General features: G+C 45.1%; 1 protein-coding gene, 2 non-coding genes and 1 pseudogene across 4 annotated transcripts; 2 read left to right on the forward strand and 2 right to left on the reverse strand.

Annotated features, from left to right (window-relative positions):
• Positions 1-4,091: 4,091 nt before the first annotated feature.
• On the forward strand, positions 4,092-4,218 carry LOC120099073 (small nucleolar RNA SNORA29). Its single transcript, XR_005497894.1, has one exon. It is a non-coding gene; the product is annotated as a small nucleolar RNA SNORA29 (small nucleolar RNA).
• A 5,328-nt stretch (positions 4,219-9,546) lies between these two features.
• On the reverse strand, positions 9,547-9,672 carry LOC120099017 (small nucleolar RNA SNORA17). Its single transcript, XR_005497849.1, has one exon. It is a non-coding gene; the product is annotated as a small nucleolar RNA SNORA17 (small nucleolar RNA).
• Positions 9,673-27,900: 18,228 nt separating this feature from the next.
• Positions 27,901-56,176, forward strand: Popdc3 (popeye domain containing 3). Of its 2 annotated transcripts, NM_001037369.2 has the most exons (5): positions 27,901-28,116; positions 52,381-52,728; positions 52,888-53,099; positions 54,237-54,345; positions 55,396-56,176. In NM_001037369.2, the coding sequence occupies exons 2-5, from the start codon at positions 52,615-52,617 to the stop codon at positions 55,675-55,677; spliced, it is 717 nt and encodes a 238-aa protein (NP_001032446.1). In that variant the 5' UTR covers positions 27,901-28,116; positions 52,381-52,614; the 3' UTR covers positions 55,678-56,176. The 2 variants fall into 2 exon arrangements, with proteins under 2 accessions (NP_001032446.1, NP_001402600.1); NM_001415671.1 differs by having other exon boundaries at positions 52,381-53,099.
• LOC134483834 (large ribosomal subunit protein eL8-like) lies at positions 35,481-36,452 on the reverse strand (annotated as a pseudogene).
• Positions 56,177-64,005: the final 7,829 nt, after the last annotated feature.

Below are 64,005 nucleotides of genomic sequence, written 5' to 3' on the forward strand. Positions count from 1 at the left end.
TGCCCTTCTGTTGGATTTTATTCAAGCATAGCTTAATGAAAGTCCTGCTTTCCAATCTCTGTCTCAGGGTCGGCTTCGAAGGGATCCAACCATCAATGCACATTAACTCAAAGAAATGATTAAGTGCCAAGAGAGGGGAATCTTCCATTGAGGAGGAAGTCTGTGTTTGGTGTCCTTGCTGGGAAAACCCTTGCTTGGCATTTGAAATGTTTAGAATTCATCGGAGATGACAGTGAAACCATGAACTGTTTAAAGCAGACTCTAGTGAGATTGAGCATAAAACTTTTTAGGAAGGTTTTCTGGAAGCAGAACACAGAATAAACCAAAGTGCCAAGAGGTTGTTCACATGGTCCATCTGGGACTCAGTACTCTGGGGAGATGTGGCTAATAAAGACACAGGGTTGTGGGAGGGATGGTTAGATAGACAAGGCTGCAGGAGAAGAAAGAGCCTAGCACTGAGATTACTACTAGTTTGGGAGGCTTGTTTTATTAGTGCATGACAGAGAACTAGAAGGAAGATAGGTTTTGATTATGATAATGTTAAAACACACCCACATAGAACTTCAATTGAGATAAGTGGCAGGGACGCATTTATGTGAATGTGCTACATCGTGTTACTTATACCACGAATGACTCTAAAGCAAAGATCATAAACACACACATTACAAGAGGACAACAAAGATGAACCCTTTTGTTGAAGGGGATTGCGAGAGGCACGTTTAATGTACCAAAGGGAAACTAAACAACAGCTACAGAGTGGGCGCCAAATCAGCAGAGGGAAATTGTTGTGATTTTTTTTTTAACGTTTATTTATTTTATGAGTACAGGCTAGCTATCTTCATGCACACCAGAAGGGGGCATCGCATCCCATTACAGATGATTGTGAGCCACCATGTGGTTGCTGGGAATTGAACTCAGGACTTCTGGAAGAGCAGTCAGTGCTCTTAACCACTGAGCCATCTCTCCAGCCCCTATTGCTATGATTTTTATCATGGTGGTTTCTTTCTACTCTGCTCTCAGGCTAGTTGGCCCAGGGACTACAATTATTAAGGAAAGCCCTTGGGTACTGTGGATTGGCTCATTTGAAGGAAACTCATGCAAAGGGAGAACATAATTTATTTGGGTCTTAGGTTGGCCATTAGGGTTTTATGGTTGGTAGCTTGGGAGTGAGTTAGGCACAGGCCTGGGATGAGGATCAAATGCACTGAAGGGGAGTTTTAAACAGTTTGCCAGCTGGTGGTGCTCACCAGTGATCCCAGCACTGTGGAAGCTGAAACATGGGGATCTCAAATTCTGCGTCATCCTGGGCTATATAGCAAGTTTCAAGTTAACCTGGATCCCATAGCAAGACCCTGCCTGGAACAAGAGCATCAAAACACAAAAAGTTAAGCAAACGACTTGATGGCAGGCCAAATGCATGTCAAGGCAGTAGTGCAGAAGTCTGAGGGAAACACCATCAAGCACAAAGTTCACTGAGACTGGACTCAACAGGAATCAGTCTCTTGGAGAATCACATGCTGTCTAAAGTGAGCTCGGGGGAAAATGTCTTCCAGGGTGAATCGGAAGCTTTAATGGAGAAAAACGAAGGCTTAGAAGGGAGGTCCATGGAGAAAAACACATGGCAGAACCGAGTGTCAGGGCACGGCGAGAAGTGGAACCAGAGAGAACAAGGCAGTGACAGGTGGGTGGGGAAGGAGCATGGTGTTGATGAGTAGGGCTGGTCCTCCTGTCACTGGGAGGCTTAGGCCACCACCTGCCCATCCTGCCCCACCAGACACTGTTTAAAGTACCTACAAATGACTCTTACAATGCTCTTGTCTGCGGAAAGGACAGCAGAAACCATAGTCTTGAGGAAAAACCAAACTAAACCAACCAAAAACTGTCCAACGGCCTCCAAAAGGGTGACTTGGGATAAAAAAAACAAAACAAAACAAAACTCAGCAATCTCTCTCTCTCTCTCTCTCTCTCTCTCTCTCTCTCTCTCTCTCTCTCTCTCTCTCTCTCTGGGACAGGATTGCTTACCACGTCCACCCAAAATGCAAAGGACTATGAGAGCATAGCAACGCTGCTATTATGTAACTACATGTACAGTTACATATAATAATCAATAATACTATTATGTAACTAAGGCAGTATAACTAGAAATACACTGTCAGGTTGCCTATACAAGACATTAATAGTTCCTACCTTTAATGGAAAAGACATTTTATGGTTACTTCATAAGTGATCATGTCTTCGGGAACTATATTAATATAGATGCATGATTTTTGTCTTTGTTTTTTGAGAGTGTCTTACCTAGTCATGACTGGCCTCAAACTTGTTCTGTAGCTGAGGATAACCTTGAACTCCTGACCCTCCTTGTTCCATGTCCTGAGTTCTGAGGTTAAACGCATGCATTACCACACAGCGATCTCAGAAAAGAATCACAATTTTAAAAACGAGTTTCTCTGGTCATCCTGTCATGAGAGCATAAAAGTTTTGTTCATTGATTTTCATTTGCTTTGCAAATAAATCTCCCTCTCTATCGTACCACAGCAAATCCCGCTGGATTTACCTGTGGATTAGCTGACAAATGAAATCAGGTTGTCTGTGCCCTGAAGACACTCGAGTCATGTGATCTCATGAGAAGTCAGGCTTGAAGGAATGAGTTTAGGAGGTCATGGTGGGCACTGCTCTCCTTCAGGGTAAAGGAAAGATATGAAATACTCTGAGACACCCAAGACAAACAGAAATGACAGTGTCTCCCAAATCCACATAGTATGTCATGTGATAAGTCTGAGAAATGCCACAAGGAAAGTAAAACAGAACTTTTACTTTTGATTTGGAATGGGAATGGAAAATAGAAGTGGGCTATGCGACCCATGAGAGAGGAAGGAGCAGATGTGAACCAGCAACCTCATGGGCAGCCCATCGAGGAGAACTAGATGATTAATACACTACAAAGGGGCTGGGACAGCATGATTTATCTCCATCTCAGAATGGAAACCCATGAAGCAGAAAATGAGGTTAAAATGAAAAATGTACAAATCCTGACAAACAGCAGAATAATGGATAATCTACGTTCAAAGTAAGGACATAAATTAAGAGAAAGAACCAAAGTTCTTCTTATAAAGAACTCGAGAATGTTAAAAAAAAAATAAATAAATAAAACCACTTCACAAACACACAGTGGTGTTTGAACACCTCCTCAGAAAATGAAGTCTTTCTTAACACCATAGGCCTACAAGGAAATAATCAATCCCCCCACTGCTCAGTAAGATGATGCTTTATTAGAGGCAGAGGCAAGACAAGAAATGGAAGTCACTAAGACTCTCTTTATGGGAGACAAGGGAATTTTCAGCTTTCTAAGAAAATAACCTCACTTAGCCAATGAATCAGGGCAGAAATTAAATAAAAATAAACTAGGATCAAATTTGCAATTTATCCATATTCTGATATCAGTATGAAAGATCAAAATAAAAGATTGCTTACCCAGAGCCAACATGGTATGTATGCATCTGCTAAGATCAGTGACTATTTGATGTCACAAGAAGCAAGAGCAGTTAGCAAAGGATACTTTGCAAGAATAAAGTGAAGAAAACTTTGATCTTTCCCAAGACCAGGAAGATGTGTCACAATTCTCAGGATTCTGGACCGTGGCAACTTCTAATCATCCTGGTGAACACGGACCATCTGTAGCTCTAAGTGATCATGTCCTACAGATCAGGTTCCAACTAATGACTGGTCGGGGGACCTACCCCTGTTGTAAGTCAATAAATATCTCTATTCCTTTTCCATGGGAAGAAAGGGCTCAGAGCGGTCAGCTATGAAAACTACTGTCAGGAAAAAGATTAGTATGTGACCAGACTTCTGATGGCCTTACTGAAAGATGACAATGTTTCACGTGCTACAGTGTAGCAGGAAGTACTGTTTCCTATAGTGGGGTGAAAGAGGACAATGTTTCATTGCTACAGTCTATCAGGAAGTACTGTTTCCTATAGTGGGGTAAGAGCCTACATCTCCCACATCCTAGTTCAATTTCTCAAGTCGAAGTCCTGCACTTCTGGAAAAAGCTAAATTTCACTCTGTTAACTGTATTTGCTAACTCAAACCTTTCTGTTAAAACCAAGAGCAGTAGTTTAGTGGCTATGCTTATGGGATAGATGAAAAGTGCCGTGATCTGAAGAGGGGGAGTTGTTCCGTGTCTTTCCTCTATATGAAATGGCTGAACAGAAAAAAAACAAAAACAAAACAAAAAAAAAAAAAAACCAAGAGCAGTGTTGCATGCATGTTTTATTTCCTTATGAGAAACAAGTATCTTTCAGATATAATTTTGTGATGTAAAACTTCACTGACAGTATACAGTTAAAAAGGATATACAACAGAATGAATTTTCACAGGTGAATGCACTTCTAGGCTCAAGTTTTTGGTTGGGAGCAGAGATGAAAGGATTTTGGGGGTCTCTGCATGACCAGCAGAGTTTTAAGACAACAAGGAAATCCAGTTCAACATGACTCAGTCGCCAGTGTTAGTTCAAACTTTTAGTCTGACACTGGGCAGTTTATTATAGTCATGTTTCAACATGGCACAATTTTGGGGAAAAAATGTTTCCTGATGACAATTTAGTCAATCCCGTGTAAACAACAGAGATGTAGACATTCTTATGTTGAAATTCTGTTTTACAGAGTACATATGGTTCTTATTGACTCAGAAACAACACTCAAGGTAAGGGTCTAGGGAGAATGATTGAGATGGACATAAAAGTCTGAGGTGACAGGAATGGTGTGGCCCTACAGATAGCACAGAGATTACCCAGGCTGTTATAAAGTACACGTGGCATTGCCTACAAGAATGGGCTCTACCAACTGAGAAACAATGCTCAAGATCAAGTTCTAGAAGGAGGGAAAAGTCTGGGATAGGCTTAATACTCTGGTAGATTCGGTGTGGCTGACCTTACAGAGAGCACAGATCACCAGGATATTAACTACATCCACACCCAGCTTCCCAGGGAGAAAATTACCAAACTTCTGCTGTTTAACATCTGCGCATGTTTAATATCCCCAGCTTCCCTGGGACTTATCTGTGAGCGCAAGGACCTTGTGCCCTCTCCAAAGTGTGAAGAGGAACCTAAGGACAAAGGAAGATACACAGGACCATACTCAAGAGCATGCAGTCATGGTGCCAAGGACATTTTATAGATTGTCACGCAAAGTGGTTTCTTGTCAGAACAAGTTACACACTGAGTTCTACAATGGCCATGTTATTGCTAATTCTCAGTTCTGTGAACGTCAGTTAGCAGCCCTCTTAGCTAGCTCATTCCACACATGTACATCCACCCCACAAACTTTGTCTGCAGCCTTTATTCCCTTAGAATGCCACTAAAGCTGCCTTGTGACAAGTGTCTGTTAGTTTGCAATACCGGGAGATTGAAGCCAGGGTTCTGGGCATGGTAGGCACATAGTATACCTCTGAGCTACAACCCCAGCCATTAACAAGCTCTTAGATTTAAAAAAAGTAACACGATTAGGTCCCTGTATTACTCAGGGTTCTCTAGAGTCACAGAACTTATGGAATGTCTCTCTATATTAAGGGAAATTATTGGAAGGACTTACAGTCTGCAGTTCAACTAACCCAACAATGGGCAGCTGTGATGGGAAGTCCAAGAATCTAGTAGTCGCTTGGTCCCACGAGGTTAGGTGTTTCAGCTGGTTTTCTGTATAAGCTGGAATCCTGAAGAAGTAGGCTCCAATAGAAGTGCTGGCAAGTAAGTACAAGAAGCAAAGAAGAAACCTTCCTTCTTCCATTGTCCTTCCATAGACTTCCAGCAGAAGGCATGGCTCAGATTAAAAGTGTGTATCACCAGGCCTGGATCTAAGCTCTTCTTTACTTGGAACTTGCTCTGTCCCAGGCTGGCTTTGAACTCAGAGATCTGCTTGCCTCTGTCTCCTGGGATTCAAGGTGTGTACCATGCCTGGGTCTAAGCTTTTCATGGCCACTATGCCTCCAGATCCAGATCAAAAGCCTGTGTCTTCCAGTCTCAAGATCTGGATCACAGGTGTGCCCTCCATTTCTGAATCGTGGCTCATCCTGGAAATAGTAAAGTTGATAACTTGGAATCGCTACCACAGTCCCCAAAGACCTCTGTGCCCATTACTAATACAATAAATTAGTTAGGTCTGTTTTTGAACATCCTACAAATGGAATCACACAAATGTATACATTGTGCATTGAATGTCTCTTGTTCAACAACAAGTGTGAGCCCTTCAAACAGCCCCACATGGTTGTAATTTGTTAATTTTCACTAGTGCATAGTGTTCCACTGGTGATAGATATCTGATGTTTTCAGTTAAAAAAAAAACATCTTTTTTAGTTCTTTGTAAACTTCACATCATGCACTCCAATCCCACCCATCTTCTCCCACCACCTCGTACATTTCCTCCACCCATACAACCTGTCTCCCAACAGAGGGAAAAAAAATCTCATTGTGGAAAATATAGTGTGCCACAGTGTGTCCCATAGTACACACTTTTGACCACACTCCTTTGCTTGTAAACGCTCATTGCAATGAGTTCTTTGTTCTGGTAAGAGGTAATAAGACCCATTTACAGTCAAAGATGACCCAGACCAGTGGGAGGAAACTCAGCCCCAAGACTCCCTCAGTCTCCCACTGATTGGGCCCCAGAGATACCACAAGAACTGGACAATGACAAACCTGATCCCCTCTAAAATATGATGGTCCAGTCCTTTCAGGTCACCAATACATCCAGGCCTGAATTAGCTGAGTCATAAAGACATAGCCTTATTACTAGATGTTTTCATAAGATTAGATATAGCTGACACTGGCACTGAGATAACCTCCCTGATGTCACAAAGTAAACATTATGATAGACTAAGATGATAATAAAAAGTCACTACCAGTCCCTCCATAACAAAGCCTATAAGCTTCAGGAAGTCCCATGATTGGGCATTCTAGTGACCAGAGAAAGGGGAGAAGGAGAGACTAAACCTACTCCACCTTGGGATTCCCATCTTAAAAGCCAGAGATGTTGACCTGCAGCTAAACCCATGTACCAGGAAGGACCCCATGGCTCATTCTTGGCCAGAGTCACTCCCTAGCTGCTTCCTAGCAACAGTTGATTAAAGGATAGTCAGATTGTTTCAGATGCACTTTCGGACCATTCGTGATTATATATCGTCTTGCTTCAGAGCACCCACCTGCCGGCTTACAACAGACATTTCCTTAGACATGTGCTGGGCCGGGCCTCCCCCACCACCACCCTTACTTCCATTTTCTATAAAACCTTGTCCCAATGAGAGTTTGGGGCGGCTTCACCAAACTGTCCTGCGGGCCTGCGGTGAGAAGCCCTTACTCACTTACTTATTTAGGGTAATAAAGAGACCCTAAAGTGATTACATTGGAGTTGGCGCCTTTGTGGTCTTTTAGGGTTCACGAACACTTCCTGGCACAACAGCTTCTGGCTTCTGCTACACTAAAAGACTGGAATGTGGGGCTCCTCTCAGATATCCTGTTGTTGCCTTGTGTCATGGAGATCCTGTAGTTTTAGATCTGTAGGACCAGCCCCTTCACACACTCCAGCAGTTCATTGATGGGGTACATGTTGGGTGGGCCAATCCAAAGCCCTGGATCTGGGCCAGAGAGGTATCTGAGCTGGTCAGCCTGTTGCTCTCTCTCACCTACACCGCTGAGGCAAGCTCTCCTCTCTTGCTCTGGCTGGCCTATTCAGTGCTGCCATTAGCAAGGGGCAGAGTAAGCCGCCTTCCTACTTTCATGTCCTCAGGGTTGGATCATCTACACCCATGCCATCAGAGCCAGCTCTACTGTACTTACTAGGTGAGGTACAGGCTCTGCTCTACTGAATGCTAACACTGGTGAGAGGCGGGGCCAGTTCTCTCATGACCTCAGAGCCAACTCTACCATCTGCCCTAGGTAAAGAGGGACAAGAAAGGGGAAGGGGGCTTCTTTCCCTCATCAGTGCCACTGCTCAGCAGACAAGAGTCAGGGTCTACTTTCCCAGGCTCATGCCCTCAGGGCTAGTGCACCTGCAATCCCCACATCTGGGCTCAGCTCTTCTGTGACGCCCAGGTGAGGTGCAGCAGGTGAGGGATAGGGTCCGCTCTCCTGTCAGCTTCAGGTGTGGAGGGCAAAAGGGAGCGGAGGGGAATCTCTCACTCGTCAACACCACCACACAGCAGACAAGAGGCAAGGCCAACTCTCCTAGGCTCATGCCCTTGGAGCTGGCTTACCCACATCCCTACACCCAGGGCCAGGTCTACTATGCTGCCCAGGCCCACTCTCATGAGTGCTGGAGTAGGTGAGGGGTAAGGATGGCAAGGGGTGAAGGAGACAACTCTCCCTCACCCATGTCACCACACAGCAGACAAATAGCAGAGCCAGCTCTCCCATGCTCACATCCTCAAGGCTGGCTCACCTATGCCCCTGCCACCAGGGTCAGCTCTACTGTGCTGCTCAGGCAAGGTGCAGGGCCTGCTCTCCTGAGTCTCAGGCAAGGTGCAGGGCCTGCTCTACTGAGTTTTACACCAAGTAAGGGGCAAGGCCAGCTCTCCTGATCTCATAATCCCAGGGCCAAGTCTCCTGCCTGGTGCAGGTGGCAAGAAGAGAGGAGGTGTTTCTCCCTTAGCCCGTGCACAGGAGACAAGTTGTTCTCCCACTCGAGGCTGGCTTACCCAAAACTCCCAGACCCAGGGCCAGCTCTGCTGTGCTTCCCCGGGTGGTGTGCGGGCCCCTCTCCTGAGTACTACTGCTGACTAGTGGTGAAGTCAGCTCTCCTGCTTTCACGACACAGGGCCAGCTCTTCTCTGATGCCCAGATGAGGGGTAGGACCAGTTCAGCACAACATTCAGAGATCAACATGTCCCTGGTGAGCAGTCCAGATCAGGGACATCCACCTAGCCTTTAGAGCTAATAGAGCTCTGCTGCTGCTGGGCCATGGACTCCAGTAATGGACCCCAGTGGTAGCAGGGGGAGGACCCCGCCATGGTCCCACCTGCTATTCACATCAGGCTGTTCCTCCCTACCCTCACATCTCCAGTTCTGCCCTCTTTGTTGTGCCCACATCCTCCTCTTTCTCTTCCATTTTTCCACTACTTATTTACTTCTCTTAGTGGCACCCAGGGACTCTGAGTGTCTGGGGTCATCTCAGGAGTGCCATGCACAGGGCAGTGAGCATCTCAGGCACGGTCTGCCCCACCCTCTTATCCCCCCAGGCCTGTGCAGGGTTGGACTGGTGGTCATTGTAGGCTAACTCACTATCTGGGTTCCACAGTATCGGGCTGGTGGTCATCTTGGGCTCTCTCCTCTCCCAAGCCTGGTGACATGGTTCTATGTGGGGGTCATGTGTATCAAACTCACTTCTACGGGGCCCTTGGTCCCAGGAGGGTTTCTTGTGGTCTCTGGCTTGCTCCCGCTGGGCCTCGAGGGCCCCAGGCAGAGTTCCATTCTTCTCCAGCTTGTCCCCAGCCCTGGGAACCCAACCAGGCCCATGTGGAGGCAGACTGGCGGTTGTCTCAGGCTTGCTTTTTTCAGGAAATGTTAGGCTACTAATGATGTTTACAGAGCAGAACGCTGGGTGTAGACATAGCCTCTCTCCTCTCTGCCACTTACTGACACGCGTGTGATACAGCAGCCACACCTGCAATGCCTCTAGGGGCAGGGTTGTTTTCAATTTTTGACAGGAAAAAAAAATGTTGTTTGTTTACTCTTTTGGTGATCATGTGGGGATTACTTTGCACTTACTCAGGTTTATTAGAAGTGTTTCTGAGAACTCTGGCACTTAAAAGAATCCTTTATTTTTTTTTTTTTTTGGAGTGTACATCCCTCATGTGGTCTATACTTTAATGATATATATTCTTTATATGTTTTAAGTACACATTAGTATTGTATCCGATGTAAAAATCTAGGAATAGAACTATCAATACATATTGATCAACAGTTCAATGTTTTAATCAGTCATTCAATTTCTTTGAGACTTATTGAGTACTTCGGTTCTTTCTGAATCAATTTAATTATCATATACCCATTGTCAAGGGATCATAATTTACGGTTAAAAAACTGACCACAATTGATGGAGCTGGGGTGACAGATAGAGGGATTTGGTTTATGATTTGTTTCCTTGCTACGAATGTTTGCAATTCTCCCTAACGTAATTTTTAAGCTGCTAGAGTGGAAACCATGACTCGCATATATTAATATATTTTTAATCTACCCACTTTTTCTTAAGAAAATTAAAGTAGATACATTGCCACTAACGTGAATGAATACAAGTTAAACCATATTTGTATTCGAAGGGAAATGAATGTGCTCTCGTTTTATCTTTGAAAACACTGCAAATGCTTTTCAGAACAAAGCGACTGTGAAGAAAAATACTAATTGCTCAAACACATAACATTTCAAAAGTCTAAAAAGCACCAGACTCACCTTCTTTAAAAGATCAAATCTTTAAATTCCTTTTTAAAACCTTAGCCTGCTCCCAGAGTACATAGTAACACTAACAGTCATCTCATGGCCTCAGTCCCCACGTAACACACCACGAGAGTTCAGGGCTCTGTGTCAGAGGTGGACTCTCAGGTTTACCTTGTGCTCAGGATGCTAGCCAAATGCTGGCACACGTGCTGTGCTCGGGAAATAAAATGGCTGCAGGATGCACTGCAGAGGCGACTGGTTCCCTCACTAACTTACGGGAAGGGTTAAGAGACAAAAGTCAAAGCCGTTTAAATTGGATATCTATTTGGCTGATCCTCGGCTCCAGGCATTAAGTCTATCCTGAATGCAAGGAAGATGTTAGCCTCAGAAAGTCACAAGAAAAGCCATGTCTGGCTGCTGCTCATGGTGTGGCTTTCTCTGCAGGGACAAGTTTTTCGGGATATGCTGGCTTACATTTGAGCACTTTGATGAACTCAAGGAAAGGATGGTGGGACTTCATGGTGGGGTGCGCTTGTACAAGAAGACAAAAGAATGGGGATTTTTTCTGAATTACTCTCTGTGTCCTGTCTTAATCTAAGGCATCTCCTTAAGGAACTCTCACCCTAACTTCCCAATCCCAACCTCCTGACTCGCTCTGCTTTTGACAATATGAGAGGACTCTTGAGAGCTCACTTAAAACTATTTGTGTGATTTCCCCCTCCTGCCCTAGTGTTGTGACTTGCAAGCCAAACGTCTTCCGGAGGCTCCTGTGTTTGAATGCGTAGTCCCCAGTTGTTGGCGCTGTGTGGGAGGGTTCTGATGCAACCTTTAGGACCGGCAGACCTCAAGGCTCTATAGGCTGACCTGACTCCTTGTTCTTTGATTCCTGACCATTGATACAATGGGATAAACTGGCTCGTGCTCAGGCTGCCCCTCCTTTCCGGCCACAGTGAATCATATCTGTTTGGAAAGAGGAAACCCCTTCTTCTCTAAGTTTCTTGGATCAGGTATCTTGCAGCAGCAGCACGCAACAAAGACAGATATGTCAGATAAAACATGAGTGTGTGGACTAAGTAATAATGCTAAATAATAAACGGCCCCCCTCCCTGTTACTGCCAAAACAAATATATAATATATATTAATTATATAATAATGTGAATAAGTAATATAATTTGTAGAAGTATGAAAATGTTTAAGTTAAACTTGGGATTGGTATTTAGTGTCAACTCATCATTTAAGTTGTGTTTTCTGTGCAAGTCAAGAGAGTTTTCAGAATGAACCTCAATGGGACTCAATACATGATGGCTTTCTGAATGCCACTTAGGATAGGTGGCGTAGATACATTGGTCTAAGGTAGGCTCAGTGAATTTTTATGATCTGGTAGGTTCTTGCCCTCCTATATGGTAGAAAATGAATGAATTTTGCCTTCATATACCCAGAGCCAACTGAGAACGATTTTATGCTTGACTCTATTTAAGGCCCCATATCCACTTCTCATCTTCTACTGTGTGACTCTGACCACGTTTCCCCATCCTGCCAGAACACAAGGGTAGAAATCAGTCGGCCCTCCTCATGCAGCAGAGTCAACAATCAATTCACGCCTACAGCTCAGACTCCCTGTTACTGCCAAAATCAATTTACTGTTTGAGTCAAGTATCCCAAGTCCTCAGCAGAGTCCTGCACCAGACCCACATCATTCTACTTTCCTCGTCATCGAGATGTTTTACAGGGAAGGTGCATGTTGTATTGCTGTGTACATGTCTTTAGGTAATTTAGACGAGCACGCTGTCCTGGAAAGATGGGCCGGTAGGTACCCGGCAGAGATCTCATAATTCTGTTTCCTGTTGTGTTGAACATCTACTCCAATCATGGGCTTGTTAGCGGCCAACTGGATTCAGAAAACCAAGCATGCAGAGGAGAGGCTAGGGGAGCCCTTCCCAGGGACAGCTTGGGTGGCTGTTTCATCAAAGGAGGCCTGGCACCTGCCGGAGACTGGTTTGCTCCTTCTCCTGATGAATGAGTTGTATTAGCATGCCTGAAACAGAGCATGGAGTATGGGAATGATGTCTATAAAACCTGATATGTCACTCAAATGTGATAAACGTAGCCAAGGATTTCTGCCCTTGCTGCTGGGAAATAACTTGGAGCCACAGGCTGAGTTAATCGGAGCTAATCTTTTGTTCCCTTCTGCTGTGCGCTGTCAGCCGATTTTCCTTCCTTTCTGGAGATCGGTGTTCGCGAGAGTCATAAATAACTAAGCCTCTTGTTTTTCCAATAGGAAGGTTTTTTGTTTTTTTTTTTTAAGTGATATTTGGAATATGGAATCTTCCAGGACAGAAGTTCATCTGGGGATGCGGAATGCTCAAAACTATTCACACTTTGTAATGAAATACACATTAGATAGATTCCGTCCTTACAGGTGCCAAGGGACAAGCCAGGAATGACAAACACAAGCTTGTCCTCAAACCTTGTGAATGATGGAGACCTTTATTCAGCCATGCACGGGGACATCAGAATGACCTGGTTCAACCCTGTCCCTGTTGCTTTAGGTTATGCTGGGGGCTAGAACTAGTCTCTACTGTTTATGCCTCAATGCCCCCTGGAGTGCCCGGGTAACACAAAGTGACTGCTGGACAAGTGACAGTGTTCCTACCGGATACTTACTCTCCAATGGGGAGGATGACGAAGACCAGGCTCCCAACTGGAAGAAGTGCTGAGAATTTATCTCATTTCAGTTAGTGTTCACTTCAAGTGTTAGTCCACTGGTCGGGTCTCTTCATAATTCACACTGCCTTATCCGTCCGCACTTAGCTGAGATTTTTAAAATACCACGTATGAAGCAGGGCAGGGGGTAAAGGCGCTTGCCACCAAGCCTGACAATGGAGTTTGACCCCATGCTCCATATAGTGGGAGAGAAGAACTCTTGCAACCCATCCTCTGATCTAGACATATATGCTATGGTACACACACACACACACACACACACCCAGAGGCAGTAAGTGTTTTTATAAAATACTTTAAAAAGTAAAGCCACATAATTGCATTTGGGACAGCTGGTCTGCTGTTACTCTGAGATTCTGAATGTACGAGGATACGGTGAGTCAGAAGGAGACAAACAACCCAGAGTTTGGATACAGAATATGTTTCTATTTTAGACTTCCTAGGCCTTTAGACCCCGCTTTCTTTACTGGCCATGATTTGAGACGTAAGGAGCAGAGAGAGGAACTGAACTCCCCTTGCAGAGTCTCTGTTATTACCCAGAATTAATGACTTCCGTGGAGCCAGGAGAGGGAGGAGAGAGTCATGGTGTGTGTGCGTATGATTCGAGCCCATTGCGCGTATATGGAAATGTTATGCTGAGAATCACTATTTTGTATAACTAAAATATGTTAACAGAATGATGAATCATTTAGATATCAAGGTGTGTGCTTTCAACCAACCACATTATACAGTTTCCAGGCTTAGAGGTAAAGATGGGCCTGCTCTAGAAGCTTCCAACCAGCGATTCCCAAAAGAAGAGACCAGCACAGCAGCTACAGATGTGTCCTGGGTGGAAATCCTGCTGACGCAAGGATAAAACCTTGGGAAGCCCCACACCTGGGCGTCTCTCTGTGGGGAATACACAGGGAAGCAATCGCTGCTTACAACTTCATAGGAAGACAAAATGCCTTCATAACAGGACCCTGCTGACAGCGCTGCCTGGGCCGTTAGCAGCCGTGGCCACTGTTCTTGCTTTGATGGTTGGGAAACAGCCTAAGGTCTTGTTTGTTCGCGTGTTTCATCATGAGGTCTCCTGCTTATGATGCCTTTATTCTGTAAATAAATCCGAGTGTGCACCAGTTATCTTTTGTTTTTTAAACTTTCTATTTCATAGGGATTTCCAGAGATTGAAAAAGATATTTCTAAATCAAGGGTATTAAAGTTTAAATCATTTATCTTTGGGGGGGGTAATGTTTCTAAAATCACTAAGCTTTTTCTCCCCATTAATTTATTTATTAACTTTACACCCCAATTGGAGCTCCCATCACCTTCTAGTCCCCCCTTCACATGAATCCTCTCTCATCCCTCCCTCCCCTTCATCTCTGAGAAGGGTGAAGTACCCACTGGGTACCAACCCACCTTGGCACCTCACATCACTTCACATCACCACAAGACTAGGTACATCCTCTCCTAGTGAGACCAGACAGCCCAGTTATGGACAGGATCCACAGGCAGGCAACAGAGTCAGGGTAAGCCCCAGCTCCAGTTATTGGGAGACCAACACGTAGACAGAACTGCAGGTCTGCTGTGTATGTGTGGGCAGGGGGTGAGAGGTAGGTCCAGCCTTTGTATGTTCTTTAGTTGGTGGTTTAGTCTCTAGGAGCCCCCATGGGTACAGGTTAGTTAACTCTGTTGGTCTTGTGGAGTCCCTATCCCCTTCAGAGTTCCTCGATTCATCCTCCAACTCTTCCACAAGACTTCCAGAGGTCTGTCTAATGTTTGGCTGTGGGTCTCTATGTTTTGGTCAACTGCTAGGTGGAGTCTCTCAGAGGACAGTTAAGCCGTGCTCCTGTCTGCAAGCATAACAGAGCATTATTGATAGTGTCAGGGGTTGGTTCTTACCCATGGGGTGGATCTCAAGTTGGGTCAGCTGTTGGTTGGCCATTCCCTCAGTCTCTATGACATCTTTGTCCCCACACTTCTGGTAGGCAGGACAAATTTTGGGTGGAAGGTTTTATGAGTGTCCTTATCCCTTCACTGGTAGTCCTTCCTGCCTGGCTACGGGGGGGGGGGGGTGGCCACTTCAGGATCCACGTCCCCCACTGCTAGGACCCTAAGCTTTTTTTTTTAAAGAGTTCTAGAAAAGGTTTGATAAACTGCTGAGATTTTGAAATTTAAGCTACACTTCCTGGCAAAATTGGTTCTGATCATGAAGCTAACTCGGCATCTAAAAGAAAGATTAAAGATAGTTAAATCACCTCAGAAATTTTTCTACACTCCAGAAGAGGTGTTTTATTGAAATCTGCTAAAACCATTTCCCCTCAAGCTTAGACATCCTATCTCTTTTGGTAAACACCCAATAAAGTCACTGGTTTGCACTGGAGAACCTTTGTATAAAATAAATAAATAAATAAATAAACAAACAAACACAAAATAGAAAAACAAAAGACAAAAACCCAGTCTTTCACTTACTCCCCATGGCTGCCTTGTAACAGCTGTGGGTCTTCACTCCTTCCTCACCCATGAATGCTGGGAGCAGAGCAAAGACCGCAATTTACTAGGGGTTACTGACAGGTGAACTCTGCGACAGAGCATGGACCTCGGTTTCCTTAAAAGCCAAAGCCTTCACTTTCCTCCACATGCTTCTTCCACCTCCACCTAGATTCAGTATGACATAGCATTGAGGAAGCCAGACCGCCTTCTGCTCAAGACTCCTCAGTGTCTGTGAGAGGAAAGTGAATTTAGAGTGCCTCACCTTCAAATAAACATGAAGGCATTGGAGTCTATCCAGAGAAGACCAAAAAAACAGCTGAAGAAGCCCCAGGGGATTTGGTTTAAGAACCGGAAGATTTAGAGAGGGACAAGAAAGACATTCTAGCTTCTGCTGGGTGTTAAAGCCATGAATTTAGTGATGTCGAGAAGCCTGCAAGAATCGGTCATCCCTAAGATGGGGCTGGGCGGGGCCCCGAGATCCTTTCCATCCTACAATTCTCGGAATCCACCCTGCCATCACTAATGTAGCAAAGAGAGACCCGAATTCTCAGTACAGAGAACGCCTCAGTAATGGGAATCAGACACGACTGCCTGGCTCTACCATGAGGAAAGGAAACCCAGAGAGCCGATCCACAGGAAGTGACATCACCGAGACGGAAGACTGCCTACTGGGTGTAAAGCGCCCATCTATCCCTGGGCCAGGGGAGATGCACTGTGGGTACTTACTGACTCCTGATTGGTGGGTTGGTGTGATCAGAGGGAGAGGCTGTCCAGTGTGCTGGGACCACCCACCTGTGGCAGTCTGAGTCCAACTCTTCTCTACAGAAAAGCTACTGGGAGTACCCGGTACTCCCACACTAAAGGCAAGGTTCTCCTAGAACTTCTGCTATTGTTAAAGAGTTCTTCAGTTTTTAGTTGCTTCTTTAAAAAAATCAGATGTACAATGTATAAAATGGAAAACGTGAAGATAAACGATATTATGCCTACTAACAAAATCCATATATGTATATATATTCTTTTTAAAAATATATTTTGTGTGAGGGCTGGAGAGACAGCTCAGCAGTTAAGAGCACTGACTGCTCTTCCAGAGGTCCTGAGTTCAATTCCCAGCAACTACATGGTAGCTCACAGCCATCTGTAATGGGATTCAATGCCCTCTTCTGGTGTGTCTGAAGACAGTGTATTCACATACATAAAATAATAAATAAATCTTTAAAAAAAATCTGTGTGATTTTGGGGAGCATCAGGGGGAGTGGGTACCACATGTGTGTGGGGTGGAAGGTACCACATGTGTGTGTGTCCTGCAGAGGCCAGAAGAGGCTGTCAGATCCCTTGGAGTTGGGGTTACAGGCAGCTGTGAGCTCCTTCATGTGGGTGTTTATATGATTCATATAAACATATATTCATATATACATATGTATATATGAATCATAGTCACAATGACGATGGCATAGCTTGTGTCGCAGACACTGCTAAGGACTTTTGTATGACACTTCCTCCTGCTCCAATGCTGTAAAGTACCTTTAAGGAGTCAGATATTTCCTTCCCCTTCCTTTAAAAATCCTAAAACATGTGTCTTAGTCAGGGTTTCTATTCCTGCACAAACATCATGACCAAGAAGCAAGTTGGGGAGGAAAGGGTTTATTCAGCTTACACTTCCACATGGCTGTCCATCACCAAAGGGAGTCAGGGCTGGAACTCAAGCAGGTCAGGAAGCAGGAGCTGATGCAGAGGCCATGGAGGGATGTTACTTACTGGCTTGCTTCTCCTGGCTTGCTCAGCTTGCTTTCTTATAGAACCCAAGACCACCAGCCCAGGGATGGCACCTCCCGTAATGGGCTGGGTCCTCCCTTTGATCACTAGTTGAGAAAATGCCTTACAGCTGGTCTCATGGAGGCATTTCCACAGCTGAGGGTCCTTTTTCTGTGATAACTCCAGCTTGTGTCAAGTTGATACACAAAACAAGGCAGTACAATATACTGCTTGAAATTCTACCCAGAGCAATTAGACAACAAAAGGAGGTCAAAGGGATACAAATTGGAAAAGAAGAGTAAAAATATTGCTATTTGCAGATATGATAATATACTTAAGTGACTCAAAAAATTCTACCAGAGAACTCATACAGCTGATAAACTTCAGCAAAGTAGCTAGATATAAATTAACTCAAACAAATCAGTAGTCTTCTTCTTTTCAAAGGATAAATGGGGTGAGAAAGAAATTAGGAAATGGCATCCATCACAAGTGTCACAAATAATATAAAATATCTTGGTGTGACTCTAACCAACCAAGTGAAAGATCTGCACGGCAAGAACTTCAAGTCTCTGAAGAAAGAAACTGATGAAGACCTCAGAAGATGGAAAGGTCTTCCATGCTCATGGATCAGCAGGATTAACATAGAAAAAAATGGTCATCTTACTAAAAGCAATCTACAGATTCAATGCAATCCCCATCAAAATTCCAACTCTATTCTTCACAGAGATAGAAAGAGCCATTCTCAAATTCATTTGGAACAACAAAAAACCCAGGATAGCAAAAACTGTTCTTAACAATAAGACAACTTCTTGGAGAATCACCATTCCTGACCTCAAGCTCTACTACAGAGCAATAGTGATAAAACAAAAACATGGTATTGGTACAGAGACAGGCAGGTAGATCAATAAAATTGAATTGAAGACCCAGAATTAAAACCACACATCTATGGTCACCTGTTCTTTGATAAAGTAGCCAAAATCATGCAGTGGGAAAAAGACAGCATCTTCATCAAATGATGCTGGCTTAAATGGTGGTTGGGATGTAGAAGAATGCAAATTGGTCCTTTCTTATCTCCTTGTACAAAGCTCAAGTCTAAGTGGATCAAGGACCTCCACATAAAACCAGATACACGGAATCTAATGGAAAAGAAAGTGGGAAAGACCCTCTAACACATTGGTACTGGGTAAAATTTTCTGAAGAGAACACCAAAACTCTAAGATCAACTGTAGACAAATTGTGTCTCAATAAATTGCAAGGCTTCTGTAAGGCAAAGGACACTGTCATCAGGACAAAATGACAACCAACACACTGGGAAAAGATCTTCACCAATCCTACATCTGATATAGGGCTAATATCTGATATACACAAAGAACTTAAGAAGTTAGACTCCAGATAATCAAAGAACCCATTTTTAAAAATTGGAAATGGGTCCTCCCCCCTTGATCACTAGTTGATAAAATGCCTTACAGCTGGGTGTCATTTCCTCAACTGAGGCTCCTTTTTTCTGTGATAACTCCAGCTTGTGTCACGTTGGCACACAAAACCAGCCAGTACACGTGGAATGATACTTAACACCTAAATTACACTGAGTACAGCCTCAGAGGTAGGATAGCACTGTCCTCTAAGGACAAATAACGAAGACTGACTCTAGTGATCTGCCTGTAGTTGTGCTGATCTGAAGCTCTGATAATGGAGGCCAAAGAAGGCTCAAGGCAGGATGAACAATGGCATCATGGGACAAGAAAGAGTATGTCTCAGCCACTCTGTATCTACTGACCTGCAGGGAGAACTTCCTGGGGCAGCTTAAGACCAACATGTCTGAAAATAAAAGTTTCTCATAGCTGCACATTTTTAACAATTTTGTTTAAAATATACTGTAATGTTGAACAATAATCAACAAAAAAATTAGAAGTCATATGCATGTTTCCATCTTCATGATTTCTCTTAACTGGTGTATTTTTCAATTTTCCAGAAGCTATATTCTGCTACTACCAATTATCTTTGCATTCATTCCTGACCCTGAAACACAGAAAGATAATTTACGATTTAAAAGTCTTTCAAGGCCATTGAGTTTTAAAATACTTTCGATAAGAAACTGTAGCAACAGGTTTTATTTAAAGGGTTTACTGTTACAAGATATATTTCATATTTTTTTGCTTTTCACTGTATCTCTGTCTTAGGATTTACTGCTGTGAAAAGACACCATAACCAAGGCAACTCTTATAAAGGACAACCTTTAACTGGAGCTGGCTTATAGTTTCAGAGGTTCAGTCCATTATCATCAAGGCAGGAGGATGGCAGCATGCAGGCAGATGTGGGGCTGGAGAACCTGAGAATCCCGCCTTTTGTTCCAAAGGCAGAAGACTGGCTTTGAGGCAGCTAGGATGAGGGTATTAAAGCCCATGCACACAGTGACACACCTACTCCAACAAGGCCACATCTCCTAATAGTGCTGCTCCCTTGGCCAAGCATCTACAACCCATCACCATCCCTTTTCCAACTTATTTGTAAGACAAAAACCAAGACACTTCCTAGTCACCGTTCCCTCCATAAAAATAGCTACACTGTTTCTCAGGAATGGGATTTAAGCAGATGGGATGTCCTAAACGCTAATGTGCTCTCTTACCTGAGTCTGTTTTCCATGCACTGTGTTTTATGATTAGCTTGCAAACACTTGTAGCTAATCACATGCTGCATGAACAACAGCAGAATAACACTGAGGTCCTGGGAGATGACACCCATGTGCTAGAACAGCTAGAATGGCCAAGGTGGTACTGTGAATGAGTGGATCCATGCGAGATCCAATGACTTGAGGAGCACTGAGGGAAAAGGCGTGGACTGTTTCTATTGTGAGCCAAGCAAAGAGATCCCCAAGTCTTCCTAGATCCCATGAACGGTGGTGTGACCCAAAAGGACATGCATGGTATGTACTCACTAATAAGTGGATACTAGCCAAATAAAAGTGCAGAATACCCAGGATACAATCCACAGAACTCAAGGTTAGCAAGCTGAAGGACCCAAGTGAGGATGCTTCAATCCTACTTGGGAGGGAGAAGAAAGCCATCGTGGGGGGCAGAGGGAGGGAGGAACTGGGTGAGAGAGAGGAGGGGAAAAGAAGCACATGACCAGGTATGGGGGGGCCAGGAAAGAAGCCCCGAGGGCCAGCAGAATGAATAGAAATATGCAACTTTCGGGGGTGGGAAGTCGGGGGGGGGGGCATCTAGAATGTACTAGATGAGAGATTCTCAGGACTCAAAGGGAAGGACCTTAGATGAAATGCCCTACAGTGGGGAGAGGGAACTTGTAGAGTCCACCTCCAGTAGAAAGACAGGACATTAAGTGGAGGGATGGGCTTGCCATCCCACAGTCAAAAACTCTGTCCCAGAATTGTTTCTGTCTAAAAGAACTGCAGGGACAAAAATGGAGAAGAGACTGAAGGAGGTCCAGTGATGGCTCAACAGCTCAAGGGGAGGCTCCAAGGCCTGACACTACTGATGTTATGGTGTGCTTACAGACAGGAGCCTAGCATGGCTGTCCCCTGTGACAGACCCAACAAACAGCTGACTGAGAGTCACAGATACTTACACCCAATCAATAAACTGAAGTCGGAGATCCCCTGTGGTTGAATTAGGAAAAGGGTAGAAGAAGCTGAGGAGAGTGACCCTATAAGAAGACCAGCAGTCGCAACTAAACTGGACCCCTGAGATTTCCCAGGCAGCACACACCAGCCGATATGAGGCCCCCGACAAATATACAGCAGAGGACTGCCTGGTCTGGTCTGAGTACAAAAGATGCACCTAACCCTGGAGAGATTTGAGGCCCCAAGAACAAGAGTCATAGATAGAAAACGACAGAATAACGCTGAAGGAAATTACAATACTCAAAGAAGTATGAAGATACACCTGTGTTCAGGTATTGGGAGACTACCATGACGGTGCCATCCCTAGGTGGGTAGGTCTGAGCTAGGCTCCTTTATCTCTACTTCAGCTCCTGCGGTGCCTTCCTCTGACGTCAGACTGTAACCTGTATTTAAAGGAACCACCGCCCAAAAGATGACAATACAACTGAATCGTAATCCGCACCGAAACCCCAACGGCCATTTCGCAGAGATGAAAAGCAAGACACATAAGGGTCAGAGTCGCAGTCATTGATTGAGAATGTTACAAGGAAAAGAAAAACCCAAAGTGCCAGTTACCAAACCAGTGTGGTGCGGATAAAGATCTGCATATGCGTCAATGTATGTAATAGGACTGAAAGCCCTAATTGGTCGACAAATTTCAATAAAAGTGACTGACCGACCTCTCAATGGAAAATACGGACTTTTCCAGCACAACACTAGGACAACTGGATATCTACCTTAAAGAACGGAAGTAGCTCGTTCCTTATTGCATGAAATAATAAAAGAATCCCATGCTACTATCATACCTTTCTCTTTGGAACCCATTGAGTCGCCACATGAAGGAAAACACCACACCCTCTGGTAGTGAATCCCAATGGATCTGCCACCTGAACCGGGGGCCTAACCCACCTACATTTTGACCCATTATCTTTCCAGTCCAAAAGCAAGTTTCTTTCTCCTGCCTCCCCACTTCCTCTCTCCGACCCGGAAGTTCTACCTACTCCTCACCCAGTGATTGGTTCCTAGATATCTTTATTCATTAGGGGAGGGGTTACATGAAGTCATCTGAGTGGGTGATTCGTTCTTCTTTCTGGGGGAAGGGGAATTAGCATCAAAATACAAACACCACCAGGGCTATCCACAACACTTCCCCCTTTTTGTCCAATTAAAAAGATTTCTTCCTCAGATATAAATTGAGCGCAACAATTACCATTTTGTAATTTATAAAGTACAAAACACCAGTCCACCATTTTTGTCAATTAAATAGAACACTGTTATCTATCCGGATTTAGGAAAGGCTTATAAACCCATATGATATGTACTGATTAGCTTGTATACTATCTGAAAACTACTATTCTCTTAGTGCTAAATAGCCTGGGTTGGCTGGCTATGAAACTAACTACTCTTTCAACCCCATCAGGAATTATTAAGGACTAACCTATTCTATCTCAGCAGAACTAAGCCGTCCTAATCTGTAATTTGTGTTCTCTCAAGAACAGTACAGGTCTGTATAAGAAATAGGCAATTTCTGCCCAGTGGCCACCGAGCCACCATGTACAACCTCACTTGGAGACAGAGATGTTCAGCTGCTTCTTTGAATCCACAAACGGGGAGTGTAAAGAGCAGATATATCTCAATTGCTAATGAATAAATAATGAATAAATAGCACAAAATGTCACATTCTGGGGATTTCTGACATTTTTGGAAACTATGTGAAGCAATCTGGACTATTGTTCGTTAACTACTCTCAGCCATTTATAAATAAAATATCTTGCAAGCACCCTAGCAATTAACTCAGAACCAAGAACTTGCTATCTGCCCCCTAACTGAAAGGCTCAATCATCTCAGATCAGTTTATAATGACAGTTATAGAAGGACTGGGTCCAGGCCCTGTATTCTTAAAGGCGTTGTAAAGGCACAGTGCCTATATGAGAGTAAGAATGTTAATCCCAATTTTATATCCATAAGAAATTTATACCAATGAAAATCTTAAATTTGTATCAAAATAAATTCTGTACCAAAGTAAGAAATTATGACTTTAACTCAGTAATTACTATAAAGATTTCTACCCAGTGAGATTATGGCTGCACAATCAATTCTAGCTATTTCCACCCTGTTCAAATCATGACCATTTCTAAATTCCCCAGAAAGGCGACTTAGAATAACCACCTCCAGAACCCCAAGTCCAGGGAACCCCAGGCGACAACTCTTCATAACTACTTCCAACTGAATATGGGTGTTGAGATATCTTTGAAGGGAGGAGAGTCGGCAAAGTGGGGGAGTTGGTTGGCCTTAAGAAGGCCACCCAATGATTGCTGTAGTCTCTGATATCTGTCCTGACTAGATCTGGCTGAAAGTCCCTGAGGTCAGGAGTTCAAGCAGGACAGTCCAGCATGTCGGACGATGAGACTCACCAAAGCTGTGCATTCTGTAATATGCAAATCTCAGAACAAAATTTTAGTATCATCAAGATGTCTGTATGGATCGTATTAGCCTGTGTAGGGTGCTCAGACTAGTTAGGAAGAAATTCTGCCCCAATCATAAGCCTTCATCCGTGCCACGTTGAGGTACGGCGCAAAGAGTATTTTTTGTTTGATTCACCTGAATTTATATTCAGGCTGTCTGCCGCTATCAAATCTGATCCATATAGCTCTGGAAGGTGTCCAGAGTCTAATCACCTTTTCTAAAAATGCAAAGACGAAACCTTTTTCCCAAATCGGCCTATCCTTCTAGTCAACAACTGGGAAAGCTTGTTTCTTGCCTTCTCTTCATTTTGATAATAAAAACAATTCAAAACAAATGAAGTAAATGAAACAATACTGTATGCACCTATTTTTAGGCCTCTTCTAATTTGTCATGCCGGGATATTAACCCAAAATCCCCGTGCAGCCCACGTTCATAGAATATGAGTTATCCTACAGGACTTCAAAGCTTCCCTAAAACAATTGTTTCCATACAATTTCCCTTCCATCCTAAAAAACCACTTGCTTATTGTATAAACCTATTCTCAGGCCTTTTCCCTCATTTGTCATGTCAGGATAATTAATCCAAAATTCCTGTGGAGCCCACGTTCAAGGAGTAGGAGTTATCCTGCAGACTTTAACATGCCATCTTTAAAGTAAACGTCCACTAATACCTGCCTATAGGAAGTAGGCAGCTTTTATCTATGATGCTCTCTGCTTGGGGCCATTGCATTTTTCCCTATACTAGTTCTGAACTGCTGGTGGACTTGGTGACTGGGGCAAAATCTGTATTCCCTTCTTCTAACTATAAAACAATTTAATCACACTTCTATTAATACCTGCTAATAAGAAGCAGGCAGATTGTCAAACCAGGATTTTAACCCAAAATTCTCGCGGAGCCCATGTTAGAAAGACTATGAGCTTCCTGTAAGACTTATGTCTTTATACAATCTTTAAAGCAAATAATCCAAACTTTTAAATTCTGTCCTATGATTACCTGCTTGTAGGAAACAAACAGCTTTTAATCGCTGGCTCTCTGCCTCAGAGCAGCCATCTTGTCTCTTCTCACAGCAGGGGACCTCAGAGCCTGTGAGCTGAGTTTGCCCCCCCCCCTCCCCGTTGTTCCTTTGTTTAAGGTTCCCACTCTTGAACCACCACGTGATTCCTCTTCCTGAGAAACCACCTCTCCCCTCCCCTTGCTAAGAAGTAAACCTCTCACTCTGGGGCTCAGAATCTCAAATTTCTAGTGGATTCTTGCCTGCCATGTTGGACGTCATCTGTTGCGTGAAATAATAAAAGAATCCCATGCTACTGCCATACCTTTCTCTCAAACCCAGTTGAGTCGCCGGTGAAGGAAAACACCACACAAACTTAGTTTAGAATCTTTAGAATCAACAGGTAACACAATCGCTAGGCACAGCAACTGGCATCCTCATTTGTAAGCATTCTAAAATATAAATCCTCTGGTAGCGGATCCCAGTGGATCTGCCGCCTGAACTGGGGGCCTAACCTACCTCCATTTTGACTCATCCTCTTTTCAGTCCAAAAGCAAGTTTCTTTCTCCTGCCTCCCCTCTTCCTCTCTCCAACCAGGAAGTCCCGCCTTCTCCTTGCCCAGTGATTGATTCCTAAATATCTTTATTCACTAGGGGAAGGTTCACATGAAGTCACTTGAGTGTGTGATTCAATCCTTGTCCCAGGCAGCCCCTCTTGGGGAAGCTGAATTAGCTTCAAAATACAAACAGCACCAGGGCTATCCACAACAGTTCCTCACAAAATCTAAGGGAAGAAGGAAGGTGTTGCTCACCGGTGAGGCACTTCCTGGTATGTGCGTGGCTCTGAGTTCAGTCCTTAGCACCCCTGCCACCCCCTGCGAACTAAATTATTATAGATCAAAACAACAACAACCAAAAACAAAAAACAAAAAACCCAAAACCCCTCAAAACAACAATAAAAAATATAGATCAAAACCTAAACATAAGTGTTGAAACCACCAACTCATAAAATTCTTAAAAGAAAACATATGGATAAAATCATTATTACATTAGACTTGACAACAAATTCTTAGACACAACTCAAAGGAACAAAAGAAAAAAGCAAGTCAAGAAAAATGAGATAAATTAGATTTCAGTAAAGTTTAAAACTTTTATGTATCTAACGTCCCTATCGAGAAAACAAAACACGACACAGAATGAAGAAAATGTCTAAAGATAAAGGTAGTCTGGTGTGCAAACTGTGGGAAGGTATTTCACAAACCAACAATGACAAGCGACCCAACTAAAAAATCCGGCAAACAATTTGGACATTTCTGCAGAAGAAATATATAAAAAGTCCAATTAGCATATGAAAAGATACAACAGAATGATTAATTACAAAGATGCAAATCATACTATCACCTGTTCATATCCCCTAGAATGGCTTTCATGCTTTTAAAACAGACTATAATAATAACAGGCTAAATAAACAGTCAGGGATGTAGACAAAACCCTGAGGTCCTGCTAGCCGAGTGAGGGATAGTAGCCGCATAGAAAAGAGGCTGTGTGTCCAAAACAGTCAGACGTAGATCTCCACTGGAAGCAGTAATCCCTTCCCTAAGTATCGGCCCAGTAGAATCGAAGGCTGGAATTCAAACAGAAGTTGGTGTGTTCAAATGTTCTCTAAGTAAGCGGATTAACAGATTTTGAGCCATCAATAAATTAGAATGTTACTCAGCTATCATGAATGAGTGACGTTCTAGGGGAACATTATGCTCAGTGTAAGAAACCAGATCCACAGCGTCACACACAGTATGAGCCACTTATAGGAGATGCTCAGAGTGGGAAATTATAGACATAAAAAGATTAGTGGTTGCCAGGATCTGAGAGATAGAGAAACAGGGGAATGAAGTAAGCTTTAGGGTACAAATTTCCTTCTGTGGAGACTGAAAGTCTTAGGACTACACAGTGATATTGCTTGCACTGGTGATTGTACTAAGTATCAGTCAGTTGTACACTATATGGTGGCTATTTTGTTATGAGCACTTGCCTCAATTATATGTATTCATCTTAAGTTAAAAAGTGAGAATTATAAACAGGAGAGGGTGAAAAGGCAAAGGAAGCAGGAGAAAAAGTGGAGGGAGAGGAAGAGGAAGAAAATGCTAAAAGGAGCACAGAGCTGCAGCACAGGACTTTAATTGGGAATATCAAGTGTTAGTGGGCTTTATGAAGAAAGGGTATGAAAGCTGTGCTGTCCCGTGCAGCCGGCCCCAGGATAAGCTACTTTGGAGGACAGTCTGTCAACAACTGAAAAAAAAAATCACGTAGACATCACTCAAAGCTGCAGTCTGGATGTATGTCACTGGGATCACCATGTATGTGCCCACTGAGTCGTGCATACAGCTCTGGGCTGTTACGCTAAAAGGATGGGGAGAAATGAGTGAAGAAGAGGTAATGCTATGGTGCCTTACTGGCTTTTCCTTACTGTGATAAAATATGGCGACGAAAGCAAAAGGGGGCGTTGCCCACAACTCAAGGGGGCAGCTCATCATGAAAGGGGCAATCACGCGTTCCTTCTCCCAGCTGCTTCTTCTTATAGAACCCTGACATCTTGGCCATTCGTTCTCTTGGCGTTTTGCTCTTGGTCTTTTCTCTCTTGGTCCTCTCTGTCTTCTCCTCTTCTTTTCCTCACCCCCACCCCATGCGCCACCTTCTCGTGGCCTCGATCAGTCTGCTGCTCATATCCCGTGTACTGCTTTCTCTCCCTGCTCTAGACTCTTCCAGATGCCTCTGGCTGTACTCCCTTTAGTACCTACAGTAAAAAACCTCCTCAAACATGCCTTGGAAATGTCACGTCCTTATTTATTCACAGTCACCACGTAGTTTGGTCTCCTGAACAAAATGAAAACTTCATAGAGGCTTTTAGTGCATGTGACACTTGCTTTAAATTCCTGTTTCTGCCTGTTGTTTGAGCTTATGCGGTATTTGTGATTTGTCTTTTTTTTTTTTTAAAGATTTTATTTATTATTATGTATAAGTACACTGTAGCTGTCTTCAGACACACCAGAGGAGGGCATCAGACCTCATTACAAATGGTTGTGAACCACCATGTGGTTGCTGGGATTTGAACTCAGGACCTCTGGAAGAGCAGTCGGTGCTCTTAACCACTGAGCCATCTCTCTACGTCCTCTATCCTTTTTTCCCCTTTAACCTATTTACCCACGAATAAACATTGCCCCCCTTTCTGTCCAGTACACCGGTATATCCCACACTCTTCTGGGGATTTATCTGATCTGTGGCCCGGTGAGAAGGCAGACAGTTGCTTCCCTTGCTGGTGCTCAGCTCCATCACTTTCCACCAAGGGCACCACCCAAGGTCTGGGACGAAGGCTGGTTACTGGGAACCTTTACCAACTTAGAGCCTCGCGAGCTCCGCACCCTGCTGGCGCCCGCTGGCTGCCCGCCTGCCTCGCAGCGCGCGCCCGAGCCCGTCCCCGCCGCAGGGAGCGGCTCCGATCCGCTGTGCCCGTCTCGGGCGGGCGCGAGAGGACGCATCCCGAATCCCCGCGCGTGCAGGCGGGTAGCGGGGCGAGCGTGTTTCGGTCCGTGGGTTTCGGGCTACTAGAGCCGCCCGCCCCCCGCGCACTCGGCCGGAAAGTTCTTTGTGCTCCATCGGGATAGGCGTGAGGGCCGGGAAGGTAAGCGGAGACCTGCGCGCGGGAGTGGCAGCCCTGCAACTTCGCGGGGCTGCGGGCACCGGAGACCCGGGAGAGAATCAGACCCCCTGTGCGCGTCCCCTCTGCGCGCACCCTGAAACCCGTGCGCGCCGCGTGGCTCGCAGCTCCCGCTTGGGATCCCCGGAGTGCGAGCGATCCTCCCCCTTCCTTACGAAGCTGCCAGACCAGTGCTCCAGAACCTTCGCGGCGCCCTAGATACCTGGTGACCCAAGGAAAATATTTCGAGAGGAAAAGCCGATGCTGGGGCCCTGGCGGGTGTGGGTCTCACCTCGGGCGATTCGTGCCCCACAGCACTTTCCTTTCCTGGGACTAAGAAAGGACCCCGAGTAGGGTCCGTGCAGTCAGGGCGTGGGGTAGCTGCTGGGGTCAGAGGGCAGCTTGGCTCTGACCTGCTCTCTATACTTGGGGAGTCCCTTGCCAGAGAAAGAACAAAATTTATAAACCCCAACTGTCATCATCAAGGTCGGTTACAGCAGCTTAGCTTTTTTTTTTTTTTTTTTTTTGGTTCTTTTTTTCGGAGCTGGGGACCTAACCCAGGGCCTTGCGCTTCCTAGGCAAGCGCTCTACCACTGAGCTAAATCCCCAACCCCAGCAGCTTAGTTTTGAGAGTCTGTATTGTAGGAAAAAAATCAAAGACACTGTATCAAAATGCAGTACAAGAATGGCGGGGGAGGGGGGTAGTTAGCCAGGTAACATCTGGAAAAAGTTAAAAAAAAAAGTTAGTAAGTACTAAAAGGATAAGATTTAATAAATTAATGGAAAGTAGATCTAGAAGCCCACATTTAAAAGAAAATTGAATCAAGAAATACAAAATTACCCACCTTACTAATGTTTACTCTGTGTACTGAGTTACTTTGAATTTGCACGCTTGCAAAGTGCAATTAAACTTAGTGACAGCCTTGGAAAGGTATTATTGGTGCCTGTTGCTGTTGCGTTTGGTGATTATTTTGTTACCCTGTTCATGTTTTCATTCTAAAATCTAGATTTAATTTATTTATTTATTTCGTGCTAGTACAGTAACTAGGTGTTGTCCTTCATGGAAGAAAACAACATTAAACAGAGCTACACAAACAACAAACAAAAAACGTATCTCAGTTTCCCCGTTTGCAAAATGGGATTAGTTGGTTCCAGTTCCCAAATAACCTGAGGTTCTTCTGTCCTGAAAAATCTGTGTGATCTTCAAGAGTTTGGGGTACTAAGCCAAACTGAAATCTACATTAAAGTATTTTCTCTTGTCAAAACTTTATAGCTAAATGGGAAGCATTCGATAGTTAAACTTATTAATCCAATTAGTCTTTCATAGTAGCTGAATCATTGTGTAGCCTGTGCTTGAGAATTGTTTCACTCTGTGCTGTTGAATACAAAGACGTCACAGGAAAGCCAGGATCCTAGAGTACAATCTTCAAGGCTCACACGTGGGCACCTCAGCACCTCTGCCTGCTCCTTCTGACCCGGAGAATCCGGAAGCATTAGCTACGGTGCACACCAAAGCAGGAGACTTCAAAACTGTTTTGGGAAATATCTATGATGGATATGCAAGCCTGCAAACTGCAAATTGAGATTTTTTTTTTTTGTAATTATACCATTCAGCTAGGGTTATGAGTGATAGAGTTTTTTTTTTTTTTTTAATTTAGCTGTGGAATGTAGGAACATATTGAATTACTAATAACATTTTTTAAAGGGAAGGGGGGATACTCCCTTTCTCTAAGTATAGAAATTGTGTTAAATGTGTTAATGTAAAAGTTATTATTGGTGTTAACTAAAATAAATAGCTAGAAGTTGATGGGTTAAATCGCCTACAGTATTACCATGGGGAGTCGGCCAGCCCAGAGAATCCAGGGTGAATTCACAGTGGTCTACAGTGACTTGATACTTTGTGTTCTTTAACAGAAATACCCCCAGGGGCTGTCACACTGAGACTGGCCAGGATAGGACTATAAAGGAAGGGGTGTGGAATACTGTCAGGAGAATGAGTGCCTTCCTGAACTTATGGGGGGGGGGGGGTGCAAGGGGGAGTCTCTGGGATCTGAGAGCAGACACTCCACAATACAAGCAGTTCTTAGAAGGGTTAATTTTTTCAGGTTGGCTGAATAAGAAAGTGCAGGAAAAAGCCAACCTCTGAATGTGCCTGTGACGTCACTCTCCCAAGACAGCTGGGTCTGAGAGCTCTGACTGAAGGAATAGATGCGTTCATTCCTGGATGGGTTTACTGGTGCCGTTATTGGGCGGTGGTAAATGGAAGGAAATTGGCCTACCGGGATTATGTCACCTCGCCTGTGGTGTGTCATTGTGGCTGCATCTTGTTGGTCTCTTCTTGAATTCCCCCTGTATCCTTGACTCCAGGACACAATTTGTCATACCACGCCCATTGTAACGGTCCAGCACCCCTGAGAACTCTTTCCAGCTGTTCTCTTAGCTAATTTTGTGGTCACAGAGACATAGAAGGGACTCAGATAGTCCTGAAAGTTGAAATACTTGTAGTCTTGAGCATTCTAGACAAGGGAGCCAGATCTGTAAGAATCTTAGGTGGAGGGACTGTTGCTCTTTGAGGAGGTTGGTGTTTGTGAAGTCTGATACACTCAGAGCAGGGGCATGGCTCCTCTGGAGGGCTGTCTGCCTCAGGTGTTTGTCTGCAGATGAATGTGGACAAAATAGTAAGTTTGGTTTTTGTGATGGTTTGTGTGTGCTTGGCCCAGGGAGTGGCACTATTTGGAGGTGTGGCCCTGTTGGAGTGGGTGTGTCACTGTGGGTGTGGGCTTTAAGACCCTCACCCTAGCTGTCTGGAAGCCAGTCTTCCACTAGCAGCCTTCAGATGAAGATGTAGATCTCACCCTCCTGCACCATACCTGCCTGGATGCTGCCATGCTCCTGCCTTGATGATAATGGACTGAACCTCTGAACCTGTAAGCCAGCCCCAATTAAATGTTGTCCTTTATAAGACTTGCCTTGGTCATGGTGTCTGTTCACAGCAGTAAAACCTAAGACAGTTTTGCTTTTAACTTCAAAACTTCGCTGTGAAAAACCTTGATATTGATTGAATCTGGATAATGGCTATGTGGGGTACTGGGTTTGTTATATCCTCTTTTGTTTTCTTTTCTCTCCCCCTGCCAGTGCTGGGAACCAAACCCAGGGTCTTCCACATCTTAGGCCAGCACTCTGCCACCTCAGCTCCTATTTTGTCTGTTTGCCAGGTGCTGGAGAGTTAACTGGCTCAGTCAGTTAAGGTCCTGACATGTGAGTATGAAGACCTTAGGTCAGGTCCCCAGCCTGTGACGGGCACATATGTAACCCCAATGCTGGGCACTAGTGGGGACAGGCAGGTCCCCGAGCTTGCCGGCCAACCACTGTGGCCATTAGTGAGCTCCAGATTCAGCGTCTGGTCATGTTTTAAAAACTACAAGAGAACAATGGAGCAAGGCAACTGACACAGGACTCTAATCTCTACACGCACACACGTGTGTCTGTGTGTGTGTACAAACATAGACATACATACTTTAACCACACACACACAAAATTTAAAAATTATTCACCAGAAAAAAAAAGTGAATTTGGAAAAATGAGGCACTTGCTAATGCGGCATTTCATTTCAAATTTACAGGGATTTAAAAGCCATTTCGAGCATTTGCACATAGGTTAACATTCCTTATATATGGGGAATCTAGAAGCCGGGAAGACGTCAGAATAAAAGCCTGTGTGGACTTAATGCTGGAAAGATCCAACAAAAACACAATAGTGTTGACTCTTTAAGTTCTGATTGTTGTGTAAATGCATTACTGTCTTTGCGACTAAAATATTTCATATTTATATTTTACCTGTGTATGGATGTGTTGAGGTTTGATCTGTTGCCGTGTACTGTAAAGCTAAATTTTATACCCGAAGGTCTAGACCTATGAGTGACTTCTCCTGTTTACAAGCTTTTGTTGTGCAAACCTTGTTCCTTGATTTAAAGCTATTGGTTAAATACAATTAGGTACAGCCAGTTACCGGAGGGATTAGAGGTAGGTGGCTTTGGAGTGACCTGGTTGGAGGAAAGAGAGGAGATAAGGAAGAGGAAGGAGGAGAGAGAGGAGGAGGCCTCCATAAGGGGAGATGGACCATGAGCACGTGGCCAGGAGAAACTTTGAACTTCAGACTTTTAAACATTGTTGAGGCCGGGATGGACTATGGGGACTGTTGAAGTTGGACTAAGTGCATTTTGCATTACGTTATGGCTAAAAGCCTATTGGAAAGTGGTGGTATGAATAGGCTTGTCCTCCATAGATTCATATGTTTGGCTGCTTGCTCCACGGGGAGTGACACTATTAGGAGGTGTGGCCTTGTGGGAGGAGGTGTGTCACTGTGGGGGTAGGTCTCTCGGACTTTATGCTCAAGCTCCATCGGGTGTGGCATTTCAGTCTCCCGGATGCCTTTGGATGAAGATATTGGCTCCCCCAAAATAGAGTCTGCCTGCAGGATGCCATAGTACCGTGATGATAATGGTCTGGACCTCTGAAAGTGTAAGCCAGTCCTGATTAAATGTTTTCCTTTATAAAAGAAAGGAGAAAAAGAACGCAAAGTGAAGCCCCCGTGTCGTAGAAAGGAAAAGCAAAGGTGTCCCATCATACAGGTGTCTGCGTCTTTACCACGAAGCAAAAGTTATCTGGCGATCTTTGCATATTTATACAAATTGCGTGTATAGAAGGCAGAAACTTGGGGTTGGGGATTTAGCTCAGTGGTAGGGCGCTTGCCTAGGAAGCGCAAGGCCCTGGGTTCGGTCCCCAGCTCCGAAGAAAAAAGAACCAAAAAAAAAAAAAAAAAAAAAAAAGAAGGCAGAAACTTTTTTCTAATAAAAAAAGTTGTATTTCCTTAGAAGCACTCACAATGTCAATATAGAGTGGCATTCCGTTAACAGAGACAATTAATCAAACACAGAACTACCATCCACATACATAACTCAACTGTATTGTGCTCTAACAAGAACATGATTGAAATTTTCATACCAATTTACAACCCCCAGGCTGTACCAGGCGCAGTTAGTGGGTACTGCAAATACCACCAGGACAGGGCTAGTTAAAGACACACTCATTGGTGTGTTAACCATTCAAGAAAAGACACTGTATAGTTTTTAAAACAAATCTTTCAAAGCCTTACATTTCAATTTTTTTTTCTTCAAAATGAGGTGTGTATGGGGGTGGGGGTGGTAAAGGCTTTATAGACAAGGAAAAAAACTGACCTAGACCCAACTTATCCTCCTCTTCCTCCTCCTCTTCCTCTTCCTCCTCCTCATCTTCCTCCTCCTCCTCCTCTACCTCTTTCTTTTCAGCCTTGACCGTTTCCTGCTGCAGCTGGTTTTCCTTTAACTTTGAGGACAGCACTGTCCTTTTCATATTTTTCCTTCAGCTTGGCAGCCTTCTTGTCACAGGGCTGCTTGTTGCCACGCTGTTCCACATCTCCCCAAGTTTCTCTGCAGCATCCCCCGTGGACCAGCCGGGATGTTCTCCTTCGATTTGGGGGCAATGACGTAGGACAGAACAAGGAGGCCGAAGGAGGCCACCTGGGTGCACTGGGGTTCTAGAACTTCCTCTCAGTCCCCCATTCGGGGGTGTAGGTTGTCACGTCAGCCTCGATCCTGTCTTCAAAGCTCCCCACTTCCTTAGCAGACACAGTCCCCACCTCTCTGACGACTTCTTACAGAACTTGGAGGACCTGACAGAAGCGTCCATGCTCCTCCTTGTACTCCTCCTGTGCACAGTGCACATGTGCACATGAAGACGTTTGCCTCTTCCGCTCTCCTTTGCTCATGTTTAGATGATTTTCCTCTTTGGGGCACAGAATTGCCCAGTGCCCGTGTGGCTCTCACCCCAGCGCTGGCTGTGAGAGCAGGAACCAGACCCAGGGCTAAGCAAGCCTGAAGCCGCTGGTCTAAGTCTCACCACTGTACTTTCATTCCTTTATAACAAGCTAACTCTATACTCAGTCAAATGGAAACCTAATTTGTAAGTTTGCTTTCTGTAACAAATGGACAGGCTCCAACCAGGCACAGACAGCTGAAATCCAGCCATCCATAGGCAGCCAACTCGTAACTCCATGCAAATGCGGCAGATGCCTCGTTGTAGCCAATATGGAGGAGATTCTTGGCTTCGTTTTCCTGTCCCACTTTTAAGGGGTTTGTACGGGGCTGGTTCTGCTGGGTAGCTCCTCTGAGCCCCTTGCCTCGATGCCTGACTGATGGAGGCCCCCTTTGCCCTGCCTCTGTCAATCTGTCTACATTTTATTTCTTCCCATAAGATCCTAATAGAGGTGCTTTCTTATATTAAAAAAATGATATTTTAACATAAGAAAAGTTGTAGTGAACTTGGCCTCAGTATTAAGCTGGGCATGGTTGAGTACACCCGGAACCCAAAGGCCGGAGAAGGAAGAGCATGACTTCGAGGCTACCTTGAGTTATTTAGCAATGCAAAGGGGGTGAGGTGGAGAGAGAACAGAGAAGAGAAGGAAAGGAGGAAGGGGAGAAGAAAACAGAAAAGAGGGAGAGATAGTAATGTTTTAATGTCCTTCCCAGTTAAGAAGGAGACGTGTCCCAACAGCTGATTGTGTGTGGTTCCCTGCCACTAAAGAGCAAGCTATCTGGTCTGTTATGTGACTGCAAAATCCAACATCAGAACCACAGTTCCCTCCAATACAGTGGGCTTACTTTTCCTGCCCAGAGTCCTGATGTTTCCTTGTTTCCCTCGAGGTTTAATAATTCAGGAGGGCCGTGTCTGTGATTAATTTCTGTATCAATTTCTCGCTGAACTAGCTGTGTTCCCTCTAGTGGGATAATTCACTGTTCTTAACGTGGGGTGGTCCTTCCACTTCTTTTTTTTTTAAAGGTCAGGGCCAGCTTTCATTGTGCAAACCTTGCTCCTTGTTTTTTTTTTTTTTTTAAGATTTATTTATTTATATGTATATGAGTACACTGTAGCTGTCTTCAGATACACCAGAAGAAGGCATCAGATCCCATTACAGATGGTTGTGAGCCACCATGTGGTTGCTGGGAATTGAACTCAGGACCTCTGGAAGAGCGGTCAGTGCTCTTAACCTCTGAGCCATCTCTCCAGCCCGGTCCTTCCACTTCTAAGATAGCTCCCTCTATTTTGTAATCCTTTACTTTGGACATCCGTCACTCTCACAGTATCTTCATTTTGCCTTCGGTCATCTGTTTTGCCGTTTTACTTTTTGTCTTGTTCTCTGCTCAGGAGGTCTGGAGAGATGACTCAGTGGGTAAAGACTCTTACTGCTAAGCACGGTGATTTTTTAAAAAATTTTGTAATTATATTTATGTGCAGAAAACTTAAAGTGTACGTTTAACCCAGTTTAGTGGCGAGTTCCTTAGCCTTTGCCTTTTCCAGCTTGGCAATGCGAGCCACAGACTCAGGACCCAGGACGTTGCCTCCCCAGTGGCAGCGGATCTCCTCATATCTGTCATTATAATTGGTCCTAATAGCTTCCACCAGCTTAGCCAGAGCACCCTTGTCTTCCGAGTTCACCTGTGTGAAGGCAACAGTGGTGCACGTCCTCCTGTGGACCAGACGCCCCAGCCTGGCCTTTCCCTTGGTGATGCAGTAGGGCACCCCCATCTTTCGACAAAGGGCAGGCAGGAAAACCACCAGCTCAATGGGGTCTACATCATGGGCAGTCACCACCAGCTGAGCCTTCTTGTTCTCCACCAAGGTGGCGACTGTATTGACCCCTGCTCAGAGGACAGGTGGTCTCTCAGTTGGGACGTCCCCTTTGCCAGCAGCTTTCTTCTCAGCCCGGGCCAGCAACCTTTGCTTCTTCTCCTGCTTTGTCTCTGGCCTGTACTTGTGGGCAAGCTTAAGCAGCTGAGTCGCTGTTTGCCTGTCCAGGGCCTGGGGGAACTGGTTGATGGCAGGAGGTACTTTGAGCCGCTCATAGAGGATGGCTCTTTGCTGCTGCAGCCTGATGTAGCGGGGCCATTTCACGAAGCACGTGAGATCTCTTTTGGGCTGGCTGTCCTGCCCAATGCCGAAGTTCTTAGACCTTTTCTCAAAGGATTGACCACTGTTTTGGCCTCTTGTTTCTTGACCACAGCAGTGGCCACCTTCTTCTCCTTGGCCTTCTTTCCTTTGGGCATCCTGCTCGGCTGGAGGAGAGAGAAGCACGGTGATCTTAGTTTAGTGCCGGGTATTAGGCCAAGGTTGGAGCTAAAGAGCTGTCTGACCTTACACACATGTGCACACAAACCCCAAATAAATGAGTGTAATTTAAACGATGCAGCAATAGGCCGGGAATGAGGGTGTGGGGATTCTGATGTGGCCAAGTCATTTCCTTGTTTGAAACTAAGGGAAAATACCTACCCGTCCCCCCTTTCCACGGTGTTCTTACAGCCATGAAGATTCTGGCCTAGAGTTCTTCATGCGGGACGCTAGTTGCCACTCCTTACTACAGTTTCTCCTAGCTAATGTAGGGAAGATATTACAAATCAAGGCCATACACGCTGTGTTGTATGTTGCTGTGCTGTGCTGTATTTATAGTGGGTTATAACTGTTCTGAAAACCACAGTGCATGAGTAACAGTCTAGGACCAGTCTAATGGTTTGTCTATGACCAGTTCTTGGTCGGATAGGCAAGGGAGGAGGTTAACACAAAAATTCTAATTTGTCTGTCAAAGTCGTTTCTGCCAAAGAAATTCTTCTTGGGAAGTAAGAAAGCTGCCCATAAAAAGATGCAAAGGTAGCTGTTCCGGTCTGGATTCACCTGACCAGGTGCAGCTTTGAGCTGTGAGGCTGTAGACTGGCCAGATCTGGCTTTTGGTGTCACTGTCTTTCCAGCAGTGTCTCTTGACAAGATTGTAGAATCACCACTTAACTGCATTTTAAAGTCCATGGAGTTCTCATAAAATTGGATTCCTGGCTGCTTCTCATCAACCAGATGATCTGCCAGCCGCACTGGATTCCCTCACCAAAGGCAGCTGGAGCTGAGGAGGGTGGGGGGGCACCCTTGTGGGTGTGCTGGGTGCCAGTCAGAGACTCTCTTTACATACGCAGATTCACTCATATACGCTGGCTGTACGGTTGCTGAAGGAACCACTTTCAGATCCTCTGTTGAGTAGACATATCCATCCTCCTTTCTTTTTTTAAATTATTTTTTTACTGAAAATAATTTTTTTTCATCCAATATACTCTGACCACTGTTTCCCCCCCCCTTAGCTCCTCCCCACTTTCCCACCCACCCAAAGCCAGGCCCTTCTTTTTTAGAATACAAAAGCCATCTATAACAACGACGACGACGACGACGACGACGACGAGGACAAGGAGGAGAAGGAAGAAGGAAGAAGGAGAAGGAGGAGGAAGGAGGAGGAGGAGGAAGAAGGAAGAAGAAGAAGAAGAAGAAGAAGAAGAAGAAGAAGAAGAAGAAGAAGAAGAAGAAGAAGAAGAAGAAGGTTAAGATAAAATAAAGACAAACTAGATTAGATTAAGGACAAAACAGACAAACAGAAAGAAAGCCAAAGAAAAGGCACAAGAAACATATAAAGACCCTGAGACACACATATTTGCACAAAGAATACTCATAAAATTAAAATAGGAAGCCATGATATATAAGCAAAACGGGAGTGTAGAAGCCCAAACAAAGGATCATGAGACAAAACAAAACAAAACAAAACAAAACAAAACAAAACCACCTTCCAAAAGGACCATTGAATTCATGTTGGCCGTCTACTGCTGGGCATGGGGTCGGCCCTTCAGTGTGGTTATGCACCCTGTGAGACTCCATTAGAGAACACTAATCAATCCTCAATCCAAGGGGGCCAGCTAAGTCCCAGAGAAGAGACAGGACAGAGTCAAGACAGGTGCTTTTGTGTCTAAATCTCCTATCCTACCCCCCACCCTCATTTGATTTCAACTTCAGACTCATTCTTTTTTTTTTTTTTTAGAGGATGTAATTTTTAATACAGTGTATACAGCTGCCAATCCCGGGGATTGATTTCTGTGTAACCAAAGAAGTCTAATAAAAGAAATAGTTGACTCTTAAGGACTAATACTCATCGGAAACTTTGTGGAGGAGACGTGGAGATGATTCAGTCAGTAGAACGTTTGTGCCGCAATGTGAAGACCAATTTTAGATGTCCACACTCATATGAAAAACTGGGCCTAGTGACGTGTCTGTGTAATCCTGGCACTGAGGAAGTGGAGAAGGGGGGGGGGCATCTCTGAAGCCTGATGGCCGTCAGTCAAGCAGAATTAGTGAACTATAGGCTCAATGAGAAACCCTATCTCAAAAAATAAGGCGGACCCAGTAGAGGTGTGCATGCCTTTAAATCCCAATACTCTGGAGGCAGAGGGAGGAAGATCTCTGAGTTTGAGGTCAGCCTGATGTATAAGGCGAGTTCCAGGCCAGCCAGAGCTGCATATCCCAAACAAAACAAAACAAAAGGGCTGGAGAGACGGCTCTGCAATTAGGAACCCTTGCTCTTGCAGAGGACCCACATTGGATCGCTGACTCACAATGTAGCTCACTGGCATCCGTGGCTTCAGTTCTAGGGGATCCAGCACCCTCTTCTGATCTCCTCAGGCACCAGGCAAACGTGGGGTACATAGACAGCATGTGAGCAGGAAACTCATACACAGAAAATAAACCAACAAAAGTAAGTTGGAAAGCCATTACAGAAGATTCCCAGTGTTGGCCTCTGGCCTCCACATACACATACATGCATATACAAACACACATGTGCCAGCATAACATACATTACACACACACACACCCCAAAAGACAAAGATGTAAAACAATTAATTTGCTGAGTCGTTTTAGATCAATCCATCAATTTAAATTAATAGAAGATTTATATTTTATTTATTCTGACTGATATTTAATTATCTAAGGAAAATACCTTTCCCAAGTTGGATAAGATTCAGCAATAGTCACGTTTATTTGGTGCAGAGTCCAGCTCTTTGATGATTCTAATTTGAAGGCTGATCTCAGAAAATGTACATACCGTGGTTCTGTAGGGGAAAGGTGCAGGGAAAACGTTCATGCATTTCCTCTACCCCTCACTGCTCAGCTGTTGGCTACTGAGGAATTCTGGGAGAAGTCATTGAGTTCAGTTGTTCCTCAAGAACGTACCAGGTTCCAATGAGCATCCCAAATAGATGACCCTGGGTACACTCGGTGTTCACAAAACCAAACCCAAAGTCATGAATGTTGGACCTTGGGAGGGGGTTGCTAGGAATGAGAGGGAGTTAAGGGCGTGGGGGTGGGTTGGGGATAAGTAGTCAGAATGTATTATATATTCATGAATGAAGTTGTCACAGAAGAAACAATTTAAAAGTTTGCTTGTGGAACTAGGGCTCTAATAAAACATTGCTTCACACTGCAGATTTGTCATAGTGAGTACTTTGAATAGACATTAAATACTCATCGTTAGTGGGTGTAACGTTATCAACACGGCAAGGAAGGAGGTGGGCAGGTTCTGACATGCTTTTGTAGACCAGCTGATTAAAAGGAGAATCACTCTATTCGTTTAGTGGACGTGAGAAACCGTGAGATTTTGAGTAACAGTTTTGTGTAAGGTGTTTGTAAAGGAGTCTGTGAGGAAGGGGAGTCTTTATGGCAAGCATAAGAATTCCAGTTTCTTTTAGGCATGATCCATTTGGTTGCTGCGGGTTGGGGAGAGAGCACACACAGCATGGTAGAGCCTTACAAAGTTTACCTGCCTAGTCCGTTCACCTGCTGCTCTCCTGCGACGGCAAGTGCTGTCTTTCTAAAGATAGCATTTACTTAGAAATCACGATTTCCTCCGGATGAGTCTTAAGCCTACATCTAAACCCTATTTTAATTATTTAATTTCCTTGTAAGTTGGAATTCTATATAGTGTCAACATTTCAGTATCAGTAAAATGCCAGCTCCTCGTGGGAAAAGATTTGCATATGTTAGCTTGGGAGTCAATGCCGTGATGCGTGTTTTGAACACAAGCCTTGTTGAAACACAACTGACATGTATTAAGGAAGAACTGGAGCATATGCAATCCTCCCTCTTCCTTCTGTGTGATTTATTACACAAGAAAGTGGTGATGAACGCATTAGGCTGTAACCGGGTACCCTGAGCTATGGAGGAACACACGAACACACACACACACACACCTCTCATTAGGAACCAGCTACCCCGCCTGCACCACACATTGCTCTCTGACTTCAGGTTCTGCTGTCCTTTCACATGCGTGACCTTTCCTATAAGAAAGCATGTTTCTTAACGTGTCCAAACAGTTCAGTTCAAAAGTGCCAACTACCGTTTGCTGAGTCTTCATATTGAAGAGAAACAATGGGAGATTTTTGGAAGACTCTGGGTGTGTACAGGGAATGGGAGGAGAATGTGGCATTGCCTGAGAGGTGCAACATTGGGAGAGCAGTGCACTCTGCCAGTCGTCAGATCTGTCGAGAGAAAAGGCTGTGTTTGGAATCACAGAAGAAAGTGGTGACAAATCCAGGTCAGATCGGAGGCTTAAACACAACTGAAAGGACCGTGGAGGCCTATGGGTGAGGAGACAATGTAACTATTTATAAACACCTTGAAAGGAGGTTGTTGCCTGCTGTAGGGGGAGCTCTTTAAAAGATCCTTAGCCGCCTCTAAGGGGCTGCTAAATGCTGTTGGGCTAAACCAAAAAACGTTCCTGGCCAGGATGTAGAAGTCCGTTGAGGGAAACGGCATGTTGGATCAAAAATGAGTTTCTGATAAGATGGGTGCCTAAGTGTTTAATCTAAATGCATGCTTCCTTGGTCTACATTTTAAAGCCAAAAAAGATGTTCCCAGGACTTGAGAGAGATGGAAGTTTTATGTTCCTCCCACCTATCCACCTGCTGCAGCCCTCCCCATGCACGCTCTGTGTGTGTGTGTGTGTGTGTGTGTGTGTGTGTGTGTGTGTGTGTGTGTGTGTGTGGTGTTCTTACTGCTGGGCAGGTCACAGGCCATTTTAAAGGTCAAAGACAGATTGTGTATTTTTGACCACTTTACATATATAAAATGGTGCTATTATTTTTGTTAATTCCTATCCCTTTACAAAGGTGAAGGTTTGAGATGTTACATCTCTAATCCACTTTCCTCCTTGTGGGTCAGGTTGTAGTTTTAGGATCACATATGATGTGCGCTGTAGCAGAATTGCCTCTTGATGGCTAAGAGTAGACAAGCAGTGTCCCGCCATTGAATAAGGGTGCCAAGCGTTTCCTGTACTGAAGGAGTCCAGTTTTGGTCAAGACCAAGAATGACTTCCTTGACCCAGTTGTGTGATATGCCTTGCTTTCAAGATGCTTTAACAAAATGATTGATCATATTTTCCTGACTTAAAGGAGTGCCCCGTGCTTTATAAACATGCATTTTAGATGTCATAAATAATAGTACTACTTTAGTGGAAGGCCTCGTGTAGAGTGACAATTCTAAAGTCTGCATGACTAGCTTTCTGTTGGGGTGTGTGTGTGTGTGTACAAAACCAGAACCTCATAGTCTTAAACCCACACTCATCACGGTTTCTGTGAGTCAGGAGTTCAGGACGCTCAGCTCATGGCCTTACAGATCTTCAGTCAAGCAGTCAAACACATTTCATTTCTCATTTGGAGTTTGCAGTCTTCCAAACTCTCAAGTAATTGGAGGATTTTGGTGACTACAGGACCAAGGTCTTCATCACCTTACAAGCTGTTTTTCTGGTTCAGGTCTTCTTTGATCTCAGAGAGATCACTTGTAGTTCCTTCCCTTAGAGACTCCACAGGCAAACCACAACCTGGATGCTTGCCTTCCTCAGGGTCTACAGGAGCACAGTTCTAACTCACCCTCCCGCCCAGTCCTCTGAGCCCCACATAACCTAACATAATCACAGGAATCACCTTTTCACCATCATTTCCCATAGACTGTTGTCTAATTAGGGGAACATCTACTCAACCCACTCGGAGCTTCTTCTGGGAACTAGAGAGAGGGATTTGTGTAGTGGCAGCTGTATAGAACATACACACAGAGATGGAGAGAGTGAAATCTGAGGAACATCTTTGAAGTGTGTGTGAAAGTGTGAGCAAATTCATGGTTCAGATAATCAGAGGTGATGCCAATTAAGACATAGGGATTGGGGGGAATGCAATATTTTCTAAAGGTCTCCATGATTCTCCACACTCTTTAGTAAGTAAAGACAATCAAAGCCACAGACCAGCCTGCAGAATGACAAGACACAAAGAGTCACCTCTGTGCCCTGATATAGCATGTAATTTAAAAAAAAAAAACCCATGCTAAATCCAGCTAGGCACCGGCATTGGCAGTCTCTGTTCCTAGCCCATTGCAACAGCCTGAGACCATAACCACGTGTTTCTTCTAGCCAACACCTCTCCCCAAATGCCAGCTCTGCCTCTCCAGAGCTCTCAGATCGCTCTTCCGCTAGCCTGTGCTCCACTCTGGTTACCTCTCCCCTGGAGCCCAATCCTTTGCCCAGTCTTCCCATTCCAAAGCCTGGTTGAAGTCCCAGCTATGTTCTTTCCCTCCTGCCTGTCTGAGTCACCAAAAATGGAAAACACCAGACAATCTTAGTTTAAAATCAACAGATGACATAACTGCTGGGCAGAGAATCTATCATCTTAAACTCATCAATTATTCTCTGTTGGAAATCTTCCAGTGGTGGAGGTCACCACTGGCCCTAACAATTCCTGGCCTACATCCTGCCCCTCTCACCCTCTCCACCTTGCAGTCAACAAAGGGCTGTTATTTTCTCCCATGTCCCCTCTTCCTCTCTCAGACCCGGAAAGCCTGCCTCCTCATCTTCACTCAGCGATTGGCTTCCTGTTGTCTTTATTAGTCAATCAAATAGGGGGAAATCCCCTACACCCTGAGATCCATAGCTGCTGTGAACCCTCTGGAACTCAGAAAATGGAATGGAAGGATTAATTCAAGTAATATAATTACTTGGGCAAGCAAAACTCTCCCAGTGTAAAAGAAAAAAAATACGTTTCCCTTGGTAAGACAAAGGGATGCCGGGTTGGCCATGCCTGTAGGCAGAAACCAGAAGGTGACATCAATGCCTTAGGTAGCAATTGACTGCCTGTGGTGCATGAATATTGTAGCCAATGTTATTTACGTTTGTGTTAACTCTCTGTTCATGATCTAGGATACTTCTTGCATAATTGTATGTTAGTGCATTATATGCACCATTTGCTTTTGCCTGCATGTATGTCTGTGCACCGTGTGTGTGCAGTGCCCACAGGGGCCAGACAAGGGCATCAGATCACCAGGGACTGCAGGTATAGATGGTTGTGAGCCACCATGTGGTTCTCCAGAAGTGCCCCAGTGCATTTAACAGCTAAGCCAACCCTTCACACACACACACACACACACACACACACACACACACACACCCCCCAAGATTTTTAACATTCCCAGTGGTGATAGTTTTAAAGTAAGGGCAGATGAAAATAGCTTTAATTATCATTTTTTTGTTTAACCTACTATCTCCAGAGCACTACCATTTCAAAATGTAACCAGTAAGACTCATGAGCAGCATGCGTTCAGTTCTCTAAGCCTTCAGAACTCGTTGTGATCAATGCATCTCCCCACATGTGCCACCCTTTGGGGCTCTACTGTGTGTGGCTCACAGATGCTGTTTTGCACAGCACAGCTCCTAAACTCCCGATTCTGGTCAAGAACATTCTTCAGAGAACCGAGGTTCAGTACTCAGCACCCACATGGAGACTCACACAGTTCCAGGGGATCTGATGCCCTCTGCTGACCTCCATGGACTTTACGCATGTCCACAGGGCAAAAATATACATGTAGGCCATTCAGTCACACAGATAAGATGAAAAAAATCGAAGACCATAAGAAAAAAAGAAACCTAGTAGCCTAGAAAGTGTCCTCAGTTTACTTACCACACAGATGCACAAGTCTCCAGCCCTTTTAGAATGACTGATGTGGGAGAAAATACCTTGTTTCCTAAGCAAAGGAAAGACATGGAGGCACTTGTGTTACTGTTACTTGTGCATGGTGATACTGTGGCATGTATCTTATAAAGAGGGAAGGTTTAGTTACAATGTTGGAGAGTTTCCTCTGAGGCTGGTTTGTGGTTGTTTTGTTTTGTTTTTGCTTTTGGATTTGTAGTTTACCTGGCACTCAAGAGGCAGAGGCAGGCCGAGCTCTGTGAATTTGAGGCTAGTGTGACTGTATAGTCAGGTCAGGTCTAGGTCAGCCAGGACTACAAAATAAAACCCTGTTTTTAAAGAAGGAAGAAAAGAAATATCATCTTGTTTTTGTCTGTGATCACATGTCTGTGAGTATGTATTTCTGAGTGTATGAATAAACACATACATATTTGAAAAGGGTTCTGGTGAAAAAGTTTTCAAAAAGATCTATTGATCTGGAAATATAGACATTTGCATGCAGCCCAGTAAGGGGTCCAGGATCCAAACTTAAGTCCTGTGGTGTTTTGGATGAGTGATGCCTTAGGCTTTTACATTTGAAACTATGTCTTCAATTGGTGGAACTGTTTGGGAAGGATTAGGAGGTGCGACTTTGTTCAAGGAGATGTATCATTCCAGGGTAGGCTTTAAGGTTTCCAAAGCTTCCCCAGTTAGCAGTCTCTGCCTCCTGATGTAAGCTCTCACCTACTGCTCCAGCACCATACCTGGCTTCCTGCTGCCATGCTCTCCACCACATTGAGCATGGGCTCTAACCTCTGGACCCCCAAATTAAACATTTTCTTTCATGAGTTGCCTTGACTGTGATGTGTTATCATAGCAATAGAAAAGTGACGTATACAGTCCTAATGATTGAGTAACAAGCACTCTAACTTGGCAGGCATTTTTGGCTGCCAAGGTGATGCTGATAAGATTGGGGAGGACTTTTAAGAAGCGCTGGACTAAGGGAGGAAACTGTTGCTGGCTTCCAGAGAGGGGAAAGCAGAGGGGTGGCTAGTTACGGTCCTGTCGGGTGAATGGGAGGTCAGAACACAGGACGCAAAATAATAGCAAAGAATCACCTTGGCAGGACTGCACCAGCTTAGCATTAATAATTAAAGATGGAGAGCAGCCAATGTAACCATGTGCATCCCTGTCTCCAGTCGTAATCCTCTAGGGAAAGGCGGTGTCTAAAACTTTGCTAATCTCATGGCTTATGTAGTAAAATACAAGCAACAAGTATAATGGTGCTATTTCTATATCATTTTAAGTTATAACATGAGGGGAAACATTCCTTCACTTGAGACACGTGCTGCTATTTATTTGCCATTTAAAACAGTGCATTGACATGTATGTGATGGGTTCTGATGATATTTGTCCCCTCCACCCATTCTTATGCTCCCATTGTGATCCCCCCTTCTTCCCAACAAGCTCCCCTCTTTCTTTATGTGTGCACGCATTGTGGATGTGTGTGTGTCTGTGCGTATGCATGTGTGTCTGTGTGTCTGTATGTGCATGTGTGTGCTTGTGTCTCTATAGATGTGTTTTCATGTGCGTGTCTGTATGTGTCTGTGTGTATGTGCATGTGTGTGAATGTGTGCATGTGCCTCTGTGTGTATGTGTTTGTATGTGTATCTGTTTATGTGTATATATATGTGTGTCTCTGTCTATCTGTCTGTGTGTGCTTCTGTGCATCTGTCAGTGTGTGTGCATATGCCTGTATGGGTGCATGTATATGTTGCTGTGTGTTTATGTATGTGTGTATGCATGTATGTGGGGTGTGTGTGTGTGTGTGTGTGTGTGTGTGTGTGTGTAGGTATTAATTTAAGGGTGGAATCCTTAACCGTTTCTGTTCTAGCCCCAAATAATTGACAAGCTTATTTAAGTTTACTAACAAGCTTTAAGCACTATGGTTGGGCACACATTTATCTATTCTAACCCTCTGAGCTATCTCTTCCCACCCACATAGTCCTTTGCCCTCAGTCTGAGCCTCACCCTGGCTTGTTCTGCTCCACCTGTGCCCTCACGGCAAATCCCTTGGTGACCTGCTCATTGTAACTCCTCCTGAAGCCTCTCCACAGGGTCTCCTGCCTCACGGCTACTTCTTCCTTGCAGTCCTTCTCTCCCAGCTCTGTCCCTGGGACCCCTGGCTAGGATCGGACGTCTAGCCTTCTTATCTCCTCTGCCCAGCCGTAGGCTGGTGAGCTCTTTATTAACCAATCAGAGATAACTGGGGGCATCCTTTACACAACATTGATCCAGGAGATGGTTCAGTACTCATGACAGTGCTAGTGTCCAGACTGGACCAGATCTCTGGGCTCAGAAATCAGCAACTGAATACACAGTGCACAAGACCAACCCCTAACATGTCTCTGTGTTTGCTTGTGTGTTTATGTGTGTTTCTCTCTGTGTGTGTATGTGTGATTCTGTGTGTGTGTGTGTGTGTGTGTGTGTGTGTAGGCCTGCATGTGTATGTGAGTGTGTGTCTGTATGTTCCTGTATGTGTATGTGTATATCTCTCTGAGTGCATGTGTGTCTGTGCGTGCCTCTGTGTGTTTGCGTATGTATATGTCTGTTTAGGGTTGGTTGTATATGGGTGGAGGGTTGTTTACGGGAGCCTAAGTAACACACTAGCAGCCACGTCACTGACAAAAATGATCAGCTGCCAGGAGCTTCTCGGCTAGGAGTGAGGACTGGAGTTCCGCTACAGCCATCATGGGACGTTAAGGGCCCAATCTTGTGCAGCTGCCCACACATGCGGCACAAAGATCATTCCAAGCCCAGGAGATGGCGTTTTTTCCGCACCTCGCCCCCAAGTCCTGTTCTCCAGCTCTTCCATTTTCAACTGCCCTCTCTCACATGTTCCACGAGCCTCGGAGGGTACGATGTAGATGTCCCACTTAGGGTGGAGGACCTAACAGTCACTGGTTCTCAGCACTCGGACCAATTCTAAGCGTACACTAACCAGGGCCCACTGTGACACAGGCTTCTCTGACCAGGGCTGAGAGCCGCACCGACCTAGGGATATAAACATAAATGTTTAGAAGGCAGCCTGATCATGGGTCTGTTTAGAAAAGCAGCAGAAGTAGGCGCTCTTCTTGGTGTGTTTGCCGAAGCTAGAAGAGGGTGGAACTCGTCTTGGGGGATGGCAAAGCACATGGCAATGGTGGACATAGGGGAGAGGGAGGTGAGGACATGTGTGGACACACATAGTCACACACGCACACAGTTTGAACAACCTATCCTGAATGGGTAGATAATGCTGTTCCCGAAACTGTAGGTTTTTTTTTTTTAAAGGAATATCATAGAGCTAGGTGTGACAAACCTTTCAAATTGTTGACCACGGAGACCCTAGAAGCTCCCAAAACAATTCGGGCTATTACCATTGCTCTTGGCAATGCACCAGACCTAGATACTAAGACCCTACTGCTGAAGGTGCATTACTCTGGCTTCAGGACATAGAAAAATTAGGTTGAAATTGAGCTACCAACTTCCTCCCTGCTGGCTGGCTTTTATGGTGCTGGAAGGGACTATGCAGGATGCTGGGGTAGAGGAGTCAGTCATCAGTTGTCTTACTTAGTTGTGGACCCTTCAAGGTCCTATACTGACCTGCCAAGCAGAATGCCCACAGGCGAAAAAGTGGCCTGATTAGGTCTGAGATCTGTTTAACAGGACAGAGTTCACACCTAGTGCTACAAACCTAGTCAAAAGCCCATGGATGAGGGGGCCATAAGAGACCCTGAGTGGGGAACCCACTACTGGTTATTTGTTTAATTGCTTTTTTTAGATAAGGTCCCGCTATGCAGCCCAGACTGGCCTCGAATTTCAAGATCATCCCACTTCAGCCCCCTGGGATTTCCAGAGTCGCCACCTTACCTGGTCTGGTATCACGTAAAGTAGATAGAATAGGTGGCGTTTCCCTTGCCTTTGTTGGTGAGTAGACTTTTCTAGGCTCACGTAGAGAACAGAAGGCAGAGTGAGAGCTGTGGTATCAAAGTCCCGGTGACTGTAATGGAAGCAGATTAGTGCAGTAGAGAATTTGCGTCACACCTAAACGGTTTGTCCCTGGACAACGTTTTTTTACCCTCTCTGAGTTTCAGAATTCTCCGTAGTAAGATTGCCTGCCTCGCGGGCCTGTTCGGCGAGATAGTTTTTAAAATCCGCCTAGCACAGAAGTGTTGAATAAAAGGACCGTCTCATGGAAAAGCAGGGAAAAAAGAGAACGCAGCATATGGAGCACATACTGAACTTGGGGTCTGATTCCAATTAATGAGTAGGATATTGGTATTCTGAGCGTGCGGGTTGCTTAGCAACCCACACTAACTCAATAGCGCCTGCCACCATACTAGTTGTCTTTCATCAGAGCAGTAATTAAATGTTCTTAAGAAGCTCAAGGGTTGTGGGAAAAGGATTCACCTTGAATTTGGAGTTGGTTCAGATGTTTTTTGGGGGAAAAGATTCCCCTTCTCCCCATTGTATTTGTGCTGACGTATCTCAGAGCTTGGGCTCTTCCTTTGTAGGCTTAGGGCACCAGGAAGGTGTTTCACATCCCACGTTAGGGATATCTGAGTATACTCAACTAACGTTCACTGAACGCAAAGGGTCAGTCATACAAGACATGCTTCTGACCCCGCTGCCCCTTAGAGTTTCGGAACCTAGAGGACGAGTCGGTCAACGTTAAATAATATGCCACATGGTTTCACAAGTGGCTCTCCGTGTCTCCAGAAGCAGAGTGCTGTGAACTGAGCAGTCCCTTTAGGGCTGCATTGAATTTCCTGGCAAACCCGTACCCCGGCACTTTCATAGTACCCGATTCAAAGGTTGGCCTCCTGGGCCTTGGGAGGCTGGGCCTACAGGCACTTACACTCCATGCTGCAGGGTGTGACTAACTACCCTTTTACCTGAAGCCAGGGACTTCCCCGGGCTGTGCCCAGCTCCCTCGGGGACTTCCCCAGGCTGTCCTGGCTCCCCTATCCTTGGCATGATGGTTTCGATTCCACCTCCCTCGGGCAGTGAGATAGTAAATGTATTGCTAGGCAGATAAGCACAGCTCTGGGCTAGTCTTCACCAGTGCGTGCCTCCAGGGTTATGCCACCTGCCCTTGAGAACCCATTTATCATCTTATTACTTTATAATTCGCATTCTTACAGACGTAAGAGAAAAACCAAATAAGCTGGAAAGAAACGGGCGACTGCGTTAGTTTTGCTAGATTTTGTCCCCTCCATTTGTAACCCAGTGGGCAAGGAATCCATTGTGTGGCTCCGGCATTTCAGGAGTTATTCACACACAGAAAGGACGAGGCCTGAGGGTCTATGGGGCGGGCAGCTGGTGGATGAGTCATGCTCGGTCACCAGAACGATGGTGGCGCATGGCAGAGGCCCTTTCCTGCCCATCACCTGCTCCCGTCAGTCCCCTCCTTATTAAGTAGTACATCTGTTGTGGCGACTGGATAAAAACACACCAAGCCGGGGGTGCAGTAATTCAATCAGGGCGAGTCAGCATTCTGCAATGGTACCATGCCCAGGGAGGAGAGACGGCCTGGTAGCTGCTTAGGACAACAGAAGTGGGCCAGAAGCACAGTTCCCCCTAGAACCCTCAGGGTCACAATTCTAGAACGTAGAGGCCCCCCAGCATGCACCCCAAATCAAGCATTTTAAGGAGCTGGGTCCCTCCCCGCCCCCCCCCCCCCGTGCTCCTTTCGGAACTGCCAGGAACGTTTTATGTGGCCCTTCTCTTATTAGCACCGTCTTAAAGTTTCGTCAAGAATTATAAATTTTTAAGGAAGTTCAACCCAAAGTTCAGAGACCTACTAGCCGGTCTTTTCATATTGGTTTCTGCGGTTGTGTTGAGTACTCTGAAGAATTGATTGGGCTAAAATGCCCCAGTTTTAAAAGTAAAACCGCAGGGGAGTGACATTTTGCAGGCTGGTATTTGCAGTTCCCGCTCCTCCTTGCATTTCTGAGGACAGCTCGTTGCCGTGAGAGTCTGGCAGTGTAGAATTTTGTGCATTGTTTTTCCAAGAGGGGAGACTGGGCATGTTCACAATGGTGGTCTGCTTGAATCCTGTGTGTTACAGATTGCCTGTAATCAGGGATCTGCAAGATGCTAGTAAAAATAATAATGCAGCTCTAGGTTATATATCGAAGCCATTTGTCCCTACGCCCCTGTCCCCTTTCCTCTTTCTCCTCTGCCTTCTCCTTTCTGATTCTCCTGATTTCTTGTAACTTGAGAAAAGGTTCACGAATGAAGGGTGCCAGCAGTTGCAGCACCTTTGTGTCTAGTTCTGTCAGTGATGCCCAGTTCCCTGCCATTTGTAAGACACGTGCACTTCTGCGTGTGGACTTTTATATTTTTCCTTACGAGACATGGGCTGTGCTACACGATGCCTTAACGGGTGTCCTGGAAGGCAGTAAATACAGCATCTACATTCCTGGCCCTTGCATGGTAGTTGGTGTTCCTTACGACTCAGGCCAAGGAGAGCGTCCCAGTGAAGCCATTAGTGCTGAGGGCGAATGTGGTGAGTGATGCATTGATTCAGAACCTTGTCAGCATGCCCTACTCGCTTCGGACCCAGGTCCCATGTTAGCGTCTTTACATGGTTGGGAGAGTAGAGAATATATGAACAGAGGGACAGAGTCAATGAATAGTATTATTATTGACCATCTGGTAAATGTAACAGGAATTAAGGAATTAACGTGTTCCTTTATATGGATGCAATATCAGCCTGAACCACAAATACAGAAAATCATTCTGTACTGTTGTTTTAGGTAGGGTTTTACTGCTGTGAGCAGACACCACGACCAAGGCAAGTCTTATAAAGGACAACATTTAACTGGGGCTGGCTTACAGGTTCAGTCCATCATCATCAAGGTGGGAGCATGGCAGCATCCAGGCAGGCATGGGGCAGGAGGAGCTGAGAGTTCTACATCTTCATCTGAAGGCTGCTAGGAGAAGACTGACTTCCAGGCAGCTAGGATGAGGGTCTTAAAGCCCACGTCCAAAGTGACACACCCACTCCAACAAGGCCACACCCACTCCAACAAGGCCACACCCACTCCAACAAGGCCACACCCACTCCAACAAGGCCACACCCACTCCAACAAGGTCACACCCGCTCCAACAAGGCCACACCTCCAAATAGTGCCACTCCCTGGGCCAAGCCTATACACACCATCACAACTTTACGCATTTTGTTAAAGTCTCTGAATCTAACGTATTAAACGTTTTCACAGGCTATTATGTATTCTTAAAGATCTCCCTCTGGTCGTGTGTTTCCTATGTTTACTGATTTATTTGAGCTCCTTATAGTGTCACGTTTAAACCATCTTTCACGGGAGGCCATTTGATTGGATCCAGCACGTGGGCAGTGCCACTGATGTCCTGCCCTGCGCTGATGGCTGTGTAACTTGAAGACATTCATCCCTGGTTCCTCCGAGTCTCAAACACGTTTAAAGCATAACTACTGTAGCATCCGACAGAATCTGTCGAGAGGGTGGATTTTGGAGGGTTTTTTCGGGATTCATCACCGTTACGTAGAAAGCTTGTTCAAAATACACATCCCTGGGAATTACCTTGATTTAATATATGTGGGGGAAGCACGGCTCTCCATTTTGGGTCAAGCGATTCTGACTTGCCCTGTGCCACTGCTGTAGACCTGCTGACCCAAGGATCTAGTTATCTGTGCTTTAGTTTTTTGTCTGTTCCTGTGATACAACACTGACTAAAACCAACTTGGGGAGGAAAGGGTTTCTTGCCCCTTACAGGCTAGAGTCCATCACTGAGGGGTGTCAGAGCAAGGGGCTCAAAGCGGGAACCGGTGACTTCCTGAATTTGCTCTCTCATACACCTTAGGACTACCCGCCTAGGATTGGCACCACCCACAGTGGGCGGGGCCTTTTCACATCAATCATTAACCAAGAAAATACCCCACCATCTTGCCTAGAAAGGCCTGATGGAGGTGTTTCCTCAATTGAGGTTCCTTCTCAGGTGACGCCAGCTCCTCAAACGGATAAAAACTAACCTGCACATGCCGAGAAATCAATAGCTAGCCAGTTTCTAGTAAACATGCTTCTATTATACATTTAATTAATGTTTGTGCTCAAAACATCCCGGTTTCACGGCAACGGAAAGACACTTTGATAACTGATGCCGCGGATTCATTAAGAAAAATATCATTCCATTCTTTTTTTTCTTTTTTTCCGGAGCTGAGGACTGAACCCAGGGCCTTGCGCTTACGAGGCAAGCGCTCTACCACTGAGCTAAATCCCCAACCCCTACCATCCAGTTCTTTTTGCCTAATTAGGTCCTCTGTCCCTTTTCTTTCTTTCACACAGGAAATAGCAAAATCTTTATGGACTTCGTCTGGGTCAGGAGCCCAGATGAGCTTAAAGAAACCGGGGCTGAACCCTTAGTTTTTCGTCTCCACGCCCACTGAACCCCTCCATGCCGGCTCCCACATCTCCCGGCCTGTGGAGCGATTGCCCCGTTCTGTGATGGGAAAGCGAAGGACTCCGTCATCGCTGGCCTCAGAGTCATCTAAAGAGAACTGACAGGGAAGCGGTGCAGCCATGGAGAAGAATTCAAGCTTGTGGAAGAGCCTGGTGACGGAGCACCCACTCTGCACCACCTGGAAGCAAGAGGCGGAAGGGGCCATTTTCCACCTCGCCAGTATCTTGTTTGTGGTGGGCTTTATGGGCGGCAGTGGATTCTTTGGGCTCCTTTATGTCTTCAGTTTGCTGGGGCTGGGCTTCCTGTGTTCTGCGGTCTGGGCGTGGGTGGACGTCTGCGCTGCTGACATATTTTCCTGGAACTTTGTGCTGTTTGTCATCTGCTTCATGCAGTTCGTTCACATCGCGTACCAGGTTCACAGCATCACCTTCGCCCGAGAATTCCACGTGCTGTATAGCTCCCTCTTCAAGCCCCTCGGGATCCCTTTGCCCGTCTTCAGAACAATTGCCCTGAGCTCCGAAGTGGTTACTCTGGAAAAGGAGCACTGTTACGCCATGCAGGGGAAGACCTCCATTGATAGACTCTCCGTGCTGGTCTCAGGAAGGTTCGTACCCTCAATGCAGTGCGTCTTACCTCTACGGTGGTTCTGTGTTTCCTTGCTCAGTATTTGATGCTGGTGCAGCATAGTCTTGGGTGGGATTTAGCGCCCTGGGACTCGGGGAAATCTTTGAGACATAACGCAGATGTGGGTATTTAGGGGACGTGCTATTGTTTATTTGAATCAGGAAATAATCTCGAGTCTGACTTTCATCTTACAAATAAATTTCACAAGTCCTAGAAGCAAAGCATGACTTTAGTTCTGTGGATGTAGTACTTGTAGTGAAAGTCAAGGAGGCTGAGGCAGTTTGAGCTGGTAAATCCCTCATCGGCTTGCTAAGTATTTTAGGTGGACTCTTCTGGTATTCATCTCCATAAAGGGGAATTTTTAACTGTGTATTATCAAATTTATTCAGTAAATCCTAGCATTTGCCCCATTGTGAGAGGTGGGAGCAAAGAATTCGGGAATATATATGTATAGAATCTAGACTGAAAAAATTTGAGAGGGCAAAAAAATTGTGTTTTTCATATCATTGAAACTATTAATGGCTGGAGAGAGATGGCTCTAAGGTCAAGAGCACTGGCTACTGTTCCAGAGGATCAGTGTTCAATTCCCAGCACCTGCATGGCAGCTCATAACTACCTGTAACTCCAGTTTCATGGGACCCAACACCTTTACACAAACATACATGCAGGCAAAACGCCAATGCACATGAAATAAAATAAATCAACTAATTACATAGCAGAAAGAAAAGATTAAACCTTTAACTCACAGAGGAGGTGCTTGCAGAAGATTTCCACTGTGCTCTTAAACTCCCACCACCCCTGTAGAATCAAAAAATCTGAGTGCGCTCCAGTCTTGTGCCGAGGCACAGTGCACACGTGGAATGGACTCATCTCATGTGTATACACCTTGATGAGCTGTTGGTGAATTTCACTCACTGTTTCAGACTCCTAGGTGATGAATAGCATACACAAATATTATAGGGTATTGTGGGAATAGACGTATTTAATATTTAGTTCTTCAAAACATTAAATGCAAAGAAGTAGCGAAAGGCTGGAAGTATAAGCCCCAAAGAAATGTCCCCCAAATGTGCACACATGTTCTTCCTACCTCATAACAGATGCTCTTGTGTCCTGCTAGGATCAGAGTGACCGTCGATGGCGAATTTCTGCACTATATTTCCCCCTTTCAGTTCCTGGATTCTCCCGAGTGGGATTCGCTAAGACCCACAGAGGAAGGCATTTTTCAGGTAAGGACCAATTATGCCCCAAGTTTCAGGCTCCAACCATCTGAACAGATGAATATTTGTTGTAAAGTAAGCAAGCACACAAAGAAAACAACATACAACACCACCTTGGTTTAAATTTAACTTTGGATAAGGTTTGCTTCATGCATGATTCCTAACTGTGAGTCCTGCTGACGGACGTGAGTCACGGGGAATGGGAATCCCGGAGGCAGGAAGGGTCTGTGATGAGTGCTCTCTCGGTTTCCCATGTTAAACCTCATGTATGGGAGTTTTTGAAAGTGGAAGGTGCAGATGGACTTCACCTGTTCTATACTTGCTGTCACCTCTACGCCTTCGTGTACTGGTAGTTCTGAAAGACGACCGTTTCAGTCAGTTCCATTTATTATGCTATACTGTTTCCAAAAACCCCCCTACACACATGTGCATGCAAATTCAAATTATTGTAAATAGGCAAGAATGGCATTTGTAAATTCCATAGTGTACTAGAGAAACCATGTTGGGGTTAAAAGCCCTCAATCTTCTTAGCTGCATATTCCTCTCGTGTTAGCCGGCCTTGCTCCCTCCTTTTTATGTTAGATCGGTCTGCAAATCGCAAAACACAGTCAAGAGGGGCACGTGTGTACAGCATAGTGATTAGATAAGAAGAAATAAATGATGTATTTAATATTTAATAATTTAATTTTAACAGCATTTTGTGTATCGGTTAAGGTGTTTTTTAACCTAGAAGGACAGTAAGAAATTCATTTACAATTTGGGGCAGAAAAAATGTGATCGAAAGGATTGGAGAGATGGTTCAGTGGTTAAGAGCACTGGCTGCTCTTGCAGAGGACATGGGTTCAGTTCCCAGCATCCACATGGGGGCTCACAACAGCCTGTAACTCCAGTTCCAGGGGATCTGATGCCCTCTTCTGGCCTCTGTGGGCACTGCACACATGTGGAGTACATACATACATGGAGGCCAAACACTCATCCACATAAACATAAACCTTTAATAACCGTGTTTTAATCTGTTGCTTTCTGGTTATGTTTGAAATGGGTCTTTGTGTTTTCCAGGTCACTCTCACAGCAGACACTGACTGTCGATACGTGTCCTGGAGGAGAAAAAAATTGTATCTGCTCTTTGCTCAGCATCGATACATCTCCCGCCTGTTTTCTGTTTTAATCGGCAGTGACATTGCAGATAAACTCTATGCCTTGAACGACAGAGTATACATAGGGAAGAAACATCACTATGATATCCGGTTACCCAACTACTATCAGCTGTCAAGTCCAGACTTGTCCAGATCACCCCTAACAGAACAGTTTCGGAATTCCAGACAACATTGTAACAAATGACATCAAAACCTGAAGTTGTTTTGATGGCTGGGAAAAAAAAAAAGACTTCATCATTCCCCAGATAAGATAGCACACTATTATTCTATTTTACAACTGAAACTCAGAGTCAAGATGCCATCGCCAGGTGTTTATTAATTCATTTTAACTTCCGCACCTCAAATAAACTTTACAAACGTTCATGTATTCCTTGCTGTTGTAATGGAAGATGAATAATGACGGGCGCTCTGCCCCTTCTCTGCATCAGAACTGAGAGAATAATTTCGTATTCTCTGATATTTCCTCCAACATGCTGTCTGATACTGTTGGCACAGGAGAAGCCCTTAGCAAATGTCAGCAGGAGAGCAGGTTGCTATGGTCCACAGACCCATTTCTAGAATCTGCCTTTTCCTGACAATCTCTGATGAATGTAAGTTACACTGTTGCTGTAGGAAGCAGTTCCTTTTATATGTGACATTCTCTGACATGACTTAGAAAGAAGAATAAATGTAAGAAACAGTAACATGCCAATCTGAAGACTACTTTCTTGCTACAGACAAGCTGTGAGCTTATACTTTGCAATTACTATTAAAAGCAGCAGCTCCTAGAAAGCGAGATTGCATACTAACTACTGAGTAAATAGCATTGCCCATAAACAGATAGTCCAAGTGCACACGGCCTTTTGAGTTGCATGGTCAGATACAGGGGCAAGGCTTTGACAGAAGAGGGACGGCTTCGCAGTGAGTTCTCAGTCCGGTAAAGAGAGCTTAGGAAAGAGATACTCACATTCGGACCTGGTCCCTGTCTTAGGAAAATGGTTTTTCTGGAACTCATATGCAATGGACCTCTGTAGACCCATTTGACAAATGGATCAATGCCTTGTCTGTGACTCTGGGTTATAAACTGGGCCCTGATGATAGATAGATAGATCCAGTGACAGACATGATTCATTCTCTCATGGAACTTACATCCTGGGGGCAAGAGAGAAGATAGAAAAGCTTACGGATACAAAGTGATGGGGTCAAGGAGAGAAGGAAATTAAAGGATGTGGAGGGGGATGCTCAAGGGAGCTCTCAGCAAGGTGATGACTTAGAGGTGGAAAAGTGAGTCTGTGCAGGTACTGGGCAAGGGCAGGCTGGGCTAAGGGTTGCACATGCAGGCTCCTGGGCAGAGCGTGGCTGGTCAGGTCAAGGCCAGTGGGAAAGCAAGCATGGATTGGGACAGCCTTGGAGTGGGTGGGGGGCTGGGCCTTGGATTCAGCAGCCACTGTGGAATTTAAGATAGAATAGTCATGTGTTCTGCCTGTGATTACTTGACAGCCTGCTGAGGATGAGGTTGGGGTGAGGGGCAATAGTGGATGAGGAAGATCAGGGACAGTTGCCCCTGAAGGCTGAGTACAAGTCTAGACTCTAGAGAAAGATCCAGGCTAGAGATATAGCTGTGAGACACTTAACAGTCAATGGTGTCCGAACTCATTGGCCTAGAGGAGGTGCCAAGTGAGTGAGGGTAGAACAGAACAAAAACGGCCCTGGACCTTATCTGTGAGGATGTCCTAGTGACCAGAGGATATGGTGGAGTCAGCAAAGGATATGAAGGAACAGCCAGTGAGGCAGCAAGGACACCCAGGGAGTGTGATGTTCAAAACCAAGTGAAGAGATTTGTCCACAGACCCATGTCTAGAGTCTGCGTGCGTGTGTGTGAGTGTGTGTGTGTGAGTGTGTATGAGTGTGTATGAGTGTGTGTGTATGTGTGTGAGTGTGTGTGTGAATGTGTGAATGTGTGAGTGTGTGTGTGCGTGTGTGAGTGTGTGTGTGTGAGTATGTGTGGTGTGTGTGTGTATGTGTGTGAGAGTGTATGTGTGTGTGAGTATGTAGGTGTTAGTGTGTGTGTGAGTGTGTGTATGTGTGTGAGTGTGTTTGAGTGTGTGTGTATCTGTGTGAGTGTGTGTGAATGTGTGTGTGAGTGTGTGTGTGAGTATGTGTGGTGTGTGTGAGTGTGTGTATGTGTGTGAGTGTGTTTGAGTGTGTGTGTATCTGTGTGAGTATGTGTGAATGTGTGTGTGAGTGTGTGTGTGAGTATGTGTGGTGTGTGTGTGAGTGTGTGTATGTGTGTGTGAGTGTATGTGTGTGTGAGTATGTAGGTGTTAGTGTGTGTGTATGTGTGTGTGAGTGTGTGTATGTGTGTGTGTTTGAGTGTGTGTGTATGTGTGTGTGAATGTGTGTGAGTGTGTGTGAGTATGTGTGGTGTGTGTGTGTGAGTGTGTGTATGTGTGTGAGAGTGTATGTGTGTGTGTGAGTATGTAGGTGTTAGTGTGTGTGTGGGTGTGTATGTGTGTGAGTGTGTTTGAGTGTGTGTATGTGTGTGAGTGTGTGTGTGAATGTGTGAGTGTGACTGTATGTGTGGTATGTGTGTGAGTGTGTGTATGTGTGTGTGAGTGTGTGTGTGACTGTATGTGTGGTATGTGTGTGAGTGTGCATGTATGAGTGTGTGTGTATCTGTGTGAGTATGTGTGAATGTGTGTGTGAGTGTGTGTGTGAGTATGTGTGGTGTGTGTGTGTGAGTGTGTGTATGTGTGTGTGAGAGTGTATGTGTGTGTGAGTATGTAGGTGTTAGTGTGTGTGTATGTGTGAGTGTGTGTATGTGTGTGAGTGTGTTTGAGTGTGTGTGTATATGTGTGTGAATGTGTGTGAGTGTGTGTGAGTGTGTGTGAGTGTGTGTATGTGTGTGTGAGAGTGTATGTGTGTGAGTATGTAGGTGTTAGTGTGTGTGTGAGTGTGTGTGTGAGTGTGTTTGAGTGTGTGTATGTGTGCGTGTGAATGTGTGTGTGAGTGTGTGTGAATGTGTGGGAGTGTATGAGTGTGTGAGTGTGTGTGAGTGTGAGTGTGTGTGAATGTGTGTGAATGTGTGTGTGAGTGTATGTGTGGTATGTGTGTGAGTGTGTGTATGTGTGTGAGTGTGTGTGACAAATGTAAGTCCTATTGTTGGTGTAGGAAACAATTCTTTCTTTAAATGTGAAGTTCTTTGACATGCCTAAAAGGTAGAATGAATGTAAGAAATGATAACATGCCAATTTGAAGACTACTTTCTTGTTACAAACAAGTTCTGATCTTATGCTTTACGGATCCCATTAAAAGAATCACCTTATAGGAAGCAAAATTGCAGTCCTGCTAACTTCTCACAGTGTTAAGTCATCACCTAGTATTAGCACATTAAAGATACAAAAACCCAAATTTCTCCAGGAGCCACTGAGAAAGGGACAGTGAAGTGTCTTCAGTGTGGCTGAGGGGTCTGGAAGAAACCACTGGGCTGACAGCCATGACAGGGTGACGTGAAAACAGACCAAAGCGGGATGGGAGGCAAGATTCAGTGACAGCGAAGCCAGGTGATTTTTAAACCCTTCTGGTCTGAAGAGAAATGGAAACGGTCAATAGCCTGTGCGAGAAGTGGGACTGGGAAAGAAACGGTTATTGCTAATGAAGACCAGAAAAATGGCCCCTAAGAGTGGCACATGGCAAATGGCATATGCTCCAAGTGGGGGTGGGCTGCCCGAGTGCTGACCTCGAGCATGTTGGGATCCCATGTCCTTAAACAGGACTGTGGTCATCACAGACAGACAGGAGGCAGAGTAGACCTCCAAAGTAGAGTCAGGAAGGGGCTGGGGAGACGTGTGGGGCTATTATGGCAAGGTCTGTGTCACCATGAGTGAGCTGTTGTATAATTCAAGTCTAGCATGAACTAAGTACAGTAGGGGATGCTTTCCTTTCTGGCCACACATGGCCATCATGGTTCTTAAGCAAACAGATAGTCAGACACAATGGTGGCCATCCTCTCGTATAATTAGGCCTTCGGGAAGCACCACAAGCTTTGTGGTGGGCTTCACCATGGCTCTGGGAGGAACTCTGGTCTCTGTCTTTAAGACTTTGTTGCAGTTTAAGCAAGAAATTCCCACCTTCCATTAACACCAGGTGACCAGGTGACACCTTAGATTCCACAAGGTAATTTAGCGGGAATTAATTGGCAGCTAGCTTTCTAACTGGGAAGGGGACTGAGAGCAAAGCCACAGTGAGATATGCTCGGGCCACACTGCAGGAAGAAAATGAGAAAAGCTGGTAGGTGCATTTTCAAGAAGTCTGCTTTTTTAAGATAGGACACACACGCAGGGGGATGACGGGTAGTGAGAGGTAAAGAAGGAGGAATACGGGACACACCCCATCTCCGCTGTCATGAAGGGCTTTGCACTACCAGACGGACTGTGTCCCACACATCGGTTTGTTGACAGGTTTTCTAACCTGGTTAAAAAAAAAAGTAAAATCAGATGACCCTACAGCGACCTCCTTGTAAGGCTGCTGAGTGTCTAGTGGGAAATGTCTAGAAAACTATACTTTGGGGTTGGGGATTTAGCTCAGTGGTAGAGCGCTTACCTAGGAAGCACAAGGCCCTGGGTTCGGTCCCCAGCTCTGAAAAAAAGAACTAAAAAAAAAAAAAAAAAAAAAAGAAAACTATACTTTATCATCTCAAAATATTCTAATCAGCCCAAATGGAACTCATGAGTGGGTATTCAAGAAACCAGAGATGCGCCCATGAATTGCCCTCCTGTGGCCCACTCGGGAGTTGAATTTCTATTAAAGCTGGGCGTATCTTTATTTGAGTCTAATCGCTGTCACTCACTCCTAAATTCCGTGGGTCCCCTCACTGCCAAGAGCACAGTAGGATGAGAAATACAGGGTATGTCCTTGTGGTAAAAATGCTTTGTACCCAAAACTGCATGTACCTTGCATATTTGCAGATAAGTAAAACATTTCTTCAAAAAAGCACTTAAAAAAAATCACAAAAAATTAAAAAAAAAAAAAAAAAAACAGGTTCAGGGCACTTGCAAGCCAGACGCCCCTTGTAATCACCCACGTCACGTGCCCAGAGAGCTGGTGCTTGCCAAGTGCCCGGACTTTAAAGGCTTAGTGGGAGTGCCTTATGGTTTTTCTGTCCTTACTCGTGTGGTCATCGACTCTGGGAGAGAGGAGGAGAGATGGAGACACACAGTGAACCCATTATCACACCTCACTCGCCAGCAGAGTTCCTGAGGCTGCAGAGCCATCTTTCAGGACTTTACTTCGCCCCAGTTTTGAAGCCTCCCATCCCCTCAGAGTGATTCCCTGGAACTGAGTTGACCATTTGTGTGGGACTCCACATTCTTAGGAGCTTGTGCTGAAGAATCACTCCTCTGTGAAGACCAGCAGGAGCTCCTCTGAGTGCTTGTGCATTGGAGCAAGAGCCAAGAGAGAGGCGCTCAAGGGAAGGTCAGGGTGAGTGCAGGCTGCCGGACTTTCACTGCGAACAGCCAGAAGGGCAAAACGATTGGACAGAGTACTCAAAAGAAAGCACCTCCCCCAATCTGACCCTCCCTTCCTTTTTATTCGTGTCAAATCTTTTCTTGACAGGTGTGGTAACTAATGCACATAATCCCAGCACTTGAGAGGGGACGACGCCTGCATCGAGTTGTCAGGACCCTGAGAACCAGGCATAGGCCTCCCAGATTTAAGAAGAAACACATACACGTGTCACCCATTTTCAGAGAGTGCCCCCAAGGCTTTACTGAGATCTCCTTATACACCCGAGGCAAAAGCCGTGCAAAAACAAGGCAGGTGAAAATCCCCAACCAGGAAAACTGGAGAACAGGAAAAGTCTGTGTGGTAGAAAGTCCTGGGCCCAATCAGGGGCGTAAACAATTTCTTAACAACAACAAGCTGAAAGGCTCAGCAAGGTAGAGGGGTGCCATGGAAAGTCCCAGGCCCAAATCAGGGCCTAGAGCAGCTGCCAAGGGTGTAAACAACTTCTTGCCATAGCAGGCTAAAAGGCTCAGCGAGGGGGAAGGGAAAAACCCCAAGGTAGGGCCCAACAGAGAGGCTGAGGCAGGAGAAGCCCAAGCTTGAGGCCAGCCTGGGCTACGCAGTGAGTTTCATTTTTTTTTTTAATTCTACTAAAATATAAGCACAAATAAATACAGATTTAACATGATAGGCCAAAACCATACAGTTATGAAAAGATGGGGCAAGACTGAAACGTTTCGCCATTCTACCATACCACCAGCAGTTTAATGACGGACTGTATATTCGTATATATGTCATCATGGTCTGATCATGATCCGAAGTTTTATCATTACGCTAACTTTGGCTACCTGTAAAACACACTGTCTATATTAAAGGTTGACAGAGAATGCCATTGAAAGCACATGTAATTCCATTGGCTTGGTCCTTGGAAGAGTCCCATCTTATGTGTAGAGGTCAGAGTCTGGGTCACAGCAAATGGAAATACTCAAGCCTAATTCTTCCAGACTGTAGTCCTTGCACATCCCACGGGACTGTTTTCCTGACTTAGAGATCATGAAAGTGCCCCCAATCTGAACTGAAGGAAAAGTAGATGCCAACATGCTAATGACAGAATTGAATTCATTAGTATTGCCAAGGAGCATGGCCAAGGAGGAGCCTTTCCTCCTGATCAGCGGCAACAGCTATCTCCACTTCAAAGAGCCCTGCGAGGAAAACTGTCGTCATGAAGAACGCTATTAAAGTGGCTATTAGTTTGTAGCATCAAGGAGCATGGCAAACCTCTGTAGATTTGGGTGGTCGTTTTCGAAGAAACCGCCCTCCTCCCACCCCATCCGCCGTGGGTTCCACACCACACTCTTCAAGCAGAGGAATTAACTCAGTGTTTCGTGTGGTTCTCATGTTCTTGCCCCTCTCTGAAGCAACCCTTCATGCTCAATAAAACTGTGTAAACTGAAGCTTTTTTCAAAGAGAAGCTGGTGAAGGCTCCGAGATGTGACGGATCCTTTCAGAGTGGTACAAGAGGTCTCCAAGGAACCTGGCATAGCACGGGATGTCAGCCGATTCCCCTGAGGTATAAATTCCGCCAATGCTCAGACATCACATCTATGCTCCCAAGAAAGGAAGTCCCCATAAACTCTTCCCTGAGCCTCTGCGGAGTGGGTCCTGACACAGGACAGCAGCTAAGCCAACGATCCGTCTCCCAGAAGAAACACGACCGTACCTGCTGGTGCGTCAAACCCTTGCCCGATCCACAGTACGACTGACTGACGGTTTTATCGCAGTGTTAGATGGAAGGCCGGTGACAGCACCATTTACCCCTCTTGCTCCGGGTGCGAGTGTGAACACTATTCACTCTGGAGGCAGAGCCCGGAAGCGGTTCTTGGGTTCCAAGAGGACTCTGAGTTGAACCCCTGAGTACTGATTTGTTTAAGAGATGATTTGTGTCGGAAATACTGAAAAAATAAACTCAGGCACATTAAAAGTGGGAAGAGTATCAGAGCGGACAGTATTTTGTGAATGGAGAGAGTGACCGGAGACTCTGGCCAGCCTGAGCATGACAAACACGGCTTTGGCAGGCCTTGCCCCAAACCCCGTTCCCGCTGCCTTTCTATAAACATTACATTCCTAAAGCTAGGCTAGCCCCCAAGGTCTGTTCCCTTACCTATGTCCTCCCCGGTGAGACTGACCGCCAAGGTCCAGCTATCAAAGTATTACCCTTTGTCCTCTGGGGCAAATACTGAGAACTTGGTCTTGGGGTGTCTTGTGCAAATACCCGTGCCTTCTGCAACTGCCCACCACAAGCAGTTCAGCGCTGTCTTCGGGGTGGGGCTGAGAGAGGTAGCGGGAACAAATGGAAAAGATTCAGGCTTTCAGTGGAAAGTCCCTATCAGCAATTAGCTGGCGGCTTCTGGCTGATCACCCTTAGACTCCATCGAATTCATTGGCCTTTAATTTGCCACTAAAGATGCTCGGGACACGGCACTCTCTGTCTAATGACCTCCTAATTAATGTTTCCAAACAGAGGCAGGCAGTGCATTATTATGCAAATTATCCCGTTTTAATGATAATTAAATGGTGTGATTGCTTGTTTTTTTTTCTCTAAAAGATGAATAGTTTGGGGGATACGCCTCTAACCTCATGATAAACTAGTTTCTGCGTAAGTAAATTTTTCTGACAAAAGCTTACCAGTAATTTAGTTTCTGATAAATGCTCATCAAATTCTTATTTTAAAAACTGAAATGAGAAGACATTAATTCAGCACACAAGGGCAGCCCTTTCTCTTACTTGTCCCTGATCCCACCCTGCAGCACACATCCTTTCCCCAGTGGCAGCGGAAACATTTTATCCTGTTACTTAAAGGTTTTCTCTGGGTGGTTATGGTGGGTAGCAATGCATACCTTTACCCCCCTCTCCCCAGCACTTGGAAGGCAGAGGCAGATAGAATTCTGAGTTCGAGGCCAGCTTGGTCTACAGAATGAGTTTCAGGAAAGTCGGGGCCACGCAGAGAAGCCTTGTCTCTGGGGGAAAA

This window comes from Rattus norvegicus, chromosome 20 (genome assembly GCF_036323735.1).
Source record: "Rattus norvegicus strain BN/NHsdMcwi chromosome 20, GRCr8, whole genome shotgun sequence".
Taxonomy (NCBI): domain Eukaryota; kingdom Metazoa; phylum Chordata; class Mammalia; order Rodentia; family Muridae; genus Rattus; species Rattus norvegicus.

Excerpts from the sequence above, each read along its gene's own strand:
- Popdc3 (NM_001415671.1), top strand. The coding sequence starts at position 52,615 with ATGGAGAAGAATTCAAGCTTGTGGAAGAGCCTGGTGACGGAGCACCCA. Across the intron at positions 53,100-54,236 it reads TCCGTGCTGGTCTCAGGAAG|GATCAGAGTGACCGTCGATG; the intron begins GTTCGTACCCTC and ends GTGTCCTGCTAG. Across the intron at positions 54,346-55,395 it reads CAGAGGAAGGCATTTTTCAG|GTCACTCTCACAGCAGACAC; the intron begins GTAAGGACCAAT and ends TGTGTTTTCCAG.